Consider the following 65891-nt stretch of genomic DNA (forward strand, 5'->3'; position numbering starts at 1 on the left):
AATGAGAAAGCCTGGCTTAGTTCCCTCTAAAGTCCAGGGGTCTATTCCAGCAAGCAGGTACAACAAACACTGAGTTTAACCCTGAGCTCTGAGCTGACCCCCCCCCCCCCTCCGAGATGGGAAACTGAGTTTTTGGTTTCAGAACAGCTGATCTGAATTGTTCAATTAACTCTGTGTATGTTCACCCTCAATTAAGTCAGTGCATGAAGCCGATAAAAAGCCATCACCAGCGGAGCACCGGTATGAGTCACTATGGTAACGGAATCCAAAAAATACTCAACACACTTCACCCCACTTGATTGGGAAGTACTAGTGTGTGCATATGGTGGGTATGACCACATATTTAGAAAAAAAGCAATGCAGCTGCAGAGGCCAAGTAGAGACATTCGGCATGTGAGACAATTGCTGCCTGAGTCAATGCGAAAGCTGATGCAGTATTCCTGAAACATTTAACCACACTGTCTTATAATATTACAGGTGAAAACAGGGATTTTCAGGTATTGAATGAAGTTTTATTTTCTTTTTTAGTTGCAACCTCACAGGCATAAAACTCACTTGGCAGCAACTGAAAATGAAATATAAGAACATAATTCAAACAGGTGAGGCATAATTTGCGTACAGGGGTTAGGTTACTCCTATAGGCCCTAGATTGTCACTCACTTTGGTTTTAATCATATTTGACATGTTAAACAAAGTTACATAGATAGATACCATTCAGTTCCACTCAGCCAGCAGAAAGACAGCAAAGATGTGACGGGTGAAGGCTCACCGCCACCACATTTCACAACTGCTGAAGAGCCAGAACACTGGAGGAGGTGACCGGGAGTGGTACAAGGCATCTCACCCCCAGGACTATATATATATATATATATATACATATATATATATATATATATATATATATATATATATATATATATATATATATATATATATATGTGTGGCAAGGCGAGCGGTGGGGAACAATTGCCGACAACGCCACCTGGGGGCTTTCACCCCAGGATATAAACAAAATTTCAAAAAAAAGAAAAATGACCAGACTTCCAATGGAACAAAGGCACACAGTTCGAAATACCACAGGACAGGACCGTGATTCTCAATTATAAAAATACTTTTATTACAAAATAGTTAAAAATGAGCAACAGACTAAATAAACGCCAATGAACAAAAGTACAAGAGGAATTACTGAAAGGAAAAGGGGACAGGGCTGGGGCTTACCACGACAGCGGTAACAAAAAGGGGAGGAATCCAAAAAAATACTACACTGCACCCGTGACACAGCAAACCAAAAAAAACATGGATAAGGAACCACCACCAGGGGGACCGCTGCCGCTCTGGGCCCTCAACACTTGTCAAAGAAAAGAAAAAAAACACCATTAAAAACATGAAACCACGGCAACCCTCACACACAAACTAAATATCGCTACAGCAATAACTCAACAGAAACTATTTTACATCCAAATGATCAAAACAGGGAGCAAAAGGCAATAATAATAATAATAAAAATAATGATAAAGGTTCTAAACATTAAATCAAATGTAACCCACAAAAACTAACAGTAATAATTCAAAGAAAGTAATAACAAATAGAAAAGGAATAAACTCAAATTATCAAGAAAATGTCTGCCCCTCTAATTAAAACTCGTCTCCAAGAGGGATGGCTCAGCGCCGATGAGGGTCAGGATGCCCTCTCGGCCCACGTTGAGGCTCTGACAAAGGCCGTAGTGCACGGCTTTAACCACCGTTAATAGAATCGGAGCCGATATGAGCCGAATCACCAAAATCCAAACTGAAGACGAGGAGAAGAAAAGAAGAAGAGGAAGAAGAACCAAAACAGCAGCGAGGCTCACAGCGGCAATTGACGGCCGCGCACTGCAAAATAAACAAGTTAACCTAATTAAAATGTGGATGAAGGACATTACAGAATAACAAAAGCCAAGAATAAACATTTCCTACCGGAGAGCAGAATCGTGGTGTCAGACGAGGCAGGAGGAGGAAGCCCGCAGCCCAGACTACACAAACGATGTCCGGGAGAGGATAATCAAAACACCGCGGAACATCGGCAGCTTGATATAAAAGGCAGACAACTACGCATCTTACCCACAGAAACTGTACCACGCACACACAGCCCAAGAGAGACAGCCCAGCTCCCGGTAACACCACACCGCTGGACAGAGCAAAACTGGAGTAAACGCGGGGCCCAGGACACTGAATAAATCGTGCAGAGCAAGCATGCATACCTTTGTTTGTAAGCAATCTGCTGACCAGCGAGACGCCACCACGCACGGCTGTAGGCTCCGTAAAGGAGGGAGAGGAAGCGGAAAAGGACGGAGAAGGGTCCAACCAGGTCTATTTATAGGCGAACACTAACTACCATCTGCCACATCTACCCCCAGCTTTTGCATCGTCGGCCCGACGATGAAACAAAACACCAAGGCCTGAAAATGGCCATTTGGGCATTAGATACAGGCTGTACAGGATTACCATGCTGGTCTGCAGGTAAGGGGAGATGGTAAGGGTTGGAATGGTGGCCAGCTGTAGTGCGAGCCGTCCGACGCGGCACCTGCTGACTGGTGCTGGGTTGCTCTGAGGGGGACAAAGAATAAGCAGATGGTACAATGCCCCTCGATGTAGGAATTGCACTTGAGCTGGCCTGAACCTCTGAACGGGTTTCAGCGGAGGAACTACTCTGACCAGCAGGAGGTAAAGGTGTTTCGGGTACCAAGAGCCACAAATCACCATCACTGAGGGAGTCAGCCTCCATCTGTTCTGATCTGCGAGGCAAGTGGGCCCTAGGAGGGGCTGCTCGAGCCTCAGGGCCAAGAACAGCTTTCAACATGTCTCGATGGACTGTTCGTGCCTGGTGCAGGTGATGCACTGGAGCGACAGTGTAGACTGCTCCTTTATTTTCTGGGGCTGTTAACACCTTGTGAACAACAGGGCTCCAGATGTCCTGGATTTTATGCCTGCCCCTAGCACTGTGATCTTTTAGGTACACTAACTGACCCACTAGTAATGGCGCCTCACGAACTCGCTGATCGTGGCGCTCCTTCCTACGACCAGCAGCAGCCAGCAATCGCTCCCGAGCACCCTCAAAAGCTACACTAAGTCTGGCTTGATGCTCAACAACCCAATCCTGTACTCCCCCACGCACAGGATCCTGAACTCGCCCTAAAAGGAAATCAATGGGAAGACGAGGTTCTCTACCAAACATCAGGTAGAAAGGGGACTCTCCTGTACCCTGATGAGGGGTGGTATTGTATGAAAACAACACTTGAGGCAGACAGGAGACCCAGTCCCGTTTCTTGGAAGCTGGAAGAGTGCATAAAAGGTTATGGAGGGTTCGGTTAAACCGCTCGCACTGCCCATTGCCCGCTGGATGGTACGGGGTAGTGCGAGATTTAGCGACCTCATACAAACAGCAAAGCTGGTGAATCAGGGCACTCTCAAAGCTCCTACCCTGATCTGAGTGCAGCCGGCTCGGATCACCAAATTTGTAGAACCACTCAGTAAGGAGGACCTGGGCCACAGTGGAGGCCCGTTGGTCCCGTGTGGGAACAGCAACAGTGAACTTGCTAAAAACATCTGTCATAATCAGGACATTTTCAACACCATTGCGGGAAGGCTCAAGCAGGGTAAAATCGACAGCCACAATTTCATTGGGTTCCGAGGCAAGCAAGTGACCCATGAAACTATGTGGTACTGAACCAGAGTCCTTAGCAACCTGGCAACGCTCACACTCTTGGACCCATTGTTTAATGTCTGTGGACATCCCTGGCCAGTAGCAGCGCTGCCTCACCAGGTCGGTGGTCCGATCAATGCCCTGGTGGCCATGCTCCTGATGCAACCGCTTTAAGGTCACGTGCTTCAGGACAGCAGGCAAAATCAGCTGGCAGGATTCACTCCCACCATAAGGTGGAAAGACCCGTCGATGGAGCACACCCTCTCTTTCAACCTGCAGTCTCTCGGTGGGAGTTGGCTTAGCCTGCCTCCGCCAAAACACCAGAACTTCACTTACAAGGGGATCTGCCTCCTGCAAGGCACGGATATCAGCGGAGGAGTGAGATGGAAAAGCAGATGCAGCACCTTGGGTTGCCACAACCCTCGGGTCTGAACACACTGCAACCTGGAGGGCATTGGGGATTGAAGTGCCTGGCACAACACCCGTGGCCAAGCCAGAACCAGACAAATACTGCCGAGAAAGTGCATCAGCGTTGCGATTATTGCGACCTGAACGATACTTGATATCAAAATCAAATGCAGCCAACTGGGCAGCCCAGCGGTGCTCAATGGCTCCAAGCTTGGCGGACTGCAGGTAGCTCAACGGGTTGTTATCAGTGAAAACCAGACACTTATGGCCCAACAGATATTCACGGAACTTTTCGGTCATGGCCCACTTCAACGCCAAAAATTCTAATTTCATGGAGCTGTAATTATCCATGTTGCGCTCAGTGGGCCTGAGGCCTCGGCTGGCATAAGCTACAGGCTGAACACCTCTATCTGTCTCTTGGGAGAGCACTGCCCCAAGGCCCCTGTGACTAGCGTCAACTTCCAAAATGAAAGGACGACAAAAGTCGGCATAAGTCAAAACTGGAGCTGACACTAACCTTGACTTCAAGGCCTCAAAACTGGCCTCACACTGGGACGTCCAGGAAGCACTGAGAGCCTGCTCAGACCCTTTTCTGGACTTTTTGCTGGTGAGCTCAGCCACTAACTTATGCAGAGGACTGGCCAATTGGGCAAAGCCCTCCACAAAACGTCGGTAGTAGCTGGCAAAACCCAAAAAGGAGCGCAGCTCGGAAACATGACTGGGTCGTTTCCGTTTGGACACAGCCTTAATCTTTTCGGGGTCTGTAGAGACATCCTCACTGGAAACAACATGACCCAAGTACTTAACTTCCTTCTGGAAGAAGGTGCACTTCTCAAGTTTGGCCTTCAAGCCTTCCTTTTGAAGGCGACCCAGCACAACTTTCAGCCGCTGCAGATGTTGGGACACAGAGGAGGAGAAGATTACAATATCATCAAGGTACAAGAGGAGAGACTGCCCTTGCTGATCTCCAAACATTCTCTGCATCAGCCACTGGAAAGTACTTGGGGCGTTGCACAGTCCAAAAGGCATCTGATTGAACTCAAAAAGTCCGAACGGAGTACAAAAAGCGGTCTTGGGCTGATCTGGCTCCGACACTGGTACCTGGTTGTACCCACTGGCAAGATCAATGGTGGAGAACCAGCGGGCACCACTGAGTGCATCTAGGCTTTCCTCAATGCGCGGCAAAGGGAAAGCGTCTTTCCTAGTCTTACTGTTAAGAAGACGGTAATCTACGCACAAGCGCAAACTGCCGTCCTTCTTACGAACCAAAACGATGGGTGAGGCATAAGGGCTACTGCTCTCCTTAATGACCTGCGCTTCAAGAAGCTGGTTGATGTGAGCTTTTACGGCTTCGTACTCTGAGGGGGGGACACGGCGGTATCTCTGCCTCACAGGGACATCATCCAGGAGCGGAATGTCGTGGGAGATGAGGTTGGTACAGCCCAAGTCGCCATCATGGGCTGCAAAGACTGAACTGTATTCTTGTAACAAGGACCTCACCTCCATCTGCTCTTCCTCTGTCAACATGGCCAAATCTACTTGTGGGGCAACCCCTGAGGTTGAGCCAGAAGCTACTTGGGAGGAGACGGTAGCTTTAGTCGGCCTCACCTCAGTTACCCCTGTGGGTAGACTGACAACTTGGGCGTGACTGAGAGCACCCAGACAGGTCCATGGGTGCAAAAAAATCTCAGTTGTCCCCACATTGACCACCGGAATATAAGCCGTACCCCGGACAACACAAACCAAACAGGGAGACACCAGTAACCCACTTGGCAAACCAGAGTCAGGGGGTTCAAACAGCACAGCCTGATCTGAAAAATGTGATGAACAAGTGCTGGCCACTATCTTCATTACCCCACCAGGGATACGAAGTGCCCGCTTACCTTGCACCCTCACTGAACCAGTAGGGTTTTCAGGAACCTGGGCTGCAGCCTGGTGACATTTCTGAAGGGCCTCAATAACTGGGCCAGGGGCCTGTAGCACCGAGGGTGCCTCGAACAGAGACTGGCCATAGGCCCCAAAAAGATCTTGACAACAACGTCTGATAACATTCATCCCCAAGACTCCAGGGACTGAGGTCACGGCTACAGGGGGGTCCTTAACAACCAAGATACCACAACGAGACATTACCTTGTCACAAAGGGTCACATCAAGCTCTAAATAGCCAACATATGGAATGGCTAAACCATTAGCTGCCCGGAGCCGCAACCAGTTACAGGACTGCAGGCGATCATGGTCCCAAGGTGCAAAATGCTCCTGAAAAAAACTTTCCGTGATGGTGGAAACCATGGACCCAGTATCCACCAAACACAACACCGGGACATCGCCCATCAACACATGAACATTTGGACAAGAGAACATTAAACCAGACAGTTTACTTTCTACAGAGCCTGGAGGGGCCCCCACCGAGCTGTGGCTCAAAAGCTCAGCAGGCTTCAGTTTTCCGGCTGCCGAGTGGACAAAGCAGGCCTAGAAGGGTTAGAAGTTAGCCCTGTGACAGAGTGAGCACGTGCACGAGATTGAACACGCTCCCCATCGCACTCGCGGGCAAAGTGCCCAGGCTGCTGACACCGGCGACATATGACAGAATTGTGTGACGTCCGACCTTGGGGTCGGGGGGCCTGCAAGGAAGCTACGGTGCGGGTAAGCTGGTTAAGCTGCTCCTGTTGACTCTTTAAAAGGTCCATCAGTTCAGCTAAACCAGGCCCCTGGGGGACAACCGCTGGGGCCGGGATAGAACGACTCTGAACACTAAACTGCAATCCATGAGCGGACGGAAGAGAGCAGCTGCACCCACGAGAACCCCCAGGAAGACCCTCCCTCTCCCATCTAATGGCCTCCCCACGCACCTCTAGAAGTGAAGCAGAGGGCTGGCGCCAAACCATTTGTTTTAGTTCACGTCGCAGAGAACTGTCAAGGACATGCTCTACAAACTGATCGCGCAGCAGAACTTCCGAGTTTGGCATCCCATCAGGAGCGCACTGTTTGACGCTCTGCATTAAAGCTAACAAGGCCAACGAAAACTCCTGTAGTGACTCACCTTCCTGTTGCTGCCTCGCAAAGAAAGCCTGCTGCAGAGTGACATAGGACAGGGAATGGCCATACAGCTCTTGCAAAATGGAAAAAATGCGAGCTGGGTCATCACGCTCTACACCTGGTCGAAACCTAATCTCCTCATGCGCTTCTCCCTCCAAATGGTCAATAATAAAGAGGGCCTGATCAGCAACAGAGAGGTGCCGGGCTCGCATGCATGCCTGTATCTCCTCAATCCACTCAGCGACCCTGATGCCTGACCTACCATTAAACAAGGGACATCTGCGGTCCCTGGGAATAACCACCAGCCGCTCCGTCACAACAGGAGGAGCCCCACCAGCTGTACCAGAGGACACGGACGCTGCCCCACCGAGGGCCGAACGAGATGCAGCACGCTCCCGGAGCAGCCGCTCATTGTCTGCCTTAAGCTGCAGCACAAGCTCCTTGAGCTGCTGCATTTCCTCCTCCATACCGACAGCAAAACTACCACACCAAGACCTCCGATAGGAAAGGAAAAGATGATAATTTTGGGTAGGACAAGTGACTGTGGCATTACTGCTGTTTTGGTTCTATCATAAAACCTGAGTCAATGGTTAAATACAAACATGACAAAAATTAAAAATGGAAATCACGTCTCTGTCCTTTTTACTTGTGGGTCCTGCCAACAACGCCAGATGTGGCAAGGCGAGCGGTGGGGAACAATTGCCGACAACGCCACCTGGGGGCTTTCACCCCAGGATATAAACAAAATTTCAAAAAAAAGAAAAATGACCAGACTTCCAATGGAACAAAGGCACACAGTTCGAAATACCACAGGACAGGACCGTGATTCCCAATTATAAAAATACTTTTATTTCAAAATAGTTAAAAATGAGCAACAGACTAAATAAACGCCAATGAACAGAAGTACAAGAGGAATTACCGAAAGGAAAAGGGGACAGGGCTGGGGCTTACCACGACAGCGGTAACAAAAAGGGGAGGAATCCAAAAAAATACTACACTGCACCCGTGACACAGCAAACCAAAAAAAACATGGATAAGGAACCACCACCAGGGGGACCGCTGCCGCTCTGGGCCCTCAACACTTGTCAAAGAAAAGAAAAAAAACACCATTAAAAACATGAAACCACGGCAACCCTCACACACAAACTAAATATCGCTACAGCAATAACTCAACAGAAACTATTTTACATCCAAATGATCAAAACAGGGAGCAAAAGGCAATAATAATAATAATAAAAATAATGATAAAGGTTCTAAACATTAAATCAAATGTAACCCACAAAAACTAACAGTAATAATTCAAAGAAAGAAATAACAAATAGAAAAGGAATAAACTCAAATAATCAAGAAAATGTCTGCCCCTCTAATTAAAACTCGTCTCCAAGAGGGATGGCTCAGCGCCGATGAGGGTCAGGATGCCCTCTCGGCCCACGTTGAGGCTCTGACAAAGGCCGTAGTGCACGGCTTTAACCACCGTTAATGGAATCAGAGCCGATATGAGCCGAATCACCAAAATCCAAACTGAAGACGAGGAGAAGAAAAGAAGAAGAGGAAGAAGAACCAAAACAGCAGCGAGGCTCACAGCGGCAATTGACGGCCGCGCACTGCAAAATAAACAAGTTAACCTAATTAAAATGTGGATGAAGGACATTACAGAATAACAAAAGCCAAGAATAAACATTTCCTACCGGAGAGCAGAATCGTGGTGTCAGACGAGGCAGGAGGAGGAAGCCCGCAGCCCAGACTACACAAACGATGTCCGGGAGAGGATAATCAAAACACCGCGGAACATCGGCAGCTTGATATAAAAGGCAGACAACTATGCATCTTACCCACAGAAACTGTACCACGCACACACAGCCCAAGAGAGACAGCCCAGCTCCCGGTAACACCACACCGCTGGACGGAGCAAAACTGGAGTAAACGCGAGGCCCAGGACACTGAATAAATCGAGCAGAGCAAGCATGCATACCTTTGTTTGTAAGCGATCTGCTGACCAGCGAGACGCCACCACGCACGGCTGTAGGCTCCGTATAGGCGAACACTAACTACCATCTGCCACACTTATATATATATATATATATATATATATACATATATACATATATATACACACACACACACACACACACACATATATATATACAGATATATATATATATATATATATATATATATATATATATATATTGTAGACAAATTTATATATATTTGCTTAAACTGTAGTTAAATTTATACATATATTCACTTAAAATAGAGTGTAGGACACACAAGGCAGTTGTAATAAAGATGTTTCTGTGGCAGTTCCCAAAGAGGTAGAAAATGTTCCAACACTGTATTCAGTTCATCAATGTACTTCTTTAGTGTTAGTAGCGGTACCGGGATCTCCTGCTTATGCATCCCAGGCAGAATCGATGACTTAGCTGCAAGTCACCTTATTTGACCTCGTGAACATCTGGAAGTAGTAAAAGGTGTTTTACAGAGGGGTCCTAGTAATCTCCAAAGCACCAGGATTAGTTGGTGCAATTGCGACTCTAGGAAGGAACTTATAAATACTGGAGACAACACAGATCGACATTCCAAGATATAAGACAACAGAAAAACACTTACTATCAGCAGTAAAGCACAGACCAGACTGTTTAGAGTGGACAGGTGAAAAGGTCACAACAGGGAATAGCGGGAGTGTAGCTCATGCTAGCATCACTCTCTCAAGCCAATTAAGTCAGAACAGAGTCCACAAGAATTTCTATGGTAGGATGAGGCCGTGAAAGATAAGAGCATGGCCGTAAATCGGAAAGAGGTTTTAATCTTCACAGCTGCAACAACAAGGCCACGATGGACCAGAAGGGACTGGCACGGGGTTAGACAGAAGATCCTGCAACAGACATGAAGATCAAAAATACACACTTGCACGCAGAAGCGATCATATAAGCACCTCCCCTGTAACACATAAAACTGGAGAAGATAGTTAGATCGTTGGACTTCTTGCCCCAACGCCAGGGACGACGCATCTGCGTATGCTGACTCCAGCATAGGGGAAGACCATCTCCAGAGCTCTGTATTCTTTCCTGTTAATCTGAATAAATTCTTTTGAACCAACTGGAAGGTGTCCTCTCCGGATTTTGAACAGCGCAATACATAGACTCTGTGGGTCCTTCTGATTGATTAATGATGACTTGTTGAAAAATTCCTACAATATATACAGAGGCCGCTCGTTGCGTGACGTCAGAGGCCACTCGTTGCACGCTGAGCTGTTGAGTGCTTCTTCCCTCGCACGTGTGGGCACCTGAGACCGTGGACCAGCAGTGGGATTTGAGTCGACATGGGACCGCAGAGGTAAGTCTTGACAAAAGCCAACAACCACACAAACGCCCTAAGGCCCGTTTTATGTGTTATTTTTTGTGTAAGTCGGTGCGGCTCGTTTTTCGTCGTCTCGTCTCTGCTAATGTTAGCTAGCTAGCGCACTTGTGGTTTCTTGCCTGGAGGCGGTGGTTTGAGCAAAGTTGGATGTGCTGCTGGCTTGCATGGTAAAATGGTAAACGTTGAACAGATAGAACGTTAAGGCTGAGCGAATGTATTTGTGCTGTCTGGTATGACCTGAGGGTCTGACCCAGACCCACCCTACCGCCACTCTCGCTGATCAAATTCAAAGTTGGTTTCAAACTGGACGCGCCTACGAAACGGGAGCGCGAGCCGCAGCCGTCCCGTTCGATCCCACCAGTCAGCTCGTCCTCTGCCCCAACCTTGTTTGTAGGTTTTGTGTGTCTGTGTATTTGTCGCCCCATAGTCTACTGCAACTCCCGACCTTGTTTGCAACGTTTGGATGAAAACAAGTGCAAAACCGGATACCCGCATTTGAGAGGAATATCGCGTCCGCCTGTGTTTCCGTCCACATGGGGACAAAATTGTGACTTTTACTACACTGGCAGGGACTAACTGTCTCTTTGTGAGAGGCAAGACTTGGCTTTAGAGTTTATGCTTGAATTGGGTTTTGGTTCGGTGAGGGCTAGCAGCTAGTACAAACGTGTGTGTCTGTCTGGGTTGACTGTGGCTGTGTTAATAGAAATGTATTTAAATTTTCATGGATAACACTTTTTTTCTTCCCTTCTACCGAACCTAGAAGGTCATTTTCTCATCACTTTGCAACTTCCAGGCCACAGCCGAGATACGGTAAGATCCAATTCTTAATGATTATGAACAGAGGACACAGGTTTAGTTTTTTTATGGATTGAATTTGTATTTTTCTCTTCTTTTAATGGCTAATATGGCTGGCAACAGAGGCTCAAGTATAAAATGGGCAATCACCGGGCAAAGTTAAGAGGCCGCCAGCTCGCCATTCCAGAACTGGAGGTTAACACACCGAAGAGACGATGCACAAATGAAGAATGTTCACCAAAAGGCTGAAGAAAGCTGAAGTGAGTTGCCTGCCACCACTGCCATTCGGAGAGACAGAGGAAACTTTAGAGAATGAGAGACCAGATCTGCTGAAGGAAGTGAAGAACAACGGGAAGATAATTAATGAGAAAATGGAGAAGTCTTTCGCTCTCAGAGAAAAGAGATTGTCAATGACTGCCCCACAGTCCAAGACCTCATGGAGCGATGGTCTGTTCAGTGAAACTTGGGTAACTCTAGTTCTCTCTCACACTACGAGGTTTGTCTGATGGGGACCTGTTCATTCAGTAGTTGAGGGTACTTGGGGTCTGAGTTATCTGGATATGATTTTGTTTGTCTTTGGTTTCAGATCAGAGAGTTCAAACGATTAATCACAGTTCATCTGGAGTGAACGTTTTTGTCCAAACTGGAAAGGCACACCACCAAACTTGTGGCACAAGTTTATGACCACAAAAGGTAAAGACCTGCGAGTCTACCTGAGCGTGTCCATCGAGCTAGGACACCGACTACCGCTGCAGCCTTTCCGACCTAAGTTTATCGTACAATGTGTCCCACACACATCCCGGTCATTGTTGGCAATCGTAAAAAACGTACAGTCTACCGGAAACGCAATCCGCAAAATCTGTCCGCACTCCCAGAAAGTGGTCCCAGCCCACACTCTGTCACGTTTGGTCTTTGGAACTGTCAGTCAGCAGTCAACAAGACAGAATTCATCAGTTCACTGATGAAACTCTCAGACATTCAGGTCCTAGCCCTGACTGAGACATGGATCCGCCCAGAAAACACTGCTACCCCAGCTGCACTCTCTGAGTCCGCCACACTAAGCCACACCCCTCGCTCTACTGGACGAGGAGGCGGTGCTGGCATGCTCATTCCTGAGCACTGGTCTCTTTCTGCACTACGCCCGTCGAACAGCGAGACAACATTTGAATATCATGCTTTAAGTGTCACTGCTCCCATCAAAGCATATGTTCTGGTTGTGTACCGCCCACCAGGGGGGAATCTGGATGGCTTTGTCTCGGAGATGGACATGTTACTCTCTGACATCCCTGACGATGGCACACCACTGATTGTCATGGGAGACATGAACATCCACCTTGACAGAACTCTGGCAAACGACTTCCTGGCACTCATCTCCTCCGTTGCACTCAAACTAGCTCCTTCTCCTCCCACCCACAAAGCTGGTAAAGTTCTTGTCTTGGAGCTGACTCGTAACTGCTCCATAACAGATGTGACAGTTACCCCACTCCACCTGTCAGACCATTTCTTGGTCAAATTTGCGGCTGCCTTTCCGCAATTGCAGACATCCACACAGACGGTTTCCTTCCGCAGAAACCTGAAATCCCTCACAGCAGCACAGCTGTCTGATGAGGTGAACTCCGTCATGCCTGACCACTCGCACGTCTCCTCACTTTCTGTTCATGAGGCTAAAGAAACACTCTGTTCCTCTCTGGCATCCTTTCTGGACAAACTCTGCCCCCTGGTGTCCAAACCAGCCAAGAAAAAACAACCAAGTCCATGGCTCTCTGAAGTTCTGAGAGAACAAAGAGCTGGACTCAGGGCAGCAGAAAGAAAGTGGCGTAAATCCCAAGAACCCACTGACTTGTCCTTATACAAACAGAAACTTGCTTCCTTCACCTCATGCTCAGAAAGCCTTCTATCAGAACAAGATCTGTGCCACTTCTGATTCCAGAAAACTGTTTATGGCGTTTAACTCCTTGCTTTCTCCTCCAGTTGCTCAGCCTTCCACTGCGCTGACTTCAGACATGTTTGCCTCCTTTTTTACTGAAAAGGTTGCTGCAATCAGCAACCAGTTCTCTGAGCCTGACCAGTCCAGTCAGCACCAACCTGCCACTGCTGCTACACTCTTCTCCTTTGCTCCCCCGAGCGAAGATGAAGTCTCCAGACTTCTCCTGAGCTCAAAACCTACAACTTGTCCTCTCGATCCAATACCCACCAGCATCCTGCAGACCATTTTGCCCACTATCAAACTTGCAGTCACACACATTGTCAATTCCTCCCTGGAAACTGGCATTTTTCCTGCTACTTTTAAGCAGGCCCGTGTCACCCCACTGCTCAAAAAGCCGAATCTCAACCCTGCCAAGGTTGAAAACTACAGGCCAGTATCACTTCTGCCATTCCTGTCAAAAATACTGGAGCGCTCAGTATTTAACCAGGTCTCTGAACATCTGCGGAACAACAACCCACTTGACTCTTTTCAGTCTGGCTTCAGGTGTGACCACTCCACTGAGACCGCACTCCTGTCAGTCACTGAGTCACTGAGACGAGCTCGAGCTGCTGGTCAGTGCTCTGTCCTACTTCTGCTGGACCTGTCTGCTGCCTTCGACACGGTGAACCATCACATTCTCCTCTCCACACTCTCTGAGCTCGGCATATCTGGTTCTGCCTTGTTGTGGTTCAAGTACTACCTCACAGGCAGATCCTTCAGAGTGTCATGGCAAGGAAAGGTGTCTAGGTCACATGGCCTATCGACTGGGGTTCCTCAGGGGTCAGTGCTTGGTCCCCTTCTCTTCTCTCTGTACACCACCTCACTTGGTGCAGTGATCCACTCCCATGGCTTCTCCTACCACTGTTATGCTGACGACACTCAGCTTTTCCTCTCTTTTCCACCTGATGACAGAACGGTCTCAGATCGTATATCAGCGTGTCTGACTGATATCTCCACATGGATGAAGGAACGCCACCTTCAACTGAATCTCTCTAAGACTGAACTTATGGTCTTTCCAGCTTGTCCATCTGTTCAGCCTCAGGTCACTGTCAAACTTGACTCGAGCCTACTTGCGCCCACAAACTCAGCCAGAAACCAGGGTGTCATGATTGATGACCAGCTGACCTTTAAGGTTCATGTGGCCTCAGTTTCTCGGTCTTGCCGTTATGCCCTTTACAACATCAGGAAGATCAGACCCTTCCTGACCCAACAGACCACACAGATTCTGGTTCAGGCTCTTGTCATCTCACGCATTGACTACTGCAACTCTCTTCTGGCAGGCCTCCCTGCAGGCTCATTCAAGCCTCTGCAGATGATCCAGAATGCAGCAGCACGTCTGGTCTTCAACCAGCCCAAAAGGGCACATGTCACCCCACTGCTGGTTTCTCTTCACTGGCTTCCAGTGGCAGCCAGGATCAAATTCAAGGCACTTCTCTTGGTTTACAAAACAATCACAAGAACGGCTCCAGCCTACCTGGAATCCCTGATCCAGGTCTACTCTCCTTCTCGCCCACTATGCTCTGCATGCAAAAGACGCCTGGTGCTTCCAGCCCAGCGCTGCTCCAAATCCGTAGCCAGACTCTTCTCTTCTGTTGTTCCCAAATGGTGGAACGAACTACCGAACTCTGTGCGTTCTGCTGAGTCCCGTTCTACTTTTAAGAGACAATTGAAGACTCAATTGTTCAGAGAGCACCGAGGCACGGAACCTGACTCTGCTCCTCTTTGGGGTAGAATCAGTCAGAGGGTCCAAGACCCAGCACTTAGTAACTATGTAGCACTAACTGTGTTGTGTGATGCTGTATGTCTGTTATATTAAAAAAAAAAAAAAAAAAGGGTGGGGGGGCAACACTTCTTCTGCCACTAGATGGCAGTACCTGTGACCAAATCACAACTGAAGCACTTTTGCGCTTCCTATGGACTTTTCCTTAATTAGGTGTAAATTCTTGCTTGTGTTGTACGTCGCTTTGGACAAAAGCGTCTGCTAAATGAAATTGTAGAATTGTAGATGTTTAGGAACAAAGGAGGATTGCTGGAACGAAAATAAGACTGATGTTGGACTCACTAAGTGAGTGAAATGTTTTAATTAATGTAATTACATCTTTTTATGTTAATGAATGTATTGCTGATGTCTTATTTTGATGGTGTCTGCTCACCTCAAACTTTTCTACATCTCATCACTGTGTGTGATGTCTCACAGAAATGTGTACCCACGTAGAATTCTGTTGCAAGCTTACATTCCCTCTAGGTAACTGTTTGCATTTGTGTGTGCTGTATTGTTCTCTGCAATTAAATATTTTTATAATTTTTAACAGCAGCCTATCGAAGGCCGAAGTGACATCATCATCCGATGCTTGGTTGAGTTCCTTGGAGTCTGTAGAGGAGCTGATCAAAGAATTCAAGGTAAATTTTATGACTTTTGGCTGATCAAAGCCACAAGGAGTATCTCACCGTCCTCTACACTGACTTGTGGTGTATTTATATTTCCATGCATTTCTTTACTCTAACCTCAAACACTCCCCAATGGTATGTGTCTGCAGGTCTGAACCTGCAGTCTCTGCATCTGCAGATTCAGACCTGCGTCTGCAGACACACCCTCCTCAACAGTCCAGGCATTTTTAACTGTTGCATGTTGTTCTACCTCCTTTTCACAAACTGTTTGAAATCTAGACCCAGCCCTTGATTTCTAATTCTAGTTGTATATGTTTTCACAGGATGTCAGCCAAGAGGCAGTGAAGGAGGACTGCAGTCAACACTTGATGAAAATCAACGTCATCCATCAGAACATGGAACAGGAAAGCCAAAACCCCGGCTACGTGTCTGGAGTCAGAGGGGAAAGAGGTGTTAGAGGGCTGCAGGAGTGTGGCAAATGCTTGCCTGCTCCTCGTGGGTGTCATTTATGCAGTCAATCTGAGTTACCCACTGAAACTCAAATACACATTTGAGGTATTTCAGAAAATGCCTCTTGAGCTTGATGCTCTCGAAATGTCTTCAAAGGTCCAGGCTATTTGGAAGAGAGTGTCGTCAGCAGCAGTCATGATTTCTTTTAAGAGGATATTCACACTAATTCTCCATTGAGTGTGTGGGAGGATTCCTCACCTGCAATACAAAGGCTGTGTTTATTAGATTTTAAAGGATGTTCACTGTTCCTCAGCCCTGTTGTGTGTGCGGGGGTGTCTGTAATGAGACAGAGGTGTGTGTGTGTGTGTGTGTGTGTGTGTGTGTGTGTGTGTGTGTTCTCAATCCTGGTTCATGTAGACCAAAGGAAGGTCATGAGATGTAGACATACATATGTCAGTGCAAATGGGAAAATAAAATGTAAAATTGAAAATGTTTGTTTATTCACTTCACAGAAATGGCAACAAATTTACTGTGGTAATGTGAAGTCATAAATTAAATTTAACTCAAGTAAATATTACTTAATCATTTCATAGAATTAAACAAAAAAGCTTAGTTACATAAGAGTAAGAACCACCAGAAATATCTAACTGGATTTTGCAATTAAAATGCAATGGTAATGAGTAAAATTTACTTCCAATAGGTGAGTACTGCTTGTGAGATTTACTTGAGTATTTATTGTAAAGAAAAGATGTTTGTAGGAAGTAAATGCTACTTAGTAAGCAAAGTAAATATTACAAGGGATTTCCGTGTGGAAAAATGCCTAGCTTTTTTTAAATGTCACTCCAAATTTCTCTGTGTTGGACGAACATGGAAAAGAACACGTCAGTTTTAAATGGACGGTTCAACCTCAAAGCCCTGCCAGACGGCAGGCAGGAAACACGTGACATGCATTCACTGTTAAGCTGAATTTAGTTTCCACCGGAGGACAGCAGCCTTCAGGGGCACCGCGAAGCACACAGCTGAGGCAGAGAGCCTCCCTCCCTTCTGGCTACAACTAACCACGACCATTGGAGGCGTCCACCACCCGCGACACCCCCACCACATCATTGGAGTCCTGGCCTGTGTTGCACTGCCCCCTGTTGAATGAGCACTTTGTTCATTGTTTTGATTTAATTTATTCTGTGCATCGCAGTCTGATGCAATGGATCAGGGTCATCCTTTAGTGTTGATGGCTTCATAGTTCAAGTACTTCAGTTAGTACTAGTAATCATTACTAGTATATTTGTTGGGCTGGAGTTTATCATTTATTTTTACCCTGTGCATCTTTTGTTTTGGGGCGTCCCGGTGGAGCAGTGGTCAGCACTGTCCCCTCGCAGCAAGAAGGTTCCAGGTTTGAGTCCCGGCTCGGGCACGGGGTCTTTCTGTGTGGGCCGGCCCTGAGGCGTCCTCCTGGTCAGGCATGCCTGGGACACCATCTGAGGGAGGCGTCCTCTCCAGATGCCTGAACCACATCCACTGACTCCTCTACATGGAGGAGCAGCAGCTCTACTCTGAGTCCCTCCTGAAGGACTGAGCTTCTCACCCTGTCTCTAAGGGAGAGCCCAGCCTCCCTGAGGAGGAAACTCATTTCAGCCGCTTGTATTCGTGATCTTGTTCGTTCAGTCATTACCCAAAGCTCATGACCACAGGTGAGGGTTGGAACGGAGACTGACAGGTAAATCGAGTGATCAGGGGTGCTGCATCACATGTGATCATGACAGTGCAGATACTTAGACGTTAGTTGTAGTATATTGCGATGTATCGTGTCTGTTACTGTAGGACAGTCAATGCACCTGTGCATTAATGCTGTGGAATTCAGATTCAGATTCAGATAACTTTATTTATCCCCGAGGGGCAATTAAAGAATAATAATAATAATAATAATAAATTTTATTTATAAGGCGCCTTTCAAGGCACTCAAGGTCGCAGTACAACAGTTTAAAATAGATAAATAAATAAAATAAAACATGCACGATTTAAAAGAACAACAACAGAAGTCCCTTGGAGAGCACAAGAGAGGGCATTCAGCCATATGCCTGTCTAAAAAGGTGAGTTTTGAGATGATTTTTGAAGGTGTCAATGGAGTCAATGTTTCTGATGTCAGGAGGGAGGGAGTTCCAGAGGTGAGGGGCAGAGCAACTGAAGGCTCTAGCCCCCATGGAGGTTAGACGGAAGGAGGGGACATTGAGGCTGATGGAGGAGGAAGACCTGAGAGACCGGGTGGGAATGTTGGTGTGGAGAAGGTCTGACAGGTATGAAGGCGCGAGGTTATGGATGGTTTTGAATGTATGGAGGAGGATCTTGTAGTCAATGCGGTGTTTTATGGGAAGCCAGTGGAGTTGATGTAGAACGGGGGTGATGTGACTGATGACAGGGGTTCTGGTGATGGTTCGGGCAGCTGCGTTCTGGACCAATTGAAGCATATGGAGGAGTTTGTGTGGGAGACCAAAAAGAAGTGAGTTACAATAATCCAGACGGGAGGTGACGAGAGAGTGGACCGGGATTGCAGCGCTGTTGGGAGTGAGAGATGGGCGGAGACGGTTGATATTCCGGAGGTGGAAGTAGGCGGACCGGATGGTGTTGTTGATGTGGGTATGGAATGATAAGGTGGAGTCGAGGACGACACCCAGATTCTTAACCTGAGGGGAAGGGGAAACGGAGGTGTTGTGAATGGTGAGGGTGAAACTGGGATGCTTGTTGAGTGTGGATTTGGAGGAAATGAGGACTACTTCTGTTTTATCACTGTTAAGTTTGAGGAAGTTTGAGGTGAACCAGGATTTGATTTCCTGTAAACAGGCACAGAGGGAGGAGGGTGGGAGGGTGGAGGAGGGTTTGGAGGAAACGTAGAGCTGGGTGTCGTCCGCGTAACAGTGAAAGCAGATGTTATGCTTACGGAATATCAGTCCAAGTGGGAGGAGGTATATGATGAAAAGGATAGGCCCAAGGACAGAGCCCTGGGGAACACCAGAGGAGAGTGGGGAGGGATCGGATGTGAAAGATTTTAACTGAATGAATTGAGTACGGCCAGAGAGATATGAGCGGAACCAGTCCAGGGGTATGTCTGATAGTCCAATGGAGGCAAGTCGGTCGAGGAGGATGGAGTGAGATATGGTGTCAAAAGCCGCGCTCAGATCGAGAAGGATGAGAATGGATAATAGTCCGGAGTCAGCTGCCAACAGAAGGTCACTGGTGATTTTAAGGAGGGCTGTTTCTGTGCTGTGATGAGGGCGAAAACCGGATTGGAACTGCTCGTAGCGGTTATTGTTGGAGAGGTGGGCCTGGATCTGTGACACGACTACTTTTTCCAGGATTTTAGAGAGAAATGGCAGGTTGGAGATGGGACGAAGGTTATTGAAGGTGTTGGGGTCTAAACCAGGTTTCTTCAGTGTTGGAGTAACAGCAGCGGATTTAAGAGATGATGGGACAGAACCAGAGGTGAGGGAGGAATGGATGATGGCAGTTATCAGGGGCAGCAGAGACGGGAGGGAGGCTATAACCAGGGAGGATGGCAAGGGGTCAAGTTGGCAGGTGGATGGCTTGGATTTCCGGATAAGTCTGGATAAATCAGCGGCAGAGGGGAGTTGGAAGCAGGAGAGGAAGGGGGCTGGGGGGTGGGGGACAAATGGAGGTGGACAGCTGGACGTAGGAGGGGTCAGTTGCTGGTGGATGGTGGCTATTTTTGTATTGAAGAAAGACATCAAGGAGTTGCAGTGGTCGGTGGAGTAGAAGTGAGGGGGGAAGGAGTCAGGGGGGCGGAGTGAATTGTTGACCAGTGAAAACAAGGCCCTGGTGTTCCCCACACCAGCAGTGACTTGTTGTGTGAAATATTGGGATTTGGCGGAGGAGAGTGCGTTTTTATACTGAAGAATGTAGTCATGGAACATCTGTTTGTGGATAGTGAGTCCAGTTTTTATAGAAAGCCGCTCCAGCTGAATGACTTTCTATTAAGTCTCCTTCGTATTGTGAAGAAGCAGTGATGGGAATGTGTGTGCCATCGATGCACCCGATCACGTTAGGAAGCCCTTCAAAATAAAATTACTGATCCAAGTCAGAGGTTATAGCAGAATGTCATGAACAGAATATAATTTAAAATGTAGTTATTAACTTCAACAGAATGATTGCTACATCAGTCACCTGCAATCCTGTGGAATTCCTCTTAAATTGCCCTAATGGGTTTGTGCCCAGGGAACATTACAAACAAGTGGGGCAAGCGTTTTCTCACCACACTATAAACAGTCGCTTCCCTGTATGCTCTGTGTCGCCGATATTACAAAGAAAACTGCCGAAACAGGATTTCAGAGAAAACGAACAGCCTTTGTCTAACAGCTCAGTAGGAGGGAGGAGACCACAATAAACTAGAGTTTATTTAATAAAACCTGCCAGCAAGCAGGTTAGGTTCACAGTAAGTTACCCCGGTAACAGACCCCGAGTTTTTAAAGTTACCTCTCTTTGTGGAACTGAAAACTCATCTCAGGTTTAACAAACTCAAGAGTTTTCACAAAACCCAGTTTCAGGAATGGACCCCAGGTCGCTCCAGGACTTGGAGTGTTGCTGTTTGTCTCCCAATTTCAGTCCAGGACCCAGACCCCCTCTCTAGGTTTAAGAGCAGACTTAAGACCTCCTTGTTGATCAGGCTTATAGTCAGGACTGCTTAGGCTGGCCCTTAGATCTGCTGCTATAGGCTCAGACTGCTGGGATCTCCCATGATGCACTGGGATTCTCTCTCCTCCTCCTGTCCTCAGACGTGTTACTAACTCCTCTTCTTCTCCCCTCATCCCAGATCCTGGTGCTGCTGGAGGAGGCTCCAGACCTGAAGAGGCTCCAGCTGCCACCCGTAGCTCCACCTGCTCACGTCCCCGTCTGTCCATCTGTCTCTCCTCCTTTCTCTCTCTCTTTATCTCTGTCCCTCTCTTTCCTTCTGTCTCTCTGTCTTCCTCCATTCTCTGTCTTTGTCTCTCTCCATCAGTCTCTCCTCCTTTCTCTCTCTCTTTATCTCTGTCCCTCTCTTTCCTTCTGTCTCTCTGTCCTCCTCCATTCTCTGTCTTTGTCTCTGTCCATCAGTCTCTCCTCCTTTCTCTCTCTCTTTATCTCTGTCCCTCTCTTTCCTTCTGTCTCTCTGTCCTCCTCCATTCTCTGTCTTTGTCTCTGTCCATCAGTCTCTCCTCCTTTCTCTCCCTCTTTATGTCTGTCCTTCTCTTTCCTTCTGTCTCTCTGTCCTCCTCCATTCTCTGTCTTTGTCTCTGTCCTGCTCTCCTGCTCTCTCTCCGTCCCCACTGATCCTGGATCTGCTCCACCTTCCTGCTGGTAAAGGAAGGTTCTGGTGGCTGCTGTTGCAGGATGTGCTTGCTGATGGAGAATTGTTGGGTGGAGGTTCAAGAGGTGCACAACTTGTAGCGCATCCCAGAAGCAGCTTAGTATGGAAGATGAATAATAGTTTGTAGTTAAGTAAGACAAATAATTCACGTCTACCAAAACAAAATGTATATGATTATATGTGCATGCTTTGCAAGAAAGATTTGGTTAGGTTTTGTAAAAAGTTAGGGTTAGAATGTTCCTTGTAAAGTTAGCTAGTTTAAGGGAGTAACAACAAAAAAGTAATGTTACTGCATATTTAGAATAGAAAATACAAATTATTTGATAGTTTCAGCTTCTCTTTCAATGGCAGTCAGAATTTAATCATTATGGCAGCCAATTGTGTCTGTACAAATGCTCAACTGTGCTGGAGGCCAAACCAGCAATCCCTTGTTGCTAGGCAATGCAATGGACTGCTTCACCACCTTAGTTATCTCATTGTTCAAATTTTAACAAAACAGATTACACAGAGTAAAAATGTAATGCTTGTATTTATAGTGGAGTGTTTGGGATTCAGCGTTTCTGAAAGTGGTTCGCTGTTGCAGTTAACAATGACTTCTACTCAACAGATTACTCCAGACTTTTGGGTCAAAGAGAGAGAGAGAGAGAGAGAGAGAGAGAGAAAAATGAGGGTGGAGAAGGAGGTCATGTCTCAGGTAGGACGCCCAGTTCTTCTTCAGCAGGACAATAAGGACATACGTCCCCTCTTTTCACTCCTCCCCTCTTCATCTCTATCTTTTGTCTGGAGGCTCTGCAGCTGAGTTGGGAGGTGGATAAATAGCTCAAAGCCTCTCAGTTCTGTTTGTCTTCCCACAAATTGTCATTCAGGCGATGCTGTGTGACGTGGACGGCATGGTGAGTGTTTATTCAAGTGACTCAGAGGTCTGTCATATCAGGTTTGTGAGAAAACGAATTTTACTGATTCTTGATAGATTGAACTTGTTTTTCATTTTGGCTCAACTGCCCAAAAATATCTCTTGTAACAGGTGTTTATTGTTTTACACAAAACTTGGGAGTCACGCACATCCCAAAAACATTTATTGCAGGAGCTGGACCAGATGATGATGATGATGATGGAACAATGAAAAAACAAAACCATCAAGACAATTAACTTCCCTCTTTCTGCAATTATTTGGCGATCCACAACTAAGCTATGTTTCAAGGAAGTTCTTTTGACGCTCAGAAGAATATTAGGTGCATCTCCACTGGGATAGTGACGTGTCACACCTGTCAGTTGTACATAAAAGGAGCTACAGGGTGCAGCCCTGTCTTATGATTTAAGCTGCCAAAGTTTTGTCTTGCAGACAATCCACATCTGTCGATCTGAGGCATCCAAAGCTTTCAAATTTCATGTAACTCACCTATATGAGACTTGGAGTAAGATTGCAGTGTGGGATTTGCAACGTAGAAAAATCTGTATATTTTGCAAACTTATTTTTGATCCTAACTGGAAATGAACTACAGCACTTATGATTTAATATATCGACCTATTCATTTGTTTCCATTATGACTTTTACAGTCTTCAGGTGCAAATGGGTTTGCTTTTATACAATATACTGATGTCTGTGTGATCAAAAATTGCAGGCATCCAGGTCCTGTATAAATCAAAACCGTCACATTTCTTCACTTAATTGACATTAGTGAGGTATCCTCTGCTCTGACAGCTCAGTTTAAATCACACAAACCTCCTCATTTATATCTACAGTGATGAATCAGGGAAAGCTTTCAAAAGTAAATCTACTGCCACTAATGACATTCTGTATTCCTGGAAATTATAACTGAAATTTCTTGAATGCCTCACGGTGGCTTTGTGTACATGAAGTCTCTTTCACCAAACTGGCTTTAGTTTGTCTCTAGAGAAAACAAGAAAATGTTATGAAGAATTCACTTGCATGTCATTGAACTGAGTATGCGCAATTGAGCAGTCGCAAGGTTTTCTTGGCTCCCTAATGCATGTTAAACAAAAAGATTAAAACTACCTACAAGTTAATTTGAAGTCTAATTTATTTTACTTTCCCACTTTATTGAAGGAGGAATAAGCAAGATACACGTCGAACACCTCAAAGGATTGCTTGCAAGTTGATTGTTTGCCAAACAATTCTCAAACGGGGAGTGGCAGGTAACCTATCACGATACCTGAAGCAGTGGTCCCTCTTGGTGCCAAATTAAGTGATCTGGCAACTAAGATGGATAAGGTAGTTGAACTGTCTACTGCTAATAACATACTGCTGAATTCAGTGGTCAAAAGAGTTGAAGTGCTTTAATCACAAGTGGAAATTAATGTGGGTGCTTTGCACGATACTGAAGTCAAATTGAACCCTCAATGTTACTGCATCGCTCAACTGGAAAATAAATTCCAGTGAGCTATGGAGATTGACCAGCTTGAGAATCATCACAGGTAAAACAACTTGAGGCTTTTGAATGTGCCCAAAAAAGAAGAAAGTGGCATATCAGTGGGTGGTTTTTTTTTTTGGTCAAAATCCTTCAGGAAACATGGGAATTACAAGTTGGAAGAAAAGGATGTATAGAATGCACACATTCTGGGGCCAATTTGAGACAACCAGAGATACCCATGGTCCATTATCTTCAGGCTACACCACTCCCAGAAGAAACAGTTAATTATGAACGTGTGCAGGACGAGCCCAAAAGATTATGATTTCAGAGTGATATCTGATTTATCAGCACAACTTCAGGTGAGGAGATCTGAGTTCTGGTCACTGAGAAAATAGCTGCACCAGCTGGGACTTAAGAGTTACTTTTGGTGCCCGGCCATCCTCTGGGTGGAGGATGGAAGAGAGATTTTTAAAACTCTGGCCCAATCACAAGATCACCTGAGGCTGCGCTATCATCAATAAAATATTCACTCCATAACGAGTCTCCTATAACCAAGGCGAGAAGCCAGCAGTCGGGAAGAGAATATTGTGAATGGAACCCACTACCTATGGGGAAAATTGACTTTTCTAATTTCGTTTTTGGCTTCGTAAAGTTTAAGGGGGTGAGCATGATCATTTAAACAATTGGTTTGGTAATGTGCACACTTTAATTGTGCCATCCCAAGGGATGAGTTGGTGGGAAGGTTATGATGAATAAATATATGGTTTAAAGCATCAGTCCATGCACAATGTTTTAATTTCGAGCCTTTGCATTTTCCCTCACTGTTTTTTTTTCTGTATTCATTGACTCAAATAATGAAAATAATGACCTTTAGAAGGAAAAAGAATTTAATTTCTCTTTTGATGGAGAAGTGGGCCTCCTTTATGTTTAAAATGTTTTTTCTTTTATTGTGGTCAACAGTTAGGAAAAGGTGTTTTTCTCTTTTGTTTTGTGCATATATTGAGAGACAGGGATGCTGGTGGCACACACAAGGAATGTTTAAAAAATTAGCCGCGTGTGTGCACTACGTGAGTATGCATGTAGGTGCAGAACAATTTAACTATGTAGCTTGTGCGAGTGAATGGGAGGCTTGCCATTTGATCATTGTTGACATTTTGGAAAATAATTCAGATTTTAGAACATATAGCCTGAAGACCTAAGTTCAGCTCGAGTGTGGATGAAGACAAAGAAATAAAGTTGGGGGTGGGTGATCTGCAGGGGGGGAGGCGGCAAGTTTTATACCGCTGAAGAACTTTTAATTATCAGTGATACTAATTACTAGCCTTTCTGTTTTTTTTTTTTTTTTGTAATTCAAGTTTTTTTTTCTTTTATCCTTGGTCTGTGACAGTACAGCACTTGACATTGTTAGACAGTTTCGTACACAGTATGTAGCATCAGTAACATAGCAGTACAAGAGCAAATAGAAGCATTAATAAACATTAATGTAACAAGGCACAAGACTCATATCAACTTGCTACATGACCAGGAAAAGTGTCCATACAACAACTTCAATCATTGGAAACATAGAGAACCAAAGTAATTAGTATTCATGCCACAGGCTCCTTAGGCGATGTTATGAGTCCAGAAACTGTCCCATATTGGTGTTGTATTTTTGCCTCTGTTATTCACCCTGTTGAGCATGAGTTCATATGAAGCAGTTCTAACCATGGCATTCACCCACTCTTTCAGATCAGGGCGTTCAGGTGTCTTCCAGTGTTTGAGTATTGTCCTTGCAGCTGTTGTGATGCCTGCCATAATTACCGAAATTTCACCATTTGTTGTGTTGAGAGCCCGGGTTTTATTCCCCAATAAACACAGTCTGGGACATAATGGTATATCCCTTCCCAGCCAGTTGCTCAAATTGTCCAGAAAGGTTGAATGACTGGACATTCCCAGATGCAGTGTAACAGTGTACCTATGTCTTTCTGACATTTCCAACACAAATTATTGTCCATTATGCCTGTTCTATTGAGTCTTTGTGGCGTCCAATAATACCTGTGGATTAGTTTGTATTGTGTAAATTTCCCTCTTGCTTCCCTTATGTGTTTCCCATTATCTGATATAATTTTTAGCCATTCCTCCTCCTCCATCACACGTCCCAGGTCTCTCTCCCATATTGTTTTCAGGCCCCGGCAGTCATCACTGAGCAGTTGGTTGGTTGTTTTATAGAATATAGAGGCTCGATGGCACTCTGCAGGTAGTGTGAGGCAGTCCATGATGTGGTTTCCATCCTGTTGTTGAATCCTGGTGGTAACACAGTCCCTGATCTGCAGATATTTCCAGACTTGTACCTTTCCATTCAGATTATATTTTCTTTTTATGTCAGAAAATGACAGAAACACCTTCTCTTCATACAAATCAGCAATATGACACAGCCCATTAAGATGCCAGTCCTTCCAGTAAACTCAAGTCTTGCCAATGCTAATCAAAGGGTTATGCCACAGGGAGGAATATGCCTGTTTACAATGTGATATCTTATACATTTTGTGTATTTTGGTCCAGATCTCTTTGGAATGAGACATAATGGGATTCAATACATTATGTGAGCACTGGGATAACCTATCAATAGGGGTGAATGGAGATGACAGTTTATTTTCAATATTGATCCATTCTAGCTGTTCGTCTGTGTTGTAGTGTTTGGCTAATTTGGCCATTTCAAAGGAGATATAATATAATCTTGGGTCCGGCAGTGCCAGGCCTCCTCTGTCCCTGGGAGCACACATTTTACTGAGTTTAATCCTAGGTCTTTTCTTTTCCCATAAAAATTCTTTGGTTATAGTATCATATTGTTTAAAAATCTGAGGAGATATGGTTACTGGCAACATCATAAGCACATAATTAAATTGTGGTGCAACCACCATTTTTATTACATTGACCTTTCCCCACAACGTAAGCCTAAGTTTACCCCATTTATCCAGATTAGTTAAAATTTTTTGTAACACTGGTTCCAGGTTTAGTGTGGGCATTTCTTCCACTACTCTGCTTAGTCTAATCCCCTAATACGTCATCCCTTTTGGTATCCATTTAAAGCTGAAATTTGTCAGTAAATTTGAATTACACAGTCCAGATATAGGCATAGCCTCAGATTTTGTCCAGTTTATTTTGTACCCTGATAATTTGGAGTATGATTGTATTGTGTTCATCAGATTTGGTACCGAATTCAATGGGTCTTTCACCAGTAACAAAATATCATCCGCGTACAGTAGCAATTTGTGCTCCTTCCCCCCTCTTCCACCCCCTTGATAGCTACATTTGATCTGATGGCAATGGCCAGTGGTTCCAATACGATATTAAACAACAATGGAGACAAAGCGCAGCCCTGCCGAGTGGCCCTGGTGAGGTTAAAAGGAGGTGAGATTACACCATTGGTTATAACTGCTGCCTTGGGATTTTTGTAAATAGTTTTAATCCACATGATAAAGGCCTTTCTGTTCTATCTTGGAACGTGCAAAGACTAAATGGGGCAACAAAAGAGTGGCTTGCTTAAACTTAATTGATTAGTATCACATTGATGTGGCTCTTATTCAAGAGTCTCATCTTACTGAGGGGTCTGCGAAGAGTTTTAACAATTTTAAATATTAGGTTATAGCTTCATCCTCTGAAGTTAACAAAAGAAAATGTGTGCTGGTAGAAATTAGACACTTGCTGGACATAAATATCACTGACATTGGCAAAGATACTGAAGGCAGGATCGCTTTTATTAAAGCAATAATGTCATATGAAAATTGTCTTTGTCAGCGCTTATGCCACTGCAAATTTTGACGGAGAATTCCATCGAATATTATCTAATTTATTAACGAATCCGCAAGATTATTACTTAGTCATTGGTGCCGATATGAATACTATAATAGAGTCAACGTTTCGGGTTAAGCTTCCACCACACGCACTGCCAGCTGCCATGCCCCCCAGACACTCACACTATCAGTGAGCTCACCTGTAGTCACTCTCGTCGTCATCGTTACCACCTGCTTCTGATTTCCACCACTCCGTGTGTGTATTTAAGCCACAGGTCTGCAGACATTCAATGTCAGTTCATCTGCAATTCAAGGTGTTCCTGTTCGCTGGCTTTATCACAACTGATCTCCTGTGACCATACCTGCTTGCCCGACTGCGCCTGATCTCCAGCCCTGAAACCCCTACCTGTGCCAGCTGTGCTCCCCACTCCAGCATGCGCATCTGCAGCATCCCTGAGTTCGGCAGCCGCCGCTTCTCTCTCTCTCTCTGATGCTCGTCCCCCACCCGGCACGGAGCCACAACTGCCGCTGCAAGCACAGCCACCACTCAGACCGTCACTCACACTCATCCTCCCCATCCCCTTCCCCTGAATCAATAAAATGTCTGCTGTTCCATACTTGACAGTAGGAACCGACCAGCAAGGACCCAGCACACGAACCGACCCGCATGAATGTCGCATCCAAACCGACTTCTCTGGCGTGCCCGGAATGTGCAGAGGCAGACGTAAACCAGATGGCCGGTGACATCATGTCCCTGCTTCAGCTTGGCCAAGAGCAGCAACAACAACAAATCCAGCAGCAGCAGCAACTGTTCCAGCATTAGCAACAACAAATCCAAGACCAGCACCACCAACTAACCCGTGTGTTATAGCTGCTCACTAACCTTACTCCCCCATCTGCTCCCGCCCCGTTGGCGCCATCTCTTCCCACTGCTCCGGTTCCCGTGGTAACATCCCTGGCTCTGGATGCCCCGGAGCCCAAGATTGGACACCCCAAGCGCTTTAATGGAGATCCGACTCAAGCGTGGACATTCTTGACAAGCTGCAGAGTTCAAATCATACTGCAACCCAGGTCCTTTGCTACAGAGGGGGCCAGAGTGGGTTATGTCATCACCCACCTGATGGGCTGGGCTTGGTTGTGGGGGACAGCTGCGTTCAACCGACAGACTCCAGCCTGTACGTCCTTCAACGCATTCGCTCAGGAGATGCTAAAGGTATTTGACCTGGGTTCGTAATCGGTGGAGGCATCCTGGGCACTGATGAGTATCTGCAAGGGAAATCGGACTGTGGCAAACTACTCGATCGACTCTGGTGAGGTGCAGTTCATGGAACATGGAAGCATTGGTGGAACCCTAACCCTCGACTGGAAGACTGGCACAGTATTTGAGTGGCGAAGAGACTGCCACTGCACCTACTTGAAGGGGGCCGTTGTCTGTCAACCCGGGAAACCACAATCCTGGTTCCCGACATGTCCAATGTGCCTGCGTGTTACCATGGCCTCTGAGAGGTCTTCAAGTCAAAAGCCACATCTCTTCCTCCGCACTGGCCATATGACTATGCCGTTGAACTCCTGCCTGGAACTGCCCGGCCTAAAGGCCATCTGTATTCCCTGTCTGTCCCAGAAAGAAAATCCATGGAGGATTACATTAATGACTCACTAGCAGCTGGAATAATCCGTCCATCATCCTCCCCTGCCGGAGCCGGATTCTTTTTCATTGGGAAGAAGGACGGCTCCCTCCATCCGTGCATTGACTATTGGGGTCTGAATGACGTCACCATGAAGAATCACTACCCTCTGCCACTGCTGTCATCTGCTTTTGAGCTGCTCCAGGGGGCGACTATCTTCACCAAACTTGATCTCTGGAATGCCTATCACCTGGTGCACATGAGAGAGGGTGACGGGTGGAAAATGGCTTTCAACACCCCAACCGGAGTACCTGGTTATGCCCTTCGGCCTCACCAACACCCCGGCAGTTTTCCAAGCCCTGGTGAATGACATCCTCAGGGACATGCTCAATAGATTTGTATTTGTATATTTGGATGATATTTTGATATTCTCTAAAACCATGTCAGAACACACTCATCATGTACAGTTGGTGCTGTGCCGTCTCCTCGAAAACTCACTTTTCATCAAGGCTGAGAAGTACGAGTTCCATGCCCGCTCCATGTCCTTCCTGGGGTACATCATGGCATAGGGGAGCATTCAGATGGACCCCGCTAAGGTATCTGCAGTGACATCATGGCCAGTGCCGGAGAGTCACAAGAAGCTACAACAGTTCCTGGGCTTTGCCAACTTTTACAGGAGATTCATCGGGAACTACAGCACCGTTGCATCCACTCTCACCTCCTTCACCAGCACTAAAGTGCCTTTCATGTGGACTCAACAAGGCGTTTGGGATGCTCAAGGCACGGTTCACCTTGGCTCCCATCCTCCAGATGCCTGACTCAGAACGGCAGTTGATAGTGGAGATGGATGCATCAGATGTGGGGGTCAGGTGGTACTTTCCCAGCATGCAGCAGAGGACGGCAAGCTGCATCCCTGCACCTTCTACTCCTGCAGACTGTCTCTGGCCAAACGTAACTATGACATCGGAAACTGAGAACTGCTGGCTGTCAAACTTGCTCTGGAGGAGTGGCATCATTGGCTGGAGGGCTCAAACATCCCGTTTTTTTGGTTTGGACGGACCATAAAAACCTGGAGTACATTCGAACAGCCAGGAGGTTGAACTCATGTCAGTGCCGATGGTCCCTGTTTTTCACACAGTTCAACTTCATGCTCTCTTACTGCCCTGGTTCTCGCAGTGCAAAACCTGACTCCCTCTCCCATGTGTTCCAGGCGGATGAAGTATCTGCGGATGACCCGATGCCCATCGTCCCAAGCACCTGTATAATCGCCACCCGACCTGGGATATCAAGAACCAGGTCAAGAGGGCAATCCGAGATCAACCCAGCCACAGCGCTTGCCCTGCCTACCGCCTCTTTGTTCTGGAAAACTCAAGGTCCCAGGTAATCCAGTGGGGACACAATTCCCGCCTGGCCTGTCATCCCGGTGTCATGCGCACCCCTCATCTGCTCTCCCAGTGTTTCTGGTGGCCCTCACTGAGGAGAGATGACTTTGTGAAGGCATGTCCGACCTGCAATCGGCACAAGATCCCCAGCCAACCGCTAGCTGCTTTACTCCAGCCTCTGACAGTGCCCAAGTGACCCTGGTCCCATCTCTCACTGGATTTCATCACTGGACTTCTTCCGTCTGATGGCAACACGGTCATCCTCACCATCGTGGACAGATTCAACAAGATGTCATATTTCATCCCGCTGCCGAAATTGCCCTCTGCCAAGGAGACTGCCCAGGTAGTTCTGGAGCAGGTGTTCCGGATCCACGGGTTGCAAAGGGATGTAATTTCAGACTGGGGACCTCAGTTTGCATCCTCATTCTGGAAGGAGTTCTGCCGCCTCCTAGGGGCCACAGCAAGTCTCACGTTGGGCTTCCATCCCCAGTCAAATGGACAGTCAGAGCGGGTAAACCAAGAGCTGGAGAATGCACATTAGTGCATGACCTCACGCAATCCCCGATCATGGGCACAACATCTAATGTGGGTCGAGTATGCTCACAACTCCATGGTCAGCAGTGCCACTGGAGTGTCCCCCTTTCACTGCGTATATGGTTACCAGCTGCCCTTGTTCGCCAGTCAGGAAGGTGATGCTGCCTGCTCATCTGCCCTTGCCTATGTCTGCCTTTGTCGCCGAACCTGGTCTCAGGTTCGTGCCACCCTCCTGAAGTCTGTTGCCAGCTATGCCATCAGGGCCAATAGGCGGAGGATTCCAGCACCCACTTACCAGGTGGGGCAGACGGTATGGCTCTCGGTCGGGGACCAGCCCCTACGGGTGGGGTCCCGCAAACTGTGCTGAGGGTCGTCAGCCCGTCCGCAGTCTGGCTGCTACATTCCATGTCTCCAAACTGAAGCCTGTTCATGAGAGCCCTCTGGTCCCGGCCGCGCCGCCGCTGCCTCCTCCCCCTCAATTCATCAACAGGGGTCCAGTCTGCACAGTCTGATGGTTGCTCCAGTCACATCTGAGGGGAAGAGGTATCTGGCACACTGGGAGGGCTATGGCCCAGAGGAGCTCCGCCTTCCACCCCTTCCATCCTGACCAGCCCTCCATCCGGAGGGGTCGTCCAGGGGGGTTCCTGACGCACAGCAACCCAGGCAGCCTGCCCTCTGCCCGATCCTGTGCCTGCACCTGCCCCCAGGTGATGAATCCTTCGCTGATGATGATGCGGTGGAACAGGTGGTCTCCGGGGATGAGGCCATGGCTCTGAGGAGTTCTGACCCTCCACCTGTTTCCCCCCTCCTCCTGCCTGGCTTGATGGGTCTGTTCTCGGGACTTCTGGGGCTGTCCCTTGGGGGGTGGGGGGGTGTTCTGTCATGGATCCGCTCTCTGCCCTACGGGTCTGGTAAGATTCCAGCACACACACTGCCAGCTGCCACGCCCCCCTGACACTCACACGATCTGCGAGCTCACCTGTAGTCACTCTCGTCATCATCATTACCACCTGCTTCTGGTTTCCGCTGCTCCAAGTGTGTGTGTATTTAAGCCACAGGTCTGCAGACATTCATTGTCAGTTTGTCTGTGATTCAAGGTGTTCCTGTTCGCTGGCTTTATCACAACTGATCTCCTGTGATCAAACCTGTTACCAACACCTGCTTGCCCAACTGCACCTGATCTCCAGCTCCAACATCCCTCCCCATGCCAACTGTGCTCCCCGCTCCAGCCTGCGCATCTGTAGCATCCCAGAGTTTGGCAGTCGCCGCTCCTCTCCCAGTCTGACGCTCGTCCCCCTGGCACGGAGCCACAACTGCTGCTGCAAGCACAGCCACCACTCAGAATCTCACTCACACTCAACCTCCCTATCTCCTTTCCCTGAATCATTAAAATGTCTGCTGTTCGTGAATGCACTTCGGTCTCCTGTTCTGTAATTGACACCTTTAGCGGGCAGTTCCCAGCCATCCTATTCTAAGGCTTTACAGCAGTGTATGTCAGACCTCAGCTTGATTGATAAATGGCGTTTTAGCAATCCAGGAGTGAAGCAGTATACCTTTTGGTTTCCCCAACAGACACGAATCATATTCAAGAATAGACTGTTTTTCTGACCTTAAACATTATGTTCAGCAACACAGTCAGCTGACATAATTTTGACCTTTTTATGTGATCACCATGCAATTAATGTCAAACTTTTATTTCCAACCATTAAGAAATAAGCACCTCACCACCCCAAATAATGATTTTTGCTCCCAATTTAGATACAAGCTACAGGAATTTATCTTATTCAGATAGGATGCAGTGGAACATTGTGTTTTATAAAACCTTTAGTGGACTCCTTAACAAACCTGCAATGTCCCATCCTTTGCGTCATGTGAATCGCTCTCGTTGACTAAAAATGTCTGAGATGGAGAGACAGTTGGCATCCTTGGAAAAAGCTCAACAAGACTCATTCTGTGCTATACTAGCTTGTCATCTTAATTTGTTGAAGAATGAACTTACTGCACTTGGTAGAGCAGATGCTGAATTTTTAATTCAGAAGTCTAGAGAACACCATTACTTTAATCGTAGTTGACCTTCTTATGAGCTAACCATGCGGCCCTGCTCCAATGAGCAGCACGGGCATGTATTTCTGCAATACAATCTGCAGAAGGTAATATTGTCTCCACTCCAACTTTTCATGTTTCTCTAAAATACTTTACACTTCTGAAATTACATTCAACAGAGATAAGTATAGTCACTTTTTTTAATGGATATAATTTTAGAAAATTTAGTAGCTTAGAAGCAGCTGACTTGGGAGCAAATATATCCTTAAAAGAATTATGGGACACAATACATGAGATGAACCTGGGTAAGTCACCAGGACCAGATGGTAACCCCTTTCAGGTCTATGTCAAGTTCTGGTCTGAACTGGGCCCTACGCGTTTGAATAGGATAAACACATCAATCTGAAAAGGCTTTTTTCTAAAACAAACAAACAGCCTGGATATCTCTTCTCCTTAAAAACCATAAAGATCTAACACTATGTGGCAGTAATGGCCAGTGTCACTGATCAATGTAGACATGAAGATATATGCAAAAGTATTGGCAAACTGGATCCATGAAAGGTCATTTAAGCTCAGACAATCTAAGAAGGCTATTACATATCCTACACTTTACCCTAGATTTTTCTGATCTCATGTCTTCATCTGGAATTCTAACTCTTGATGTCAAAAAGGCCTTTGATAGACTTAAATAGGACTACCTTTGGTCCTGACTGGATCACATGGGAATAGGTAAATCCTTCAGTGGTTATATTAAAGCTCTTTATGCAAATCTAGGAGCAATTGTTTTAGCAGGGGATTTCTACTCTTCACACGTTCCAGTTTCTTGAGGTTCCTGCCAAGGGTGCCCACTATCTCCTTCATTATTTATTTTATCTCTTGAGCCTTTAGCTCAAATAATACGGCAGTCCAAGAATATCATCCCTATTACAATAAAGTCCACTATTGGTCATTTATCATTATACGCAGATGATGTGCTCCTCTTTATTAGTGAATTGCCAAACAAAAAAAGTCAGCTGGTGAAAATCAGCAATTCTACTGTTAAGTGATAACAGAGAAGATTTGAGACTATTTGATATCCCGATTGTAAATCAATTTAAATATTTAGGATTTGACATCTTTCCTAATTTGGAAACTACTGTGGAAAAGAATTACATTGTAGGTTTAGATAAGATCAGAACCAGTTTAGGAAAGTGGATGCCAAAACCTATCTCTTTTGATGGCAGGATCTCAATCATAAAAATGATGGTACTACCTGTAATTATCTTTCTGAGCTCTATGCTGAATCCACCAAAGGGTTACTAGAATAAACTTCGTAGTTTGATTGGTGAATTTATATGGAACCACAAGAAACCAAGGATCAAATGCAAAACCCTGCAAAGAGAAAAATCAGCTGGGGACTGGGGCCTTCCACATTTTGAAATTTATCATTGTCATTGGACTACATTCTATAAAAGTGTGGTTGGATCCATCAAATCCAACTTCTTGGCATTTTTTGGATGCAAAATTGGTACATCCATGTACCAATGACAGGACCTAGGGCCTCATGTATCGACACGGTTTATGCAAGAAGAACTTGCATACACCAGGATCGTTGCTCACGTTCAGATGTATCAACACGAAAAGTTTGTTGATTCTTGCGCTCTTTCATGCCAACTCTGGAGGTGCCATAGAAGTTGTCGGAAAGCCGATTCTTGCGTTAACTGCACTTTGATCCGTTGGCGACACCTTGTGGTGGTGTGTGGTAACTGACATTATTTGATAACTTCACATTCATCGGGCACAAAAAAGCCTTCCTGCGGGAGATGGCGGACCGTTCCGGGATGAGTCAGTCGACCCTCAACCGGGCCATGCCCTGGGTGGTGGACCTGATCATCCACCTCTCCCGCAGGTACATTAAATTCCCTTATGGTGTGGTTGAACAGGCCAATATTGAAGCGCAATTTGCAGCAATAGCTGGATTCTCCAGTGTAATTGGAGCCATTGACTGCAATCATGTTGCCATAAAAGCGCCGTCCCACGAGGAATACGCTTACGTTCATCGTAAGGGTTTCCACTCCATCAATGTGCAGATCATCGATGTGCAGAGGCTGGAGGGATGGACGATGATCCCGGCCAGGCAGCCGTCCTTGCACACCAGAATATCATTTCCACAATGTGAATGGGTAAGAAGCGATGACACAATTCATGAAGCCAGATTAATTTATTTTGTCCACGAAACTTTCCAGAACATTTATCAGGCAGTCAAGCAGCTCATTGATCCCCGTTATATCCTCCTGTGACTGCAGGACCGCCTGTGTGAGGACCCTCCCACTGGATCCTTGTGGGCCAGCGGATGCGCCGCTGGATCCGGGTGGGCTGGAGGACCCTCCGCCGCTTGTCGGCCTGGTGCATGTGCTGGGGCCGGGGGACGAGCTGGCCCGAATGCTGCTGGTCCTGGCGGATGACTCTGAGCCGGTGGACGGGCTGGCACGAGAGCCAGCAGGGGTGCTGCACGTTGCCGGCATGGCTGACGGATCAATTTCTATTAAACATATTGGTTTATTTAATGGCTGATTCTGTGTATTTGTTGCCTTTACATCTGTGGCAAATTAGGTGGAAATGTTGCATAAGAAATGGAGTTGCCACTGATCCTCAAGGCTCTCGGAGTCAGCATGGGTGGGGGCGACAATCCCCCCACAGAGATGCTGCCCGTGACTGCCGCCACCCGCTGCTCAAATTCCGTCAGGTGCCCCTCTCCTTGAACCCCACCTGTCTGGCCCGCACTCCTCTGGAGGGCAGCTGTACGCCGCTTGACCTCCACCTTGAGGTCCTGTTAGTGCCATTTTCCATGTTGTTATTTAAATTTAGATTGAAGCCAATTGATGATTGTAGTTGTTCATTTAGTGATTGTGCAGTGTTGAATTTAGTCCTACATTTAGCTTGCATTGTTCAGGAAGTTAGAATTGCAGACATGCATTAGAAACAGAGAGGAAATCTTTCAGAGCGCCAGCAGTGGTGCAAGCTGATGACGTAGTGATGCTGGCGCAGGTTTAGAGAGGAAAACTGAGCTTTGTATCACTTTGATGTTCAGTAAAGGAGGAGCCAACACTTTTCTACCGTCGTCATCAAACCTCAAACACGTAGTGACTCGTTCTTTCCGTCAGTAGAAGAGGTTCAGATGTATGAACATGATGATGAACAACACTGCTGATGAGAAGGGAACTTTAGCCAATAACAGGTCCCACCACTGTTTTCATCTCGTGGGGGTGTGTTGCTCTGAACCCACCTCGTTCACCCTCTCACTTCTTATCCACTCACAATGTTCATTGTTTATCCTGACAACACTGAACAGGCTGCCAAACAAACTCTGCTGTCTCTCCTCCACCTCTCCTACCAGCACCTCCAGCTCCACGCCGTGAACCTCTTGCATATTTATAGGTGGGCCTAACGGGGGCGGGCCCGGTCATTCCGACATCTGCGCTCAATTCCATGGTGATTGGGATACATCAAGGAAATGTGCGTGGATTGCAGCGCTTGCACATATTGGTACATCCGGATTTTTTTGTGCGTACGCAACTTTCGCGATTCTTGCGACCGCAGTTTTTTAGTATGAGATCCACGCAAGTATTGATACATGAGGCCCCTAATCTTTACAAATATTCCTATTAGACAATTTAAAATCCTTTTGAGTCCTGTTATTGAAAATGATTTTGTAATTTGGAGGCAGGTCATAGACTTTGCTAATACAAATAAAAATGGTATTACCATTTGCCAATAGTTCTTTTCTTATTTGTTTTGTTTATTAATTTGTCAACAATTCACTTACATTTGAATGTTATGCATAAGGGGGTATGTATATCGACTGTGGTGGTATGAATATGGGTATGAGAGCATGTGTAATTGTGGCTCATCCAGTTATGCCTGTAAATTACAGTTGAATGTTGGGGTGAGTGTGTGGGGTGGGAGGTGGGACTTTTAGACACAAGCAGGTGCATAAAATTGTTAATGGTTAAAATCTGTTTTTCATTTTTTTGGTTATTATATACCCTCCTGTTTTTTTCTTTTTTCCCTCTCTTGCCTTTTTTTCTTTTTTTCCCTACCATTTGAGGCTATATTGGACAGGATGTTGCAATGCCCAAATTAAGGGAGGTATTTACACTGTCTGTCCCTCTGTCTGTTGGAAATTATATCAAAACTGTTTGAAATGGTAAAACCAATGAAAAATTGTTAACATCTTTTTATGAATAAATTCATTCAAGTAATTGGGATTATAGATGGAACCGGATCCTAAAAGGTGTCAGGATGAACATAAATAATCACATGGAATGTCACGCTCATATTCATATAGATGATGAAATGACCTTGAGCAGCAAGTTCAGTGTGACCAATTGCAGCACAAAAGCTAACAGTACATTGTCAGACATGATCCTAAAGCCACGAACACACATTGCTGACTAGGTTCAATTGATCCTCACTGTCAACTTAATCATGGTGACGCAGTTATTTCAACTTTCTAAGGACTGAAATGTCAATAAGAACATGAAGATTATTGAGAATACTTCCTGGTTTAGGCAGCACGGTGGTGCAGTGGTTAGCACTGTTGCCTCACAGCAAGAAGTTTCCAGGTTCGACTCCTGGCTCGGGCACAGGGTCTTTCTGTGTGGAGTCTGCATGTTCTCCCTGTGTCTGCTTGGTTCTTCAGCTTCTTCCCACCATCCAAAGACATGCAACTGGGGACTAGGCTAATTGGATACTCTAAACTGACCATACGTATGACTGTGAGTGTGAATGGTTGTCTGTCTATATGTGTTGGCCCTGCGATGGACTGCCGACCTGTGAACCCCGCTTCTCACCTGAAAGCCGCTGGGATAGGCTCCAGCCCTCCGCGACCCTTAACAGGAAGCGGAAGTAAGGGATGGATGGACTTCCTGATTTGTCTCCTTCCTCTGAACTTCTGTCTTCCCTTAGATGTTGTGGCGACTGCTGGGAGTCCTTATCCTGCCCTTCCTCTGCTCAGCCATGCTGCTAACAAATGCCACCTCCAGGGAGTTCAACCAAGAAGATGGCTCCACTGTAGACCCCTACACCTTCTACTGGCCCAGCCCAAAGGATGAGGGGTCAACTGAATCTTCAGAAGAAGCACCCCCTTGGTCACCCGTTCCCCGCAGAAGTCACCTGGATATGCCCCCCCACCGAGGCCATGGTGTACCATGGCTGCCAGGTGGCAACATGACACAAGACTGGGACAAACTCCGCATTTTGGGGGTCACTGACCCAGCGCTGCCCCCTCTGCCTCATACAGCGATTTGTGACATGCTGCTGAATGCACCAGTGCCACTTCTAACTGAGCCAATTCCATTTTTCTGCCTTTGCTCACACTGCAAGGGTTCTGCGGGACCCAAAGGAGACCGTGGAGACAGGGGCCATCCAGGCATGTCACTATTTTCAATTAAGCTATAATATGTTTGGAGCAGGGATACAGAAAGTTAGGAACCAATACCAAATGAGGGTGCCTCTGACTTAAAATTTAAGTTTGAGGATGTTAGAAAGAAATGTAATCAAGTAAAAGAAGAATAGACTTTTGCACAAGACGCAAACATTTCACTTTTAAATTGCAACATCTTTGAGAAAGGTGTGTCCCATGAGAAATGTAGTTATAAGAATTAGTAGGGGTGTAACAATGCACAAAAATCAAAGCTTAGTCTTTTTCAGCACAATAAGGGAAAGAAAATACATAAAACTGTCTTTTTTCAAACTTTTGACTAAAAGGTGATTTTCTGAACATGTTGCTTGACTTGATTGGTTTAGAAAATGTAGTAAATGTTCCTGTACAGGAAATATCCTCTCAACTTTTTGAAATATGAAATACAACAAATCCCCATGATGATAATGATGATGATGAAACATTTGGAAAATTAACTCTACTTATTTATAAACAGCTTAAAGCTCTTCGAGCTCGAGTTAATCTCTGTTGGTGGATCCTTTGTTGGGCAAGTAAACAATGACAATCCCTCTGTGCAGATTTCAAGGGAGAATTTATAATTATGAATGAAGTTCCCCGCACAGTTTTTTCTGTATAACAATGCTGCATTTGTTCTTTAAGTGTATGTGTCGAACCAAAGGACACTTCCCCAAAAATGTTAGTATGAATGTAGCATTATGCCCCTCAGCCTAGGAAAAAATGCTCCTTCCAAAATGTTAAATTTTTTAAAAATAAAGGTCATGAGTGAAAGGGTCTAGTGCTGTAAAGAAACTAATTACAAATTGGAAGTATTACTTGGAATAACAAAGATGACTTTACTCTAACATATCCTTAGGTGTGCCAGGGAGTCCTGGGAGAAGAGGGATTACAGGTTTCATAGGTCGTCTAGGTTTCACAGGCCCTCGCGGGGGGAAGGGTGAGTTAAAGCAGATCTTGACAGATTTTCATGTTTGGCCTTATTGGTTGGTTTGTGTTGGTGTTTGTGTTTACCTTGGTGATATGCTATTTGTTAAATCATTTTCATATGTGTAATGCAATATTTCTTAACTAGAAATTAGACAATTACTTGACAAGACCCACTTTAGTCCACATTGTGTAGCTGTTTTTTGAAGCTTATTCAACTGACAGTATAACATCCTTTAAAGCCTAACTTTAATGTGTGTAACGTGAAGGTCATGTTCTCTCATTTATATTTCTTTTGTCACTTTCTTTATGTGTCTCTTATCACAGGTCAGAAGGGAGACCTAGGAGAGAAGGGGCAACAGGGGATTATTGGTTTCACTGGGACTAAGGGCGAGCGAGGCTTCAAAGGTCTGCTGACAGTCGAGAATAATGTTGGGCTTGTTAGCTTTACATTGGTTTTAGTTCACAATCCATCAATTTGGAAATAAGAAAGACCAAAATCTCAAAATTGAACAGCATATCAACATGTGCCATGTCCTGCCATCTCGCCAGAGGTTTGGTATTAGGTTGATTTAACCATCTACCATTTCTCCATAGTAACTCCAGATTATTCCTGCTAGAGTTTCTTGTCAGAATATGAGCAAATTGGGATATTCAATGATGTATGATTTACAGCTGTGTAATGTTATCTGTGTAGTATGTGCAACACAAAAGTATTGTTACTATGCAGTTTGAGTTGACACCACTGATCACTTTGAGTATGCCAGTAAATAGAAGGTAGACAATGAAGGAATGAACCATCCATCCATCCATTTTCTTCCACTTATTCTGTTAAGTGTTGCGGTGGGGGCGGGGGGGCGGCTGAAGCCTATCCCAGCAGCTTTCGGGCAAGAGGCAGGGTTCACCGTGGTCAGGTTGGCAATCCATTGCAGGGCCAACATATACAGACAGACAACAATTCACACTCACAGTCATACTTATGGTCAATTTAGTGTGTCCAATCCGCCTAGTCCCCAGTTGAATGTCTTTGGACTGTGGGAGGAAGCCGGAGTACCGGAGAGAACCCATGCAGGCACAGGGAGAACATGGAGACTCACCCAGAAAGACCCCAAAACCTGCTTGCTGTGAGGCGACAGTGCAAACCACTGCACTGTCATGCCGCCCTGCAGAATGAACTTCAAATTATAATTTTTTTTTTTATGCAGATACTTCTATGATAATGTTGTGATGTTAGTGTATGTCATGATTATTAGACCTTGAGTACAGAAGGAGGAGAACACACTGCTGGAGCAGATTATGGTGTTAAACTTGTGAGAAAAATTATTTTGATCAATACAACAACATAACACAATAAATAAGAGTATCTGGTGGATAATTTGATGGGCAGAAATCATGGTGAAGTAACGGCAGTAGTGGTGCTATAGTATGTTACATTACGGCTCCAAAATGTCATATTCATCATTTCCAGTTAGTGCACAATGACAGTGATGGACTTTGTTTCCAGCTTCAATAATCAGAGGTTTCATGTAGATTAAGCTCGCAATTTGCAAAGCTCATGTTTAGAGGTTGGCTGTGAATAGTTCACTCTGACTGGTCACCGCTGCTGTTGAGTGATGAGGCTTGCTAGTCAGCTATTTGCTAGTTAGCTTAGCTGTCCCTGCTGGTGGGAGTTCACATCTCATATTTAACCACTAAAGACATATTGTAGCCTGCGGTGAACCTCAACTTGATGAATTCAATGTAAAGACTGATAAGAGACCACTTCTCAAGGGTGCAGCACTATCAGCTCATCCTCCATCGACTGATTTAACAGGACACCTGCCAGCTAGTGGGCTTGCACTGAGTCAGTCAGTTAGTCCCTGACACGTTTATATGGCTGCTCCCTCTGGTCCTGTTCACTAATACTAAATAATCTATTATTATACAGTACCTGTCGAGAGACCCAAAGACACTTTACAAGGTGAAAACATTTTTATAATCATTATGTTTGGCACTATTATTTCAGTTCACTATCATTTGCTTTGGTACATTTCTAAGTTCATCCTTAACATTTGCAAAACAGTAAGTACATTTATGGGGCGGCATTGCTCAGAGGTAGCATGGCCGTCCAGCACTCAAGGGGTTTCTGGTTCAATCCTCACTTCCCCTGGTGACCGTGTCAAAGTATTGTTTAGCAATACTGAGCCCCTAATTGCTCTTAATGGCCCTGTGAGGGACTGGCAACCCAATGTGAGCTGGGATAGGCTTCACACCCCTTTGTGACTGGGGTTAGGGTTAACCCTAGGGTTGAAGTGGTATAAAAATGGATGGATTAGTACATTTCTAATGACAGTAGCTATGAACAGCAAACATAATGCATTATCAGGTTTACACACATACACACACACACACACACACACACTCACACACACACACACACTTTATATATATATATATATATATATATATATATATATATATACACACACACACACATACATAGGTATGGTAATTTGGTTACAGATCATGACATTGCAAAGATTAGAGAAAGACAAGACTATATTACAGCCCCTCACCCTCTCAAGACATGCAAAATTCACTGCTTCTTCTTCCAGGCTGTTGTACGAATATTTGTTTTTCTGACATTGTCAACAGTTGAACCATTTTGTGTTCAATACAATCTTCTCTCGCTGAGAAAACGCTATTTGTGACCTGTGAAATACAATACAAGCTCAGAGGTGTATCACCTCTGAGCTTGTAGAGAACTGATTTATCAGTAGTTGATGTGACATGTCCTACTCATTTGTGGAAGTCAAGATGTACCAGGAATTACTTCATCAATACAGGACCCATTAATAAGAGGGTCAAATAAAATGTTTAAATTATGCAATCTTTATTTAATCAGGCAGATTTATTGAGATCTAGATGTATTTTCCAAGAGAGGCTTGGGGACAAGAACCATCCATAAACAACAACAATTAGACAAGAGAATAAAAACAATGCAAACAGCTCAATTAAATAAATTAAGAAATATAGTCACAAGATTCAGAAAAACATCACTCAGAGATGAATCAAAATCTCCAAAGGGAACACAAGACAGCAGTTTGAGGACTGTTTGTAAATTATTCCACTGAAATGATGCATAAAAACTGAAACCAGTACTGCCAACACTGGTGAGTGCATGAAGTAGAACCCTTCACTCCCAGGATGAAGGGTTACTTGTGGGTCCTAGAGTATCTAAAAGTAGAATGGAAGCCAGAGCCTTCAGCTATCAAGCTCTCCTCCTGCGGAATAGCCTCCGAGATTCGGTCCGGGATGCAGACATCCTTTCCATGTTCAAGAGCAGACTTAAGACCTTCCTTTTTGACCAAACTTATAGTTAGGGCTGCTTAAGCTGGCTCTTAGATCTGCTGCTATAGGCTTGGACTGCTGGGAGATCTTCTATGGTGCACTGGGCTTCTCTCTCCTCCTCTCTTTCCCTTATGTCCCCCTGTAAGCGTTATACATAAAACATACTCACATTAGTTACTAACTCATCTTCTTCTCCAGAGCCTTCAGGCTCCCCACATCCCAGACCCTGGGTGCTGCTGGAGGAGGCTACAGACCTGAAGAGGCTCAAGCATCCACCTGTAGCACCACCTGCTCACATCACTGTCTGTCCATCAGTCTCTCTCTGTTTCTCTCCTTGATCTCTGCCCCTTTCTTTCCTTCTGTATATCTGTCTTTGTCTCTGGCCAGTTCTTTTCCTCTCTTTCCCCCCCAACTGGTCAAAGCAGAAGGCCATCTCCATTGAGCATGGATCTGCTCAACGTCCCTGCCTGTTAAAAGGAAGGTTTTTGTCGCTGCTGTTGCAGGTTGTGCTTGCTCATGGAGAATTAAAAAATATATATTTAAAAGGGACAGTGCATATTAATGAACATTTCACATGTAAACATGCCAGCTTGTAGCCAAAGGCTAATTTACAGCTGTAGTCCCTTGGCAGGTTGTTGTAAAAGGTAAAAAGGAAGAAGCAAACATATACAACAAAAAGAAAGAGAAAAAGAGAGAAGAAAAAAGGGGTGAGGAAGAAGAGAAAGAAAAGGAAAAAAAAGGCCTTCCAACAGGGATACATTACTACACTCATATCACCAGGATGGTAAATGTGTTAAAGCAGTGAGTAACTGAGAGATAGATCAAAGCGAGCATATGACAATATGAAGTGCAGAGTGAATTGTTAAAGTGTGATTTGCTGTATGGTAGGTAAACAATGTTTGTTGAGATAATAGGATATTAAAAATACAAAGGATATGATAATAAGAATTGCACATAGCTCAGATATATATGGTGTAATAAATGTAAAATTTCCTGTTGCCAATAGTTATTGCACTTACACCCAGATTGTTTTCAAAAAACCCTGTACATTAATAATGGTTACACAAAAGATGTGATCGCATAATGAGCACAGTAGGTTATGATCACAAATTTGGTTTGATTGGAGCCACACCTTCAGATGTCCCTTGAATGTTAAAAAGCTGTGACTATCTCTAATTTGGGGGGGGGGGGGGGTGTAGGCTGTTCCACAGTGTACTACCTTTGTATGATAAAACATTTTGGCCAAATTTAATTTCACGGGGAAGAACCACAGTCACCTCTGGTAGAGGCTCTGGTGACTTGGGCGGTGGGGTGGCTGACTCCCCTCAGTTTAATATAATCGTTAAGTGGCGGTGCTGTCAATCCATTAAGGACGTTGAACATCAGCCAAGCTATTTTGAAGTTCTAGAAGTTTTCAAGACTTAAAAATGTATATTTGGGAAGAATGCTACAGTAGTGGTATGAGAGTGGCTTTTTATCTAAAGTTTTAACTGCTTTTTTGTACAAAGATTCAATTGGTTTGAATGCAGTAGCTCTGGAAAAAGACCAGCTTGTTATGCAGTAATCGATGTGTGAGAAAATCATTGAGTGAAGGAACATTAAAGCAGCACTATGTTGAGTATATATTCATTGAAGGAGTGAGGTGCTGACCTGCTCTACTTGTACAGTGTCATAGGGTAACTTTTGTTGTGATTTGGCACTATACAAATAAAATTGACTTGACTTAACTTGAATGATGTCTAAGGTTAGGTAGTGACTGGATTGTGTGCTGTAGTTCGTGCTTTTCAATGACTGAAGAGATATTAGGTAGCATGGAAGTTTTGAGGGCAGAGCTTGTAGATTAAGAAACATGAGGGGAGAATTTCTTCTAGTTTGTAGTGATGTTTAACCAACTGAGTAATACAGATAATAATGATGTGTAAGGACTTTGTGATTTGCCAGTAAACATACAACACTTTGATAGACTGGTTTTAACTGCCAGAGAGTTGATGGGCATGGATGTATTACCATAATCAAAAATGGGCATGAACTGGACAATAGTTTTATGATTGAGTGGAAAAAGGCAAATTGTTTTCTGTACAGAGAACAAAAAATTACTGGTATCAACTACCAAATGTCTGGTATATGGTCTTGTGACTTTTTTTTTTATCAGACTTTGCTGGATTCTGATATGAATAATAATTATGTCTATGTTTGTCTCCAGGAGAGAAAGGGGACCGGGGATTGGTAGGAACCCAAGGGATGCAGGGTCCACAGGGAGAAACTGGAATATGCCCTGCCTCTTGTAATGTTGTACAGGGTCCACCAGGACCACAAGGCTCCCCTGGACCAGCTGGAGCCCAGGGTGTTCCAGGGACCCAGGGGTCTGTGGGCCGCAAAGGTTTGAAAGGGGATAAAGGCAATCTAGGCAGGCCTGGCAATCCAGGGATCGATGCCCTGAAGGGTGAGCAAGGTGAGCAGGGTGTGTGCAAGTGTAATGATGGTGCAAATGGGACTGACGGACGACCAGGAGATAAAGGGGACAAAGGTGACAATGGTGCTCAAGGTGTACAAGGCCCAGTTGGGTCTAAGGGCAAACAAGGGGAGATGGGCCACATGGGGCCACCTGGGCCCTGTTTGCCTGCCATCCAATCAGCTTTCTCTGCATGTATCAACCAGTCATTTCCTGTCCATGACTGGCCTGTTCCTTTCCCCCACATCCTCAGCAACCAGCAAGGCCACTTCAATCCCATCATGGGCATCTACACAGCTCCAATCAATGGCACTTACATCTTCACCTACCACCTAGCAGTCTCAAAGAAGATGCTTAAGGTAGGCCTGTTCCACAACTACACCCCAGTAGTCAAAACAACAGAGGGCACCAGCCAGGCCACCACCAGCCAGACGGTCATCCTCCATCTCAACATGGGGGACGAGGTGTGGCTGCAGGTCAAAAGCACCTACAGTAATGGCATGTACACTGATGCTGAGAGCAGCAGCACATTCTCCGGGTATTTGTTGTTCCCGGACTCTTGTGAAATGCCTGTTGGTAGACATCACTACATCCCAAAGAAGCGTGCTGTTGGAGAATTTAGCTGGGATGGTAAAGTCACCACCATCATTCCCCCACTTTAAATGACAGCCATTTTGCTGTGTAATTATATCATCGCATCAGCTTACTCACAATTCAATCAATCCATACTTATACTTGCATCATTTAAAAGAGGGGTATTCTTAAAATGGAACTGTCATGTACAAGAGTGATTTATCTATCAGAGAGGATATTATAGTGCTTTATAAGTCATGTCAGTGGTCCCTGTAATAGTTGCCCAAAATGGAGTTGTTCAAGCAAGAGCAGATTTACAATTTTTTACTTTATTCCATTTTTTGTTTGAATCGATGTCAACAGAAAGTATTGTGTAAAATAAAAAGCAAGAAGGAAAGCTGTTATTTAATAATTCAAGTTAAGTAAGTTGATTAATATTTAAAAATCAGTGTATTAGAAAGAAATAGAGAACAAAAATTATCTTTTAAAGGTTTTGTTTTTCCTCCATTTTGAGTTGTTGTATTTCGGTTGTGGCAGCCATATGACATTTTAAGAATGTGAGAAAAATTGAAATACCCCTCAATTAAATTTACTCTAATTCCACTTAAATATGAGATGTTGAAAGGCTTGGATGTGACACCTGCACTTAATTGATAAATACTATGTTTGAGCTGTAGAGGTTCCTATTTTCTCTGATGTAAAATGTTTTTAACAGCACTTCTTTGCATAAAGGAAAATGTAATAGTGACTTCTGTGAAATTTTAAGAAGCAAATTTGATGATATGCCTTGTTACCACTGTTGATTTAAATATCTAATAATGTTCAGATAATATTTTGTGGTTTGCAGTGATGTAAAAGTGCTTTTCATTTTTTTGAATGGTTCAACTTCAAGAGTTTCCAATGTAAAATAAAGCCATGTGATTGTTAGTTTTCCTTTTCTTTACACATTGCATTATTTAAAAATTGGAGTGTTTGTTTTACAATGAAATCAAAACAAGAGTTGTTTTACATACATATATTTGTAATGTAAACATACATAAATATATATGTATAGGATCAGATTTCGGTTTGGTTAAGAGGGATTGGGTTTTACGACTATTGTCCCTGTTTGACATTTATTTTTAGATGGTTTAAACAGATCAACGGTACAGGCAAAGTTTTACAGTAGGGTTAGCCCAGCAAAGTGGTGCAATTTAGAACTGTAGGGTGTAGGAGGATGAAACTTGGTCCATACCATTCTGATGGTTGGCGGAGTGATTGGTGAAAGTTTCAAGTGGATTGGAGAAAAGGGGGTGGAGTTATTGGCGAACAAGCCCTTATTTTGAGCTTTGTTGGCGGTGCACTTTTGAGCTGTAGGGGGCAGAGTGCTAAGGGTTAGGGTAAAAAAAATCTCTCTCGATGACTCCCCCCACCTCATCCGACGATTCGGCAGTTGAAATGGGGAGCCAAAGGCAATGCACGGGCTGACGACTGTCATTTAATAGTTCTCGGTCACTGTGTTGATTCTCTCGATAAGATCAGGGTCAAAAAACCCCTGAAACGGTTTTTATCTTCGAAACGGCGTCACGGATTTATAAAGATCTCACATCTTCCAGAGTTTGATGCATATAGAAGAATTTGGGATTTTCCTCCAAGGATCCACATGTTCATGTGCGAAAAGAGCTAATTTTTGAGCAGTAGCTTAGGAACCAAGGCGAAAGGTAAATCTTAATTTTTTTTGTGGGGAACCTTATTAAACTAGAGATTAAATTAGTGTCAGGATTAGGTGTAAAATTATATTAAGGTTAGGTTGAGGTACTAGGTTTAGGGCTAGGTTAGGTTTTGGCATTAAAATGTGTTAGGGCGTCGGGTCTGAGCTGCTCCCCTAGCGGGGAAAAGAGTTAGGGTTAGGCAAGAGTAAAGGGAGGAGGTTAGGGTTCGGGTTTGGGTAGAGGGCAGAGGATGGGTTTGGGTAGAGGGCAGAGGATAGGTTTGAGGGTTTACTGCTGAGACTCTGGCTACCCCCCCCCCCCCCCCCCACCGCTTGATTGGCGGTGCACTTTTGAGCTGTAGGGGGCAGAGTGCTGAGACTCTGGCTACCCCCCCCCCCCCCCCCCCCCCAAATGTGGGCACGGGCTTTCCAACGAGCCTAGTCCCAAGTCTGTAGGATGTTCCTAGCCTGAGTAATGTGGATTTTAAATTCCCCCATTCAAGTGTTTTGTGTGAAAAATGTCCTGTGGAAAGTGTCTAGGAGCATGTTTGGGGTGGTTTGGAGTGTATTGGTAGTACTTTGTTGGGTATGCATTTTGCAAGTTAGTATGGGGTGGATAGCACTTGCTGTGTGCTGAAGTGTGTGGGTGAGAGTGGGTGTGTGTTTGTGTGCCTGTGTGTGTGCGTGCGTGTGCGTGCGTGAGGGTTAGGGTTAGGCAAGCGTAAAGGGAGGAGGTTAGGGTTTGGGTACAGGGCAGAGGATAGGTTTGAGGGTTAGGGTTAGGTATAGAATAGAATAGAATAGAATAGGTTAGGGTTAGGGTAGAGGGTAGAGAATAGGTTTGAGGGTTAGGGTTAGGATAGAGGGTAGAGGATAGGTTTGAGGGTTAGGGTTAGGGTTGGGTTAGGGTTTAGGGTTAGGTTAGGGTTAGGTATAAGGTAAGAGTACCACCCCACTCAAAGTGGTGCACTTTGGAACCGTAGGGTGTAGGGTTATGGTTAGGATCAGGGTAGGGGGTTAGATCAGAGATAATTAATAATCAAATTATAGGTAATCAGGATAAGGGTTAGAATTTTGGGCTCAAAAATTGGGTGGATGGGGTTAGGGTTTGCAAAAATTAGGGCTGGAAAAATTAATGCCCCCAGGAGGCACTGGCGGATTAGTTTTTTTTTTTTTTTTTTTTTTTTTACCTGTCCTGTTCAGTAGCTGAGGCAAGCAGCATCAGTGTTCCTGGTGCCTTGTTGTACTGAAGCAGTTTTATTCTGCATAGGAGGAGTCTGATAAACTCCTCCTATTGCCATTTATGTTTAACTTTATTAGGAATGGTGTTGGTTCATTGATGAAGCTACCGGACTGAGGCTCAGGTGTGGACAGGAAGAGAGAACAGGGACAGGATAGGGAAGACAAGGGGGAGTGGGGAGACAAAAAAAACAACAACAGCAACAGCAGAAAACAACAACAACAACAACAACAAAAACACTAAAACAAACAAAGACAAAAAACAAACAAAAAACATATAAACAAACAAAGAAAAAGTAACAACAACAAAAGAAAAAGAAAGAAAAAAAAAAACAATGGTTGCAGAATTCCCGGTGCAGGCTTACCATTTGGTTTAATATAATTTTAAGACAAATGTCTGAGTGTGTGTTTATGGGTCAGCTGTGCGCTCCATGCGTGTATGTGTGTATACGTGTGTGTACGTGTACGTGTATGTGCTACGGTTTATCTTGGATGCTGTGCGTAGCTGGCTGTAGCTGATGTGGGGGGCCAGGACATCGCACCCCCAGTCCAGGATGGCAGGTAGGTCAGGACCAGGTCACCAGAGCACCCCGAAATCCCCAGTACAGGGGGAGCCACAGGCCACCCCTCCCCCAGGAAACAGCCACAGGCCCAACCCATGCCAGGACCCATAGGAAAGCATAGGAGCAGCAACCCCCGGAAGCAACCCACAGAGAGACGGGGCAGAGATGACCCCGGTCCCGCCGGGCACTCCCCCCCCACAGCATGAGCAGAGCCCAGGGGCACAGGGCCCCCCAGCCCGAGACCCGACCAGAGCCCCCGAAGGGCTCCGCCAGCGGCGAGGCCGACACCCACCCACACCCCACACCCAGGCGGGGCAGCCACAGCCCACCACAACGACCAGGCCCACCGCCCCCGAACAGAGCTACCCCCCCCCCCCCAACCCTCGATCCCCATCCCCTCTACTCATCCCCTGTTCTCCCCCTCCCCCCAGAGCAGGAGGGTTTCAGGCTATAGGGCACCACCAGCCAGCCAGCCGGGACCCCCCACTCCCCGGAAAGGTCCAGCCCACCCGCCGGGGTGAGCCGAAGGCACGCACGCCCAGGACCGCCACCCCCGGACAAAACAATCATACTCTCATCTTCCTCCATACAGGGGCTGAGAACACCATAGATGCTGATGCGGTCCAGGGCACCTCAGACTTAGTGAAACCGCCAGCGAGCGATCCACCGTACAGCAGCAGGGCCCGTGACCAACCCCAGCCCAACCACCATGCCGGGAAGAGGACCCCCCCCCCCCCCCCCTGAAGAGCCCCGGCCAGGCCCCCAGGCCCGCAATGGTGCAGTTAGCAAAGGAGGCAGCACTGGACCCACTCCCTGCCCCAGCTGCCCCCCCATCCCAACATGGTGCAGGGTGCGTGTTGTGCATGGGAATGTAGATGTGATGATGTGGATGACTAGAATGTGGTTAAAAATGGCGGAGGCACCCAGGGCATGGGAGCCCCGCCGGTTGCAGACGGCAGAGTCTCCCAGTACATCGTCATGCACTCCCCCAAGCCCTAAATGTCTACAATGTGATTAAAATTGGGGGGTCCAGCCCCTCAAGGCCTAGTGATACATAAGATGTGATGTGATGGGACAGAGAGGAAATGAGAGGGGCTGAGGAATGGGCCAGATCTGCAGGGGGTCAGCTTCAGGACTGGCCCCGCTGACCACCCCGTCACCACTGCAACCAGCCGACAGGGAGTCTACCCTCCCTGGTCCAGAAGTCAGATTGGAGCACCAAGGGGCACTGTCCGGAGATCCGGGCAGAGGGCCCACCACCGTGCAGTCAGAGGGCAGGGAGGGCCCAGGCCCCCAGTGCACAGCAGAACCCCCAGCCAGCAGCCCGTGGTCAGGGCCCCCAGTTCGATCAGCATCAAGGAGGTCAGCCCCCATCCTCAGACGTCCCCTAGCATCCTCCCTTTGTCCAGAGTGGTGGCAGTCCAGGACACCGCGCCAGGGCCCAGCCCGCCCGAGGGTGGGCCGAGGCTAGCAAACCCCTCCCAAATGTGGGTGCGACCCCCCCGGGGGAGCGGCAGGGCCCCAGGTCAGCAAGTCCCAGGCGCCAAGCAGTACACCTCTACCTCACTCTCCGGATTAGGTTTTAGGGTTTATGCCCTATCCCACCTAAGTGGGAAGGGAAAGTGCACGGTCCATCCTGGGGGCAGGGTCCCACCACGGTTTAAAAAAATTGGACCTTGCTGGTCTGTAGTAACTGGCCTTTTGCCGCAACGTTTCGGCCGTATTAGGCCTTCATCAGGCAGAGCCAGTACAAGTAAATGCGGTGCTCAACTCGGCTTCTCACACTTTTCTCCCTTTGGCTGTCCCTCTTACTTTCCTTTCCCTTTTATACTTTCCCTTTTCTGTTCTTAACCTCTTTCCTTTTTTAAAATTTAGTTTCTAATTGTCTATGTTCCTTACTCTTATTGATCTCCTTTTTGAGTTTCTCTATTTATTTTCTTTCTCTATTTGAGTTTCTTTGCCCTATTTGGTTTTATTTTATCTCTTATTTGAGTTTATTAATTTAGTTTAATTATTTCCTTCTAATTTCCCTTTATTCCCTCTGTCCTTTTCATCTATCCTCTTTTCTGCTTTCTTCCTTCTCTCTCAACTTCCCTTTCTATACTACTTTCCTTTGCTCCAACTTGCATCTTCACCTTCTTTCTTGTTCACTTACACTGTCAGGAGAGCCATCTCAGTAGGTTTTTGTATGCGATATAAATGTTGTTTAAGTCGATCCTTTAATCTATTTTTTGTTTGTCCCACATATATTTTCCCACAATGTTTGCAATAAATTAAATATACTAAATTGGATGATTACAGACCCAATGTTGCATCTAATGGTGCTCCCTTCTTACTGCGTGAATTAAAAACAAATCTCTCTGTTTGAAAGAAATTTTGTTCTGTCTTGCCATCTTGCTTTAAAAGAGCAGCATGCACAAGGAGATCTCTTAGATTTTTGTTCCTTTTGTAGGCTGTTACAATGGAGAAATCTGCAAGGAGCGGCATTTTACTCTGTAATTGAGTAAAATTTTGCCTCATTTTATGGGTAAATTGCAGTGACGGAGAAGAGAAGGTGGAAACCAGAGGAATGACCCTATTGGTGGTACGTTGAGGCAGAAGATCCCCAGGTCCGACTCCAACTTCCCGTTTTATTCCTCTAAGGAAAGATCTACTATGTCCTCTTCTCCCCAGGACCCCGAAGAGGATAGAGGTGGCTCTTTGGGCATCTGCAGGATCCGAGCAGAGACGACGGTATCTAATCAGTTGGGACTTCACGATCCCTTTAAATGTATGCTTGGGGTGAAAACTGCTTCTATGTAATAGTGCATGTGTGTCCGTGGGTTTGAAGTATACTCGAGTAGCTAAATATTGGGTATGTTTTTGAAAAATGATTGTTGTGTCCAGAAATTCCAATGCCTCCTCTTGTATATTTGCCTTGAGATTAATAGTAGCATGGTGATTGTTCAGGGTGTCGAAGAAACGCTGGAAGTCCTCTCGGGAGTGGCTCCAGACACCGAAGATGTCATCAAGGTATCTGTAGTACATCCCTGGGAGTTTCTGACATTTCAGAAAAACAATCCTCTCCCACTCCGCCATATAGATATTGGTGTAGGCTGGGACAAACTTTTTGCCCATGGTTGTGCCATGGATCTGGAGGTAGTGGGTGGAGTCAAATTGAAAATCATTTTTGGTGAGACTGATCTCCAAGAGCTGCAGCAAGGCAGTATCAGGTCGGGAAGAGTCAGGAAATCTGCCGACCATGTCCTTCACCGCTCGCAGTCCCAGTGTGGTGTCAATATTGGTGTAAAGAGACTCCACATTGATAGAGAAGAGAAGTGAGTTTGGAGGAATCTGGACAGAACAGACCTTATTAATAAATCATAAGTGTCTTAAACATAACTTGGGTGTTGTTGAGAGAGAGGATTAATAAAAGGATCTATATACTCGGCTACCCACAGTCTGAGACGATTGGCCTCCCCGGTGGAATGTGGGAGGGGATCGTCCACGTCGCGGGATCCTTATGTATTTTAGGAAGGAGGTAAAACCTCCGTGGGTGTGGTATAGGTGGTCCTGAGAGGTAAGTTTTTTATTTATGAGAAATGAACTTCCGTGTATACAGATCCTCTATGATGGTATGTAGTTGCTCTCTTGTTTGCAACTGTATAGATGATTGGAGAGGTCTATAATGCAGCGGAATCTGGAAGTGTCTCTGAGCCTCAATCAGGTAATGAGTTTTGTCAAGGATAACAATTTTAGAGCCTTTATCGGCGGCTTTGATGACCAGATCTTTGTTTTTCCTTAATCGCCTTAGTGCATTCTGCTCCGCTGGGGTCAAGTTGGGTTTGGATTTGCGAAAGGAAAGATCTCTCAGAAGGAGATTGTCCTGCTTCATTAATTCCATCAACTCCACAGGAAGTGAGCTCTGAGGAGTCTCCCAAAAGGAAGGCTCCAAAAATTTCCTGCCCTGAAGAGGATCTCCACCCTTGAAGTGACATACCAATTTTAATCTTCTATGGTAATCATAAATGTCCCTTCTCAGGTCATTTTTGTTTATATTGGAAGGGGTTGGAACAAAAGACAAACCCTTCTCAAGAACTCTCTGCTCTATTGTAGTCAGCACATAGGAGTGGGAGAGGTTGAGGATGTTCCCCTCCTCAGTTTAACTGTGCCAGCCAGGAGGCCAAGATGGAACTGGCCGTTGAAGCTGTCCAATGCACCAAGTCCGATTCTGTGGTAAATTGATCATCCTGGATACCTCTAAGAATTCTATATTTGGTTGTGAGAAATTGGTTGATCTGTGTGCTTTTATTCTGATCACAGATACTCCAAGTTGTTGATACTGCTTACGAATGGTTTCCAATAAATGGTTTTGCAGGATGTTATTTAGACCCACTGTGAAGACCACCTTGTGGGTATCTGGGTTTGGAGGAAGTTTCTTAAGGACCCCTGTTAAATGATGGATCTGTGCCCCGGGGAAGCTATCTATTTGAAGAGTGGACACATCAAAGTGAGGGATCCGAGCCAAGTTTGAGTCTCCCAATATTAAAAAAGGATCCGCAACCTCCCAATGCCATCTTGCGATTTTTTGGAAAGTACGTTCATGATAAGTAGGTATTTTCCTGTATGTAGCAGCTTGGAGACCTGTTTGTACAGGCGGCACTGCGCTTTCCGTTTCTCCCAAGGTGTCCGTAAACGTCACTCGGCTCGAGGGATTTAAGTCTGACGTCAAGTCCTGGTGTTTCTCGCGAGACGGGGCTTTAATTGGTTCCACCGAGGTAAGTATTAGCGTGTTTGTTCCCAAATGTACTGTGTTGAGTGGAATAACAGCCACCTGTCTGTTCCCAGCAGTCGCATTCGACGGCGGAACCTCCGAGTCGGACGGGCTAGCAAGGGTAGTCGGTGAAGCAGCAACTGGAGGTAAGTATGGTGTTATACATTGCTCCCCACCAGGTGGACTCTGAGGGGACCCGGGGAACTCCGGGGACCGAACGATGCCACCTCCGCTCTGGGGCACCACACGCTCCAACTGTGTTTTCGTTTGTTCTTTAACAGACATTGACTGTAAGTGAACAAGAGAGGAGGACGGAGGGCTCCATGGAGTCACAGCATCCAAAAACGAACAGGACAGTCGGTCTTCCATCAACACCGCCACATTGGTAAACGGAGTGGTAAGTGGAGTAAATTTAGTCAGTGCCCCTCCTAGTGGCGGGGTCAACATTGCGGTGTCCTCAGGGACCACTACCTCCTCCCGTTCTTCATTCATTCCCAGATCTGGAAGAATGGTCTGCTTGTTGATACGAATTTCTGCTGTGGTAGTTGTTTCTCGCTCCACATTAGACCCCCGATTCGGACGGAAAGAATTGGAGTTATCTACGGCAAGTCCCCCCAGAGTCAAAAAGGGTATCTGGAGGGATTCTTTCTTCCGCCACGTTCGCATAATGGAACGAGAAGTCCGCTGGGGTTTTGGAGGCGGTGTGAAGGTTGGCCCAAGGTCAAGGCTGAAGGAGACAATTGAATAGAATTGGTAACCTGATTTGAATCAGGAACCAGTACAGGAGAAAGGTTGAAGGTAAGTTTTGAGGCAGGAGACTGGTAGTTAAGGTTAGGCGTGTCACCCGGGGAGAGGTCAGGGATGGGTATTGGGTTAGGAGGGTTAGGGTATAAGGTAAGAGTACCACTCCACTGAAAGTGGTGCACTTTGGAACCGTAAGGTGTAGGAGGGTTAGGTTAGATAATAGTTAGGTGGGAAGGAGAAAGTTCACGGTCCTTCCTGGGGGCAGGGTCCCACCACCCGTAGGTGGTGGGGGTTCAAAAAATTGGACCTTATAGGTCTGTCATGACTGGCCTATGCCACAACGTTTCGGCCTATCTTGGCCTTCATCAGGTGGCTGCCAGTAGGTAAGTGCGGTGCTCTTACTTGGCTTCACACACTTAAATCCCTTTGGCTGTCCCTCTTGCTTTCCTTTACCCTTCTTATACTTTCCCTTTACTGTTCTTAGCCTCTTTCCCTTCTCTTATATTTGAGTTTAATTAGGGCCTGAGCCAGTCCCTGGCGAAGACCCTATTATGTTTCGAAGTCACACTCGCCACTTCAAAAGTAAATTTGACCCCCTAAACATGCATGAAAACTCACCAAATTTGGTAAGCACATCGGGTGCGGCAAAAAATTCGATAATTAAAAAAAAAAGAGGCGCTCTACTCAATAGCGCCACCTACATACACAAAAAACCACGCCACAGACTGTAGGAATGTCCTACAGACATGGGACAAACACCATTGAACTCGTCTCATGAAGACGGATAAATCATACACTCACACCCCTGACCTAACTGTAACAGGATGTCCACAATTTGGACACGAATGTCTAATTTTGGACAATTTTGCGCCCCGAACAAAATCTATCTCCTCCTAAAGCGTAAATGCCAGGGCTTCCAAACTTTCACACATTACTCTCCCAACTGTGCTGATTAAAAGTTGTTCAAGGTTAATATACTACGCGCTCGGTTTGGATTTTATGAGCCGTCAAAGTGGGGGAGACACTTTTCGCCTTACAATGGAAGTCTATGGGGAGAGCGTGTCCTCTCAGGGTACATACTCTCAAACAAATGCTTCTCACATCTACACCATACATTCCACAGCTTTTAAAAACACACCACTGTATTCCTGACAAAAATCCCTACAAAAATATGGTATTTTGTGTGACTTTTGACCAACGTATGCCGACTTATTCACCTTTTACACACTACATTTCTCTGAATCCTCCACTCTCTCCACTCTAGCACAGATCAGACACAGTGCAGCGGGGGAGGGGTTCTTAAAGGGCCAGCTGGCAGCTCTGCTCTCAGCTCTGCTCTCAGCTCTGACAGAGATGGCAGAGAGCGAGCAGAGAAGGGAGGGGCTCTTAAAGGGCCGGCTCTCAGCTCTGCAGTCACACTGTGCAGCGCACTGAGGCTCGTATCTCCTCAACTACAAGGCCTAGGGATTTGCCGATTACACCGTTGGATTGGGGCCGGTGTCAAGGACGCGGCCGTAGGCCGCGCGGGGGCTCAGGCCCTAACAACGCTGCTTGCAGCTTTAATTTGGTTTCTTACTTGAGTTTATATATGTATGTTTTTCTTCTTTATTTTTCCTTTTATTTATTCACCAACCTCTATCTACTTGGGAGGATTTATGGACCTCTACCAATTTGGGAGGATTTTTCTTTATTTACTTTTATTTATCTCTTATTTGAGTTTAATTTAGTCTCTTATTTGAGTTTTAATTTGGTTTGAATTATTTCCATCTAATGTCCTCCCTCTATCCTTTTCTTCTATTCTCTTTCTCTATTTCATCCTTCCTTCCTCCATCGTCCCTTCTTCTACTCCTTTTTTTTACTCCTGCACTGTCTTCACCTTTCCTCTTCTTTGCTTATATTGTAATCTCCCATTCCTTTACTTAGGCTTTATTTTCCCTTTTTATTAATTTAGTAACCTCAACCGACTTGGGAGGATTTATTCGACCTCTACCTACTTGGGAGGATTTTCTTAATTGGGTTTCAATATTTGGGATAGATTAAATATAGCTAATTGGATTCTTCGGATAGCAAACAGTGGGGGTTAGGATTAGGGATTGGATAGCACTTGTTGTGTGCTTAAGTGTGTGGGTGAGTGTGTGTGTGTGTGTGCGTGCGTGTGCGTGCGTAAGGGTTAGGGTTAGGCAAGAGTAAAGGGAGGAGGTTAGGGTTTGGGTAGGGTTAGGGTTTAGGATTAGGGTTAGGGTTTAGTGTAGGGTTAGGGTTTAGTTTAGGGTTAGGTTTGGGTTAAGGTTAGGGTTTAGGTATAAGGTAAGAGTACCACCCCACCCAAAGTGGTGCACTTTGGAAGGGTTAGGGTTAAGGGTTTAGGGATAAAATTAGGGACCCTGTCCCTTCTCCCGAAGGAGGAAAAGAATGCACGGTCCATCCCACCTCTATTCCCCCCATATCCCTGACCCCACTGGGGTTGACGGTTGCGCTGTCTGCCCCTCCTGCCATACTGGACAACCGTCCAACCGTCTCCCATCTTATTTGTTATTGTGTCTTTTTTGATCACCAAATGAAATTATTTATTTTTTATCACAAAATGAAATTCTTTGTTGTTGTTTTTTTTTCTTCAAAGAACTAAAATTGTCTTTTTAATATCTGTTTTTAAATGAAATATTTTCCAATGAAATTATTTATGAAATTATGTTCAAATGAAAATCACTCCTAAAGTAGGAGGAAGAAAAAAATTAAAAACCAAAAATGCTCTCCCAAAATAGGAGGGATCAAAAACAATATCTTTTTATTTATTTATTCTGCTATTTATTTATTCTGCTATTTATTCAGCTATTTATTATTTATGTATAAAAACTAAGGAAGGTGTGCCAACAAAAACACGACATTTCGACCCGTATTGGGTCTTCTTCAGGTTCGGCACACAAAAAAAAAATGACTGGCTCGCTTGCAGTGACAGTGTAGAGCTGTTTTCCCTTCGCTGTTCAAAAGAAAAGTGAGCTCTCTGCTTCTCTCTTCCCCTTTATATAACCTCTGTTTGACTTAACTAAACTGATTTTTTATTTTAGCTTAGAAATACCGTTCCTTTTACCCTTTTCCTTTTTTTTTAACCTGTAACATAAAATAACGGGAATTAACCCCATATACATATGAATTACGTTTTTAGATTATGAATTAACTTAAAATCATTAACCCTTTACTCAATTTATTAACCCTTTATAAGATTTTAAGCATTTAGAATGTCCAATAAAGAATAAAATGAAATTAAAAAACGTTTTGTCTTACTGTGTTTCTTGACTTGTTAAACTTTTTAAACATACATTTTTAACCCCATCAATGCCAAATGAATTTAAGTTGTCCTATTTTAACATGAATTTTTAACCCCCTCAATGCCAAAATGAATAAAAATCCCCTTGTTTTATCATACATTTTTAACCCCATCAATGCCAAATGAAATAAAAACCCCTTGTTTTTAGTAATATACTATTATAAAATTATAATATAAAATTACCTAATAGGGTTAGGGTTAGGCATAAGGAGGGAGGGGTTAGGTTTTATGTTCCAATTCTTTTGCCTTTCTTAGAATAATGTTTTTTAGAATAATGTTTTTATGTTGTCCAATCCATATTTATCCTCCTTATTCCTTATCTGTTTGGTGTGTGATTCTTTAATTCTTTATATGTAGTCTTGCCGTTATTCTTGTAAATAAATTTCTGTTAATCCCTGAACCTGTCTCCTGTTTTTATGTCCAATTTCTTTTTGAATAATAAATCTTTTTCAATTCTTTCCCTCTATTCTTCACTGTATTTTCTTCGAATGTTATTCTCTTCCCTCTACCTAACTTTCTCATTCCCCTTCCTACCATTACATGCTTTCACCTTCGCCTTAGCCTTGATAGGGATAGGTATAAGGTAAGAGTACCACCCCACCCAAAGTGGTGCACTTTGGAACCGTAAGGTGTAGGAGAGTGAAAGTTGGTGCATAGGGTTGTGATGGTCAGCGGAGTGATTGGTGAAAGTTTCAAGTTGATTGGAGCAAAGGGGGCGGAGTGATTGGTGAATAAGCCCCTCTTTTGAGCTTGATTGGTGGTGCACTTTTGAGCTGTAGGGGGCAGAGTGCTGAGACTCTGGCTACCCACCCCTGTGGGTGAGAGTGGGTGTGTGTTTGTGTGCCTGTGTGTGTGTGTGCGTGAGGGTTAGGGTTAGGCAAGAGTAAAGGGAGGAGGTTAGGGTTAGGGTTAGGGTTTAGGGTTTAGGGTTAGGGTTATAAAATTTGGAGCGTCGTTCGAGGACGACACTCAAGGCACCGGCCATTCTCCCCCCTCTGATCCCAATTCCCCTGGCTATAATACCTCGACTTGGTTCCAACTAGGGTTAGGTTTAGGCAAGGAGGTTGATTCGCTCAGTTTAGGTTTAGAGGTTCAAATTCGGTTAGGTTTAGGTTTAAAGGTTAAAATTCGCTGAGATTTAGGCACGGAGGTCGATTCGCTTAGGTTTAGGTTTAGAGATTACAATTCGGTTAGGTTTAGGCAAGGAGGTTGATTCGGTTAGGGTTAGGGTTAGGGGTAGAGGTTCAAATTCGGTTAGGTTTAGGCAAGAAGGTGGATTCGGTTAGGGTTAGGGTTAAGGCAAATTAGTCAGAATCAGAATTAACATTTTATCTTTTCAATATTTTGAATAATAATTACTCATCATCTTTTTATTATTATTTATCGTTTAGACCCAATGGCTGAAGAGTATCCAGGAGGCTGATCCACTTTCTCTCTGCTCTCCTACGTTGTGGTGTGGACCAGTGTGGGTTCCCTTCCAGAATGGTGGTCTTCAGTGCGGTCCATCCATGTTGTATGAAATGTTGTATGAGTGGAATGTGTGTGTTTTGCTTTTTATAAATGTTATGTTTGTGTTGATAAAATCTGGTCCGAATTGTGTTACCTGTCTCTCCCACATATTGTGTGTCACACACCTTGTAAAAAATTAAATATACACAATTTCTAGAATCAATACTGGTTCCTGATTGTGTCTAAAAAACATTATTATTGTGTCTATTGCGCACCCAAAGATGGTGCTGAAAAAATTCTCCGCGCTCAAAGGACTTAGGATTCCTCATAGGTTTGAGTTTGGCCTTTACTAGATAATCCTGTCAGTTTTTGTTTTTCTTATAGGCAGCAATAAGTCTATGATTCTGGAGCAGTGTGGAGTCCTCAATCCCCTGTTGGAAGTGTTTCCGAATCGCTCTGACTAAGTTAACAGCGGACGTAGAATAATTGATAACTATAGGGAGAAGAGAAGAGATCACAATAGGTCTGGTCTTTTTACATGTCTTGAGGGATTTCCTCAAAAAGGAGCGAGAGTACCCTCTAGTGGCCAATGTGGAGAATAGTATTTTGGTGGCCACTTTAAAATCCTCTTCTCTCGTGCAGACTCTGTGGAATCTAAGAAGCTGAGATTTAACAATTCCTGTGTAGGTATGTTTGGGATGGTAACTAAATTTATACAATAAGGAATGAGTATCTGTTTTTTTTTTAAATATTTTAGTGTCCAATTTATGTGTGAGTAAAAAATTAGGTCCTTTATATGTAGTTGTGTCTAGAAAATCAACAGAGGTCGAATCAATTACAGCTTTCAATTTAATAGATGCGTTATGATTATTGAGGGTGTTTAGGAAGATCTCAAAATCCTCCCTCGTGTGCTGCCAGATTCCCCAAATGTCATCCAAGTATCGGAAGTAATGAAGAGGTTTTTCAGGCAAGTTAGAATAGCTGTTTGTTCCCATTGAGCCATAAATATGTTCGCGTAGGCGGGGGCAAATTTCTTTCCCATCGCCGTACCTTTAATTTGTAAGAAATATTTGTTATTAAATTCAAAATCATTCCGAGTTCAGTTAATTTGGAGTAGTTCTAATAATTCTTTTTCTGGTCTTTTAGAATCAGGATATTTGGCAAAGATACTTTTTACGGCCTGAATACCCTCCGAGATCACAATATTAGTATAGAGGCTGTCGATATCGGCAGTGAAGAGGAAGGAATCTGGAGGGATAGAGAGCTGCTTGATCTTGTGGACAAAATCATAAGTATCCTTCATGTAGCTCTGGTGTCTTACAGAGAGAGGGTTGAGGTAAAAATCGAGATACTCAGCTGTATAGTAGGTTTCGCTGTTGCAGTCAGACATGATAGGTCTACCAGGGGGGATTTGATGAGGTCTGCTCCATTTCTCAGGCTCCTTATGAATTTTAGGTAACATGTAGAAGCGTCTAGGTCTAGGTTCCTCCTGTCCAATTAAGTACTTCTTCTGTTTAGCGTTAATACATTTTTTCTCATATAATTTCTGTGTAATTTTTTTGTATCATCGGGATAGTTTTTAAATATATAGGTTCTTCTAGTGGGGTATAATAATTTGTATCTAATAATTGTCTATTTCCCTCCCAAATATATTGGTCCCTATCCATAATTACGACCGCACTCCCTTTATCCGCTGGTTTAATCACCATGGATTGGTTACTTTGTAAAGTTTTTAATGCGTCTGCTTCTGCTGGGGATAAATTAGGTTTTGTTCTACTGATTTTAAATTTAGAATCAAAATATTGAATATCTCTATGAATTATATTTTTAATATTTTCATGTATTTGGGTTAATGGAGGGGTCCAATTGGATTTTGGGGTAAAAGGTGGGGGTTCCAAATCATTTTTGTCTTCAAAATAAGCTGCAATTTTTAGTTTCCTGTGATATTGTTGGAGCTCAAACCTTGCGCTATATAACATATTCCTATTGCTGCCTTTAGAAGGGATGAATGAAAGCCCCTTGCTCAATAGAGAGCGCTGTGCCGGGGAAAGAGTGAAATTTTTACTCAAATGAATCACACTTTAATCCCCCTCCTGAGCAATCAGGTTCATGGGGGCACTTAGTTTAAGAACTGGTTCCAATGATCAAGGATACGTGATGCTGTGGTATGAGTCCAGTGAATGCCATCCCGTTCAGTAGAGAACTGGCTTCTACAGAGCTCAGGGATGTGTTGATAGTGGGAGTGTATGTGTTTGTTAAGTACGTGAAGGTGGACCTGCTCACTGTGGGGGAGAACTCTGGAAAAGTTGATGATGGGGATCCCAACCGCGGCCTGTGGAAATTTAATTTTGGACATCCTGAAAAGTCTCTGCAGTTCTTTTATAGATGTCTGGGTCATTTGAGCTCTGTTGTTGAGGCCCAGTGATAAGATTACCGTTTCCACAAACGAGGCTGGTTCCATTTTAGCCAAAACCCCTTGAATGTGTCTGAACGTAGCACCTGGGAAGCTGTCCACCTGTATGTCCGGAACTTTAAAAGGTGGAATTCTGGCAATATTGAAATCTCCCAGAATTAAAAGTTTTTCCCTCACCGCTAGGCTCCAGTTTTTCATCTTAAAAGAGGTGTTGATATGTCTAGTAGGCCTGCGTGTGGGTGTGTGTGGTGGTGTTGAGTTATTGATTGTGGTGTTTATGATATTACCACCAGATTTGTTAAAATCAATACAGGGTTGACCAGTGTTTCTCCTCAGGGGGGACATTGTGGTATTCCCCCTGGGAGTGGTCACCTGTGAGTTACCTTGGAGATCCTCAAGCTCGTCGGAGCTTAAGTCCAGGAGCACCATCTGGTCCGGGACAGGAGCTGTAGGTGGCGCTGTTAACGGAGTCGATGTTCCCAGTACCTCGGACTGCGGATGTCGGTGTTGCGGTGTATTCGACAACGGATCCTCTTCCAGCGAAGGTGAGTGGGGTTGAGAGGTAAGGATGGGCACATCTTTATGTATGTTGGTGTGAGAGGCACGTCTAGTCTCTGCTGCCTGGGTTCGGTGTCCATTGTTTCAATCTCCGATGGTGGGGGACGTGTTGTGGAGGGCACCGTATCTTGATCATCAGATTGTGAGGAGAATGACCAGTCTCCCCTTATGTCCGTTCTTACCAGTGTGGTTTGTGTTTCCACTGATGTGAGGACTTTGGGAGTGAGATGGGGAGGGCGAGGGGAGGAGGGCGAGGGAGAGAGGGAGGAGGTAAAGTTGGCTGTGTAGCTAGTCTCCCATGTACTTGTGCGGTGACGATAATTTGCTGTCGTTTACGAGGGGGAGGAGGAGGAGGAGGAGCAGGAGGAGGTGTCGACGTCAGCTGATTCACCTGTAATGGTGGCGTCTCCTCCATATCATCAGATGCGGCCTCGACAGGATCTGGGTTCCCCCTGTCCGCTTGCCTGGTGATGAGGAGCGCCTCTGTGCTCTCCACCGTTTCTGGGAGAAGACGTCTCCCGAGGTTGCGTCTAGCCCAGTTAGCCGCTATATCAAAGGGCTGCTTCCAGTTTGGATCGGGTAGAAGTAGCAGATTTTCAGTTTCTTGTTCAATTATGTCTGAGTGATGATCCTTTAAGATCAACATCGTAGTCACTGAAGAAACACACTCCTCGATGTCAATTTGATTATTTAAGCTAGGGGAGGCGGGTTTTGATGGGCAAGTCCGTGATTTGTCAGCAGAGCAATGGCGAGGGCCTCAGACACATCTTCAGTTCTGAAATCGCAGCCAGGAACAGAGCATCCAACAACAACCATGGCTTCTTCATGAAGAAACACACTCCTCGATGTCAATTTAATTATTTAATGACAAAGATGAAGAAGCCCTGCAGTGACACAAAACAGCAACATAAGCTTGAGCTAAAAAGTCTAACATGTATATATAACACTTATTTTAAAAGGTAACAGTAACAATTATCAACAATAACGATAGAGTGAGCAGACTTATATAAATTAAGCCGACCAGCTTAATACTTTCTCCTCGACACAAACATACCTCATGCAACTGGCTCACTGACTCCTAACTGAGGCGGTTCTAACACCAACCTAACTCCTAGCAGCCCCTAGTGGCCGGCGGTGAACTCTGCATCCCCCCCAGTCCGGAAAGCTATAAACTGAGATAGGTTAACGGACTCAGTCTTGCACCCAACAGCCTGTCTCAGGTTCGTATTGTCTGGGTGGCCTCCTCATGCGGCCCGGCTGTGGGGCCTGGGGCAGCGAAGGTGGCGACCGTGGCGTAGAGGGCGACATGTCTGGAGCGGTGTCTGCAGGAACAGGGCCACCATGAGTGTCGGGGCCAGAGGCCACCCCATCACCAGATGCCGGCCGGGAGGCGTCCAAATCCTCGTCCCGGGGTCCATCTGCACGTTGACTGATCCCAGGGGGCGCCACCTGGCCCAGGTGGACGGGTTGGGGTGCTCGTTCCAGTGACGAAGGTGGCAGCAACATCGCAGCTGGCCGCTCTTGGGCAAAGGGGGTGGGTGGCGTAAAGGCGCGGAGAAATCGCCGATTGCGCAGAGTCAGACGCCCTGAACCGTCGACCTTAATCCGATACTGATCGTGACCGAGGGACTCCACCACCACCCCTGACCCGTCTCACTTGCGTGGGCTCGGTCCCTGCTGATTCTGGAGGAAAACCCTCTCACCAAGTGCCAACGGGCGAAGTGGCCTCGAGTGAGTCCTCAGAGACTCAGTGGTGCGGGATAGCCGGGTCCGGAGGGCATCCTCCTTCGCCGCCCATGCCTGGCGCCAGAGCGGTCAGTTTGAGAATTTCTCCAGTCTGTTTGTTAAAGAGAGCGAATCACGAAGAGGGCGACCAAAGATGATCTGCGCCGGTGAGAGGTAGGGTTAGGGTTAGAGTTATGGTTAGGGTTTAGGGTTAGGAGGGTTGGGGTTGGGATTAGGGTTAGGGTTGGGCTGTGTAAATTAGGTTAGGGTTAGGGTTAGGGTTAGGTATAAGGTAAGAGTATCATCCCACCCAAAAGGTTAGGGTTAGGGTTTAGGGTTAGGTTTAAGGTTAGGGTTAGAGTTAGGGTTAGGGTTTAGTGTTAGGGTTAGGGGAGTTAGGGTTCGGGTCCGGGTTCGGGTTCGGGTTAGGTTTAGGGTTTGGGGTTCGGGTTAGGGTTAGGGTTCGGGGTTCGGGGTTCGGGTTAGGGTTAGGGGGTTCGGGTTCGGGTTAGGGTTCGGGTTCGGGTTAGGTTTAGGGTTCAGGGTTCGGGTTAGGGTTAGGGGGTTCGGGTTCGGGTTCGGGTTGGGGTTAGGGGGTTCGGGTTCGGGACCGGGTTAGGGTTCGGGTTTAGGGTTCGGGTTCAAGGTTAGGGTTCGGGGTTAGGGTTCGGGTTCGGGTTCGGGTTAGGGTTTAGGGTTTAGGATTAAGGTTAGGGTTCGGGTTCGGGGTTCGGGATCGGGGTTCTGGGTTCGGGTTCGGGCTAGGGGGGTTCGGGTTAGGGTTAGGGGGGTTCGGGTTCGGGTTTGGGTTGGGGTTAGGGTTCAGGTTCGGGTTCGGGGTTCGGGGTTCGGGCTAGGGTTCGGGTTCGGGTTTAGGGTTCGGGGTTCGGGGTTAGGGTTAGGGTTCGGGTTCGGGGTTAGGGTTCGGGGTTCGGGTTCGGGTTCGGGGTTCGGGTTCGAGTTAGGGTTCGGGTTCGGGGTTCGGGTTAGGGTTCAGGTTTGGGGTTCGGGTTCGGGTTAGGGGGGTAGGGTTCGGGTCCGGGTTCGGGTTTAGGGTTCGGGTTCGGGGTTCGGGGTTCGGGTTCGGGGTTCGGAGTTCGGGTTAGGGATAGGGTTCGGGTTCGGGTTCGGGTTCGGGTTCGGGCTAGGGTTCGGGGTTAGGGTTAGGGTTAGGGTTCGGGTTTGGGGTTCGGGTTAGGGGGGTTCGGGTTCAGGTTCAGGTTCGGGTTCGGGGTTCGGGGTTCGGGTTCGGGCTAGGGGGGTTCGGGTTAGGGTAAGATGGTTAGGGTTCGGGTCCGGGTTCGGGTTCGGGTTCGGGGTTCGGGTTCGGGTTCGGGTTCGGGTTCGGGTTTGGGGTTCGGGTTCGGGTTAGGGGGGTAGGGTTCGGGGTTAGGGTTCGGGTTCGGGTTAGGGTTCGGGTTAGGGGGGTAGGGTTCGGGTTTAGGGTTCGGGTTCGGGGTTCGGGGTTCGGGTTCGGGGTTCGGGTTAGGGATAAGGTTCGGGTTCGGGTTCGGGTTCGGGCTAGGGTTCGGGATTAGGGTTAGGGT

General features: G+C 45.7%; 1 protein-coding gene and 3 long non-coding RNA genes across 4 annotated transcripts; all 4 read left to right on the forward strand.

The window, feature by feature from the left end:
- Nucleotides 1-10439: 10439 nt before the first annotated feature.
- Nucleotides 10440-11490, forward strand: LOC147262219 (uncharacterized). The gene is made up of 3 exons (XR_015116147.1): nucleotides 10440-10461; nucleotides 11246-11295; nucleotides 11404-11490. It is a non-coding gene; the product is annotated as an uncharacterized LOC147262219 (long non-coding RNA).
- Nucleotides 11491-39367: 27877 nt separating this feature from the next.
- LOC147262220 (uncharacterized) lies at nucleotides 39368-46648 on the forward strand. The gene is made up of 4 exons (XM_086205101.1): nucleotides 39368-39371; nucleotides 39463-39543; nucleotides 39858-39938; nucleotides 45064-46648. Exons 1-4 carry the CDS (start codon nucleotides 39368-39370, stop codon nucleotides 45972-45974), a joined length of 1077 nt encoding a protein of 358 aa, XP_086061227.1. The 3' UTR covers nucleotides 45975-46648.
- A 6273-nt stretch (nucleotides 46649-52921) lies between these two features.
- LOC147262221 (uncharacterized) lies at nucleotides 52922-53347 on the forward strand. Its single transcript, XR_015116148.1, has 3 exons — nucleotides 52922-52936; nucleotides 53026-53083; nucleotides 53272-53347. It is a non-coding gene; the product is annotated as an uncharacterized LOC147262221 (long non-coding RNA).
- Nucleotides 53348-54199: 852 nt separating this feature from the next.
- On the forward strand, nucleotides 54200-59733 carry LOC147262222 (uncharacterized). The gene is made up of 3 exons (XR_015116149.1): nucleotides 54200-54276; nucleotides 54412-54527; nucleotides 59591-59733. It is a non-coding gene; the product is annotated as an uncharacterized LOC147262222 (long non-coding RNA).
- Nucleotides 59734-65891: the final 6158 nt, after the last annotated feature.

Source organism: Aulostomus chinensis, chromosome 5 (assembly GCF_037954235.1).
Source record: "Aulostomus chinensis isolate RoL2024-O1b breed Wild chromosome 5, RoL_Achi_v1.0, whole genome shotgun sequence".
NCBI lineage: Eukaryota > Metazoa > Chordata > Actinopteri > Syngnathiformes > Aulostomidae > Aulostomus > Aulostomus chinensis.

Bases quoted from the DNA above. Each gene is read 5' to 3' on its own strand.
- LOC147262220 (XM_086205101.1), top strand. The intron at 39,544-39,857 runs GTGAGTTAAAGC...CTCTTATCACAG, and splicing joins AGGCCCTCGCGGGGGGAAGG to GTCAGAAGGGAGACCTAGGA. The intron at 39,939-45,063 runs GTCTGCTGACAG...GTTTGTCTCCAG, and splicing joins GGGCGAGCGAGGCTTCAAAG to GAGAGAAAGGGGACCGGGGA.